Raw genomic sequence first — 72,089 nt, 5'->3', positions numbered from 1 at the left:
CCCCCCCCCCCCCCCCCCCCCAAAGAAAGTGCACATGTAAAACTGCGGTGTTAAGCAATGCGGTTGAAAAATTTGAGTGCGCCTAACTTTTGTGCCGGTACGCCTAAATTTTTAAAGTTAGGCGTACCGGTGCGCCCATGTCAAAAAGTTAGTCTAGAGCCCTGCTTTATTAAAAAAACCTGACCTTGACCCTTTAGTTTGCTCAAATTTTAGACCCATTTCAAAAGTTCCATTCCTCTCAAAGTTATTGGAAAAAATAGTTTTTACGCAACTGAATACGTTTTTAGATATTAATGGTATCATGGAAGTTTTTCAGTCTGGTTTTAAACATCTACACTCCTCTGAAACAGCACTTTTATGTGTTTTTAATGATATCTTTTTAGCTAGTGATTGTGGAAGTCTTGTGATCCTTGTGCTTTTAGATCTTACTGCAGCATTTGATACTGTTGACCACAATATTCTTACCTCTTCTTTGGAACACCTAGTTGGCATCAAAGGTGCAGCACTGGATTGGCTTCATTCATATTTGAGTGGCAGAATGTTTAGTGTTAAAGTTGAAAATTTTGCTCAATCCTTGGCCCTTTTCTTTTTTCATTATACCTGCTCCCTTTGAGGTCTATTTTTAGAAAACACAAAATATCCTTTCACTGCTACGCAGATGACTGACAACTTTATTTGCCTTTAGAACCAAATTGCCCAGGCTCCATCCAAATCCTTTTGAACTACCTTGAAGATGTCAAAGCTGAGATAGCTCTGAACTTTTTGAGTTTCAATGAGAGTAAAATGAAGGTGTTTGTATTTAGACCTAATAATATTTCATGCAACCCGCTTGGGAATTGTGGATGGCTAGGGTCTTATATCAAACAGCATGTGACAAATTTGGAAGTCATTATGGACACAGATTTTAAATTGGACAAACATATTAGTTCTGTGTGGCAAAAAAGTTTTTCTCAGTTGAGGCAAAGAGCAAAGCTGAAGCCAGTTTCGTCAAGACATGACATGGAGAAGGTAATACATGGCTTGACTACTGTAATGCACTTTATGTTGGAGTCAGCCAATGGTCTCTTGCACATCTTCAGCTCATTCAAAATGCTGCTGGCCGCCTCGTAAAAGTCTCGAGACCAGTCTTGGTCTCGAGACTTTTACGTGGTCTTGGTCTTGTCTTGGTCTCGACGGACCTTGGCCTTGGTCTTGTCTTGGTCTCGGATCCCTCGGTCTTGTCTTGGTCTCGCTGTCGTGGTCTTGCTGTCTCAGATCGACATAGTGGTCGGGAGATTTGGAGTCAACAGTATCCGTGACACACAACGTAACGTTCGATAATGTGTCATGCGCAAAAGCATCAGCTCTAAGAGCCGTGCTTAGAGAGTGTTTGTAGTGAATCAGAAGAGTCGACTCCCATTGAGCGAGAGCTGGCTCCTCACTTAATTTCCTTTCGCTGCTCAGCTCTCACACAGTGACTCAGCTATGCCATCGCAAAAGCACATACATATGCCTGACACCTGTAAACGAAGCAGCATCTGGCTGCAGTTTAAAGACTTTTTTGTCTCTATCTTGGTCTCGTCTCGACTATTTCTTAGTCTTGACTTGGTCTGTCTTGGTCTTGTCTTGGTCTCAATACCCTCTTGTCTTGGTATTGTCTTGGTCTTGGTTTAAGCAGTCTTGACTACAAGTCTAGCATGAACATGTAACACCTGTCCTGTCCTTTCTTCATCGGTTTCCTGTTCATGACAGAATTAATTTCAAAGTCCTAACGCTGGTTTATAAATGCCTTAATGGTCTTGCTCCCCCATACCTTTCCGAGCTACTTCAGACTTATATTCCTTCGCATACCCTTAGATCAGCTGACCAGTTGCTGTTGGTTGTCCCAAAATCTGGGCTAAAACGTAGAGGAGAACGAGCCTTTTCAATTATGGCCCCCAAACTTTGGAATACGCTGCCTTTAAATATTAGACAGGCATCTTTGTTCCATTTTTAAGTCACTTTTGAAAACACACCTTTTTTCGATAGCGTTCAGACTGGTGTGAGTTGATATGTTTATTATGTGTATTATTATGTTTTTATGTGAGTGTCAGTGGTTTTATCTTGTGTTTTACTCCTTTGTTTCTGTACAGTACTGGGCAAACTTTCTGTTTTTAAATGTGCTATATAAATAAATTGGATTTGGATTTGGATTTTGGCATCAACCTTCCACTCAACATCCAGCTTCTCCAAATTCCAGGCTATCAGCATCTACTTACAGCTGCTAACAGAGTCAATATTGTCAGGGGATCTCTGAAAATATACTGTAACAATACCAAGTCTCCCTGTCTGTCTATCTGTACGTGTGTGTGTGCATGTGTCTATATGTGTGTGCATGCCTGTATGTGTTTCTGTGGCCCCAAAACAGTGATTGATCATTAATATTTTATTTTTCTGCCTTGGTGGAGTCTCTCATGAGAAAAACACATTATTATTCACAGACATTCACCCGTCTCACATATGCATCCACACACACAAGCAGATGAACACATGTGGCCTAAACCACACTAAACCACATGGAAACATAGACTATAAATAGAGCACAAACACACACACAGTCCAATTTGCCTCCGCAATGGTTGAGTTGTTTTGGACATGCGGTCTCAAGGGAACTACTATGTCCACACTGTGTCTGTGTGTGTGTCTACGTGTGTATATGATGGCCACAACCACACAAGTATAAAGTCAGTAAACCCACATACATGGTACACACTCACCCTGTAGTGAATGCACAAGGAGCAACTTGGGGTTGCATTTTGCCCAAGGCTTCTGCAACATACAGAATTGAAGAACTGGGGATCAAGTTATCAACCTTCTTATTAGCAGGCAACACGCTCTACCCCCTGAGTTACAGCCAATAGAAGTAACTTTGTAAAGTAGCCATTACAGATAACTTTCAACCATTAATGACACTTTCAGTACAGCAAATAAATATGTACCATGTTCACTCAATCGTGGTATTGAGTAGCGATCTGCTCTTCCATGGTTCCAACAGAAATCTTCTCCCTCTTTTCTGTATAACTCTCAGATTTGTTTACCCGTCTTTGTTAATCGCCTGTGAATACAACTAAAATCTTCAGAATTGTGGGGAAAATTGAAATATACCCCCGACATAATAAGTGAAAGCCCACCTTAGGGGGGTCACATTTCGCTGCAGGGCAACTTGCATGTGACAAATAAAGGCTTTCTTGACTTGACTTGACTTGGCTTCCTGCTTCTTGCCTTTTACTTGCAGCAGCAGTCTGGGTGGGTCCTCAGAAGTGGCAGTACTTGAGAAGTGGGAGTGGCTAAAGGCACAAAGATTCCTCCTTCAGTCTCTTTCAGTGGGCAGCTTTCATTTCCTCAGAATCACTTGTTAGGTTAGATTCTTAGATTATTTTTTTCTTGCATCCTTCCCTTTCTTACAATAGTGATTATCAATCCCCTACACATCCATAATCCCTTAGTGTTCAATAAACCAATTGGAACATTGAACTCTGTGTGGAATCTCATTTGTTGTTAGCCTGAGTTGTTAACTAATTGGGGATGATCCCGGATTTAAATTGGTGCATTATTTGCTTTCAATAGGTGTTCATTGTTGCTCTGTGTAATTTTTCTTTATTTTGTGGAGTCAGATATTTGTGTGCTTATGTTACTGTGTAGCACTTGTTAGCATAACCACAAAGGATTGTTGTACATTTAAAGAGCTGTATCGTTTTCACCTTAAGCGAAATTTATGGTCCCACAAATGTGTTTACATGCACATTATTGGTCAGACAATGACCAGAAACCCATTGCAGACGTGCTCTGGTTCAGTCTTCCAGAGTCCTAATTGCATGTCACAGGAAGTGGATGATATATGCATCTGACAAATGCTAACTGGTTGACAAGTGGTAGATAAGTTTGCATCCTTCAGATTGTCCACAAGGGTTTGGGACCTAGTAGCTTTTAGTTCTTGCTGTTTTGTTCAATTAAAAATGCTTTTAGTATTTTTGCTTGCAACAATTTTTGTTTTATGTAGTCATGCTAAGTAGAGTGAAATAACTCTTTTGGATATGTTCTTTATCTTAAAAATCTAGCCTAAGTTGTCTAAAAAGGATCCAGGCACTTTTTTTTCTGTTTCTTGAAAGGTTAACTAAGAGGGAGACAAAAGCCAGACAGACCTTGCTCCTTATCGCGAGCCGTGGGTTTTTTTTTCTTTCTCTCACCCTCTCTCTCGCACTTTTTTTCCGCTTCACTCCGCATGCGAGCCTTGTGTTTTGCGCTGGGAAGAGGGCGGTAGTTACACTCGCAGTAGCACAGGAACAGAGGGAGAGAGAGAGAAAGAGAGCCAGGGACAACAACGTCATATTAGAAAGGTATAGTAATCATCCACAACTATTTTCAGTTGCAGATGATAAAGGATTCAGAAAGTTTATTCATGCAGGACCATATGACAGAGAATGCTCATCTTCTTTTTGTTTTCATTTTTTAATTTATATTTAATTGTGTTGTGGTTTGCAGTGTTTTGTGTTGTTTCACTTTAAATTTGTTTAAAAGGAAAAAGCTGAAAATTTAATTAGTTAAAAGTTGAACTGTGAATAGTTGGTTTTTGTATTATATGATGTATTTATTTTTATGTGGAGTGAAGGAATAAAAGTATATTTATGGCGGCCCCTACAGACAAAGCATGTACAAATTTCAAAACACATATGAACTCTGAAGCACGTACAAACCCTGAAGCACGTGAAAACTCCAAAACACGTAAAAACTCCAAAGCATGTACAAAACACAACAGAAGTGCTCCAGGATGCTAGGGGGCAGTGTTGAGCTTTTGTTACCCAGTGGCTACACAAGCCAGCAAGAACCAATGACCAGATTTGATGTGTGGTAGTAACAGGTAAATGAACATTTTTTTTTAAATTATTTGAATATATATGAGTGCTTGTGTATAAATACACAAACCATACACATATGCTTTCAATTGTGTAATTTAAGTGATCTAGGTAGCTCTGTTTTGGAAGTTCAATTAACGCTAGAAATGTGTTTTGGAGTTTGTACGTGCTTTGTCTCTAGGGGCCACCATAAATATTTATATATAAACATATATAAATAAAACCACTTTTTTTTACATTACTAATTCCTTTTGTGCATAATTTTATATTGCTGTTAATAATAAATTAATTAAAGCAACAAAAAAACCTGAAGAGCCGGTTCGGAGCCGAAAGAGCCAGCTCTTTTTAGTGAGCCAAGCCGAGAGAGCCGGTTCTCTAAAAAGAGCTGGAAATCCCATCACTATGTGGTTGTGAATTCAACAGATGTCAGCATGCTTTTATTACAATATGCTGACATCAGCCTGCTTGTATAACAACACACTGATCTCTGATTTTTAACCTACGACCTTGAAGCATTGCATACTAAAATGGTCTATTTTATTATCTTTACCTATACGATTGGAGAAGAATTAGCTGAAATCTGAAAACTTTACATTTTATGATATATTTATGTAGTGTGATTTTACAAAACTTTATGGCATCATTATGAAGTTTTAGGCCATTGTATTGACAAAAACAAAAAGTGTGTTGTACAGCTGTCTCTTTGCCCTTTCATATGATAAAATATACTAGATATGATTTCGTGAATTTTTTTTTCAATGTCAACTCTGACCTTGGGAACTAACAATTAAGGTCAAGGTAAATGCTTAGCTAACCTATCTCTGTGCTCCCTTTTTTTTCTTTCTTTCCAAGGCCTGGTATGTTGTGAAGTCTGAGGACGATCCATGGGTAATATAAAGTCTTTACTGATTGTCCAATTTGATGTGACCTTTACCCTATTGTCACCAAAATTATTAGCTCCAGCTGTTATTGGTCACATGATCAGGCAAAATTTGAACATCTTGAAAAGTGTGGATGCTAGACTTATGAACAGACATACTGACAAACAAACAAGTGGAACTGTTTATATACACTTTCTCCTCGGAATGACAATTGCTAAGAATCCAGTGATTGTGATTCTATTATCATTATCATTTATTAACCAGGAGGGCCCCAAAGCCTTCGACAGCCCATCATTACTTTAAAAACAGCTAAGACTGGCTGTTTTGAAGAATCTAAAATATAAAACATGTTTTGAGTTATTTCACACTTTCTTGTTTACTACATAATTCCATGTGTGTTTATTCATGTTTCTGATGCCTTCAGTGAAAATAAAAGAAGAACCGATAAATGAGGCGTGTCCAAACTTATGATGAAGTCATTGGAAAAATAACTGCCCTGTGTTAAAGTCTGTAGTAAAAAGAAAAAGTTAAACAGCAAAAACAGATTTCTCTGCTTGTCCAAATGCAAAAGCTAATGATGCAGGTGCAGTAAAATGTTAGTCTAATCCGTTCCTGCCCGTCATGAATCTCCAAAGCTTCTGATGGAGATGATCCAGGATACAGGCCACATAAAAGTAAAAATATCTAGGAATATGGGTCCTTTAGAATCATTCATCTTGGCATCTGTATTGCTATTTTCCACAAAGATACGGAGCACTGTGCTACAGTACAGGGAAGGAGTGTAAATATGTTGACCTTCCTCTTCATCATCAAATTCAGGGGTGTTGGAGCCCAGCTACCATAGAGCAACAGCCAAGGTACTCCAGGTCACCAGCCTGTCACAGGACTAACCCACATCGTCGTCACGGACGTTAGAATGATTGACTTTTTAATCATTCTAACGTCCCCCCAGTTTACTTTTAAAAACTACAAGCAGTCTGAGAGAAAAATGCTCTAATGATATAGTACTACGAGGTCTTAAAGATCAGATTGGACCTGATTTTTCAAGACCTTGTATGTGAGGAAAAATGTCTTTAAACTTGATTCTGGGGACTAGTCAAAAGAAGCTAATTCAGGAGAAATGTACTCTCTCTTTCTAGTCCCTGTCAGTACTCTTGCTGCAGAATTTTGGATTAACTGAAGGCTTTTCAGGGAGTTTTTTTCTATTGAGAAGTCTTATTGAATTCTTATTTATTTATTTAAAAACTACCAGTTTATTTAATGTTATTGTGTCTTATCATATCTTTTTATTCGCTATTATGGCACCTAGTGCAGACATGAGAGTCACTGTTAGGGGAATATCTGATCATTGGAGTTCTCTCTTTAATTTTACAGGATTCATAACTGACACAATATAAATAAAATGAAAGTGAGATGAAATAAATAATATGTTTCTCAGCTGTGTTGATGGATTAAAATGATGAAAGCAGATACAGACTGTTACAAACTGCATTTTATTAATTTAAACATTTTCTGACTTTTTTTTACATAAATAAGAATAAGAAAGAAAGAAATTGCCAAAGATTTGTGGGGACACTGTGATGTTTGGGGGGGTTTCTCATTTTTTACCTTCTAATCAAAATCAAACCATTAAGCTAATGTGAGACCTAAAACCCTCCAAATGCTTCTATAAAGAAAGAAGCAGAAAGTTTTAACTTGTACACAGTGTGACTGTAAGATTTATTTACTTTGGAAATAAAGCTTTATATTCTTTCTGCTATAAAGTGAGTAATTTAAGTGTTATACAAGCAATTTTAATTACATTGGCATTTATTAACAAGTTAAAAACATACACATTAAAAAACCAGAATGCAGGTGTGTTCAGCCTCTTAGAGCATGACAGGAAGGGCTCCAACTTTCTCCCTACAACACTGAAGTGGATAAGCAAAGATGAGTGGATGGATGCAGGGGTTAAAAAACAAACAACAGTCTGGACTGTATCAGTTTTGAAAAACAAGCTACTGTGGCGATGTCCTTTCTAGACCTTGAGGTTCCCGTTAGATAACACACCACTACATTCACTGACACTTAGAATCTCACCTCCTCTACTCACTGAATACTGAACAGCCAGTATTGAGTCTATCCAGCCATTTCATTTATACAAATGTTTTTAGCCTTCTGATTTTTTTTGTCAGCTTTTTCATTTTTATCATGTAAATTTTTTATGAAAGGAAAAAATATAACTGCCATCTGTTTAACAATGCAAAACCTCCTCTAGCTCGCATTCTCATTGTCAAAACATCTGGGTTTTAATTGATTCCTGTTTTGTGGTATTCACAGTTACTCAGCTTCCTACTTAGACCACATGCATATATACTCAAAGGTGAAGTCATACTAATGTGTGCGAGCGCAGCACTGTCACACTAATTGCTGGGCTCATATACGTGATAGGGTTACAAGCAGCGTGGAGCCAATTTTTTTTCCTCAGTTAAATAAAAGCTGCAGCCTATCTGCGTCCTTCCTCTGAGGGGCGCTGCTTATTGTTTAAACATCTGTCTTCCTATTGCCCCCGAGTATTCAGCAATTTGGCAGCAAGGCTGTGTGTGAGTATGCATGTGTATACAGGCAAACTAGACGTGTGTAAATGTGGTTTGAGCAACTAAGTTTCTGAGGAAAAGAGGTTCTTGATATAACTGTTTCAAAAAGTGAAATATAGTTGCGCCTGTGCATGTGCACGAGTTGCCAAACATACATTATGCAATATGAAAGAGAAGAATTTAAGTATATCTATAAAGTGAGCTATTGGTTTTCTATCTTAATCGGAAATTTAATGACTTGACCCTTTTCTAAAAGAAAAAAACTACTTCCACATGTACACACGATTACAGTAAGCTTGCATACAACCAGTAAGTAGATGCACAATGTACGTGCTCACTCATGTTTCCTTTTTGCCTTTGTTTAAAATGCTAAAACACATCCTGGGTAGAAGCATGCTCTCCTCTGCAAAGGCTAATCATTCACAAGCCTAATTTTGCCTGATCAGTGAAGCAAAAAGGAACCCATCACTATTTTCTCCAGTAGTACCTTCTTGACAAGACATACTGCCACATGTAGGATCATAGAGATATGATGCGCTGTTTTCCCATTGTCTACTTGGTAGAAATGAAGACTTTAAAAAAAAATAATAATAATAACTGCTTTAATTTGTTTGGTTTACAAAGCTAAGAAATCTCAGTTTGTAACAGAGTTCCTCAAACTTTTCCAGAAATAGTGACCTCTAAGAACAAAAAAGTTTCTGGCTTTGGAAGTAAACAGTGACAATTATTTTTCCTGTAATGCTTTGCTTAACATAGTTACAACAGCACTGGCAATCCATGGTTTTCACATGAACTCAAAGCTACTGAACATGCCTACCTATTGATGAACAACATATACATAAATGTTTGGTGGTCAGATTCTGATGGCTCATCCCAGCTGTGAAGGGGATTAGAGCAGGACCCCCGGAGCCTAGACACTGGTGGTGGAGATGAAGCTCACTTGAATAGAGCTTGAGTGATGAGAGGTGTAGATGGGGAGGAAGTGGGTCGCACAAAGGCGTCTGCGAAGGAGAAAGACAGATGTGCAGTGAGATTTAAAGTAATGCTGATTGGCCTGGAGAAGGCCGGAAGCAGGTGATTGGACTAGACCAGTAATGACACAAACAGTTTGACAGCGTGGGAAAGTGGACGTGAAAGCTTTGATTCAGCCGACAGCATCTGGGAGCAGACAGATGTTACGCCATAGATCTTCCTTATTGAACCCATTAGATCAATTTTGTTGTTTTTCACCTCACTATTTTCCCCGTCATTCTGTCCTGTCTCTCTCCATCCTCACTAGAATTGTATTCTCTGGAAAATAACAAAAATATAATCTTATGATAATTATTATAAGAGCAGATCGGGGGATCCACAATTGATATCAGTACAGCACACTGGTTAGTTATGTGAAATTTGGACTACATCTCCACTCTTATTGTTTTGGGGTTTTTTTTGCTCTCTCCCTCTCTGCTTTTGACTTGCTGTCACTTGGATCTTGAACAAGTACAAATAAGCAGAAACTTTATAAGTCACACCAATGTCTCTGCATTATCAGAACAGTTTGAACTTTTGCTATACTTCAGTTAAAGTGTGTTTTAAATCTGCATCATCATCGTTGTGTCATGAAATTACCTCTTTATCATGTTTCTGCTGCAGCCTTATTGAAATAAGCCACACTGTTGAAGCAGCAAGACCTCTGCTAGTATACTGTAACCTGTTTTCATTCTGTCCTGTACTGTTGGCATAGACAAGTTAGGAAAATACAACATTTGAATACGATAAGCAGAAAATAATAATAAAATGCGTTATTATTACTGCTATTAATATTGTTATTTTTAGGGGTGCTCTGATGAAATTTGCTTAAACACTACCAAAAAGGGTCCAAACTCACATATGGCGTAGATTATGAGACTTACATGTGAGCACACACCTGCTAATCCAGGCTATCTGTGGCAGTTCATTTAAACTGAAAGAATGATTTACTTGACACATATACTTGGTCAATTTTACTATGACACAACATTAATGTGACAAATTAATGCTGCCTGAACTTTTTTGGTCCTGCACTGTACAGTTTTTGTCCAATTCAACAAAACGTAAGATCATTTACTTTTATTTGAACTATGAACACCTCCCACACAGCAGCATCATTCACTCATTTCGATTGAAAATACATGTAGCTGTCCTCACTAGCTTTCAGGGATTTACATAAAGCTCTGGGGCAAAATATGGATCACAAGTCCCCAAAATGTGTCGTTTCTCTTCTATCTTTATTTTTCCAGCATGGATAGATGTCCAAGTAGTCTTTGCTCGAGACAGGTGAAAAAATGTATCCTGCAATACTACCGGCTGTCTGCTATTGGCCATCATAATGGATTAATGTTTTTCCCACTGGGATCATACAGTTCATTTCTTGCGTACATTTGTAGGGTTGTATACTGATGAAACTATTTGTCTCACACTGGTGCCACAGTTTCTGACATGGGGGCTGGCTGGAGGGAAATTAAGAAATTACGGTGGCTAAGCTGATACTTTAAGGAGGTGGTGCACTTGACTGACCTAATGATGTGCTGATTACTTGAGTCTGATAAATGAAAGGCCAAGGCAAACTTTCCTTTTTTTTTAGCCAGTCTTATCTGGACGCTTTTGCAATCACAACTGTGATCTGAATGTGATGTAGTGCACCACATTTGCTTTCCAAGATGAGCTTTATAAATTCTGTCCGTCCACACTTTAGAGGGTGGGGTAATTTTGGACGGATGTGTGTCTCTGTGCAGTTTCTGTCTGTGTGTTTTTCCTTTATAAATGAACTGAGTTAGCTGGAACTACACTTCTATTTGAAGCTGTGGTTTTTAATATATTTTTTCTCTTATGAACCACTTTTTGTTGAGTTGTTTTTTTCCTTATTGCATGTTATTTAATAATCTGTCGAAAAACTCAGGGGCCATGTGACTAAGTTATGCATGAATCTATTGCAGGAGTTGATCTGAGTGTCTAACGTGATTTCTAAAGATAGGTCAAACCACTACAAGGTGTTGTATGTCATTTGAGTGTGCTTTGTTACAGGCGCAGCAGTTAAAGACCCAGCATTTTTGTTTTTTTCATCCTCGACTTCCCCCCACCCCCATTCTTTTCGCTCTCTTTTTCTATTCCTCCACTTTCTTCTTCCATCCTTTGCCTTAACACCCTGTCCACTCCAGCGCAATATTCACACAGACAGTAATGTGAATAATAAAATAAAATAAATAAATAAAATAAAACCATTAACAAGACAAGCCTACAGAGAGTCTATGGTGATCCTCTTGGAAATCAAATATGTTTGGCACAACGAAGCATTCAGACCATTATTCTGCTTACTACAACTGCTGAACAGGGCCCTATTTCAGGAAGCCGGTTTAGTGCAAACTCTGAGTAAGTATACCCTGAGTTAACGAAAACTCTGGGTTTTCGGTTTCACAAAGCGAGTTTAGATTAATTCTGAGTGAGTTACTATGACGACACACTCCGTGAAGCTAACCTGCCCCCTAGCAGGTTTACTTCAACTAACCCTAACTTTCTCCGCCTCTTTGTCGGAAACCTGACTGTAGGAAGTGTCAGACATGGCGTGCCCCTTCCTTGAAGAGCCAGTAGATGTTGAAGCCCAAATTCTCCGCAGAGCTCTCCGCCGGGAGAGAGTGATTAGAGCGCGTTTGGACATTTTATCATTTCCTGATGATTTCCTGTGTGAACGTTACCGTTTTTCAGCACAATCTACAATTTATTTGAATAACATCCTCAGGCCTAATATTGCTCATGTGACACATCGCGGACATGCTCTCAGTTCATTACATATTATTTGTATCGCACTTCGGTTTTTTGCAAACGGGAGCTTTCTGTATAATATTGGTGACGCTGAGCACGTTTCCAAGGCTACCGTCTGTCGGGCAGTCAGGAATGTTACAGTTGCACTGAAACGTCTCCTGCACTCGTCTGTGGTGTTCCCCGGTCATAGACCCACAAGATTTATCAAAGAGGGATGCCACAAAATTGCAGGTAGCAGGATGAACAAAACTTAATTCATGATGTGGTGATACTTGAACTACTACTTAAATTTTACATTTATTTTCACGGTTCCCAGGCGTGATTGGCTGTATAGATGGCACTCACATTCCAATCATTGCTCCTTCAGTAAATGAAGGAGACTATGTGAACAGGAAGTCTTTCCACAGCATTAATGTACAGGTACATAGTTCCCTGTAGCATTTCAAACTAACAAATTATTTCATTATAGTAATGGATGCTAATTTGTGTTCTCTGCACTGTGAAGATCATATGTGATGCTGCCAACATTATCACAAATGTGGAAGCCAACTGCTCAGCCTCTGTGAGTGGTGGTGGTGGACGACCTCCACCTGTTTTTCGGGCCTCCGCTTTTTTTTCTGTTGGCTATAACGAGTCACATTTGAGCATACAGAGTAAGCAAATATGTACTTGTAATGTGCTCAGATAATTTCAATAAGTGCTTACAGAGGGGAAATTAATGTAGCCTCTAACTGCAATTGATTTACATCGGACAAACAGACCAAGCACTATGGCTCATAATACAATTACACCTTACCTGTTTGGACTATATTTTTATATTTCATTTTTACTTGCTGCCAGGAACGTTTGGGGCCTGTTGGGTTGCACCTGTGCTCACATCACATCACAAAATAAAATGTATGAAATAAAAAATAAAATAAAATATAATAAAATAACGTGTTAAATGGGTGGAAATCCCTAGATCAATGTTTAAATTAACACTCACGCATTGACTCTGTCGGCTATGTTTTGCCATGCATGCTCCCTTTCTTTTGCAGCTGAGGCTGTGTTACTTTTTTTCTGCAAAATTTGCATGTTATCGGCATATACTGCCATCAGAATTTTGGCCTCAAGCGCTGTAAAATACATTGACCGCGCCTTCTTTCCCTCCGTCTCCATGGTGACTCGCTTAATCTGTGCTCCACTAATCAGGGCTTTGTGTATCCTCGTGCGTGCGCTTAACTTGGGGTTAAAGCAACTCCGCGTTGATTGAACTAATTGTTATCAGCCTTTCTGAAACCGAATATTCCGAGTTGGACAGTTCGGGGTTACTCAACCCTGAGTATCGTTTTTCACTCTGAGTTTTCTAAACCGGCTTCCTGAAATAGGGCCCAGGACAGGTAAAAAAAAAAGACAACAAAAACAAATAAAACTAAATAGAAACTCACAATGGATCACAAACAGCTGCATTTGTAAGAAAAAAAAACATAACCATACAACACCTGGAACACAAAAAAATAATGAAAAAGCATACACCAATCAACAATCTTGTGTTTTGTGCAAGTATGCGTGTGTATTTGTGTATGTGTCTGTGAAGCCCCAGATGCAGCGCCCGTGGCCAGATGGTGAGATCGCACGGTGGCAAAATCCAAGAACTGGGCGTCAGGTGCCCAAGAACTGCCCGGCATCCGGCAGAGAGGGTGAGAGCAGGCGCACTCGCAATTCAAAATATTTCTTTTCATCGTGCACTTTCACTTTATTTCTAAAGCACTGCATAACAGCTGGCCCAAGTACTGTACCAAAATAAAAAAATAAGAGAACAAAAGAATAAATCAGTACAAGTACATACAAAGGGTAATAAGTTAAACACATATGACAACTCACACTGGGTTAGCCAAGGAGAAAAGGTGTGTTTGTGAACTAGTTTTAAAAACAGCGAGGGATGGAGCCTGCCTGACCTCCAGAGGCAGCTTATTCCACATTTTGGGAGCCAAAGGTGAAAAGGCTCAGTCCCCTCGGGATTTATAACATGTCAAAAGCACCTGGTTAGCTGATGTAAGAGCATGTGACAGCATGTAAGGGTGATGCAGCAGCAGTTAATGTTTGGCAGTTACCTCAACAGAAAGAAGGACTTAACAACAGTATTGACATGTTGGTCAAGTTTTAGGCTGGGATCCATTTTCACACCTAAATTAGTAAAGCTAATGTTAGTCCCACACATCATTTGGGAGGGAAATAAGCAGATGGACACAGTCTCAGACCAATAGACCAATTGTTTGAATGGACTTCAGTATCAATGAAGGAAATCCTTCAGCGATGCAAGGTTTTGTTCCCAATCTGAAAAAAATTCCTACAATGAGGCTCCTGGGCTGCAGGCTGCTTAATCATGACACCACGACACGGCTGCACTGAGTTAAGTGATCTATAGCTACAGTAACGCCTGTTTCTTATTTTCTCCTTTCACTCTCATTTTCCACTAATCTAACATACTTCTATACATAGAACAACTAATGTTGTTTAACCCTTTAAGACCTACCATAGAACCAAGTCCGCCGGAGCTTATATTATATTTTTACATGGTGTGGTGCCATTTTTGGGGGCATTTCAAGTTGCTATACATCAATACAACAATTATAGCCCAGATTTTAATAATATGTATTCATTAAGTGCATAGTAATTACATAAATTGCAAAAAAGTGCAATAAACTACAAAAAAATTGAAAATCATTTTTGCTTTTTTAACATATATTTCTAGTTAGAGAAATTTAAGAGGCTTATCCCTCAAAACTGTAAATACAAAAAAGTTGCACAAAATAGTTTCCTACCACAGGAAATTTATTTTGAGTGTCTTCATAGTTTTATTTTTGAAATACACCAATTTTTATATACTGCAGGAAAAACAAAAATAAATATTATACTGCAAATTTGCAAAAAAGCAGCATATGCATCAAAATAAACTATTTCCAGCAGTGCAATATGAGTCCTAAGCATCCCAGAAAAGACACAGAAAGTCATAAAGTCAAAAATAACTTTTAAAAACACCAGTATAGGCCCTGAGGCCCTGATGGTAAAAAAAAACTACATTTCCGGGAAAATGACGTCACTTCAAATCAAATCAAATCAAATCACTTTTATTGTCACATCACATGTGCAGGCACACTGGCACAGCACATGCGAGTGAAATTCTTGTGTGCGAGCCCCACAAGCAACAGAGATGTGCAAACACAACAACACAAACGAGCAAAATACAAGAATGGCCAACCTGAAACTAATAAATATATGTACAATATATAATAGTGTATGCATTTCTGGATGTGTATACTAAATATTTTCCTACGTGTGTGTGTGTGTGTGTGTGTGTGTGTGTGTGTGTGTGTGTGTGTGTGTGTGTGTGTGTGTGTGTATACACATTTTTACAGATTAAATAGTAAAAAATAAAAATAATAATAATAATAATAATAATAATAATAATAAAATATATAAAATATACAGAGTTGAATATGTGCAAAACAAGTGGCATTTATATACAGTGTGGAGTGCATAATGTTGAAACTTCCAGTTTCGGGCAGGTAATGGCGGACATGCAAAAGTTCGTGCTGACGTCTATTCCAACGTAGGAAGTGTTATGAACAGCTGATCGGATCGGCAAAGCGTGTTTCTGGAATATTATGTTTTTGTTGCTGCAAGTGCTTTTTATGCAGTTTTTGCAAAGCTATATGTGGAAGGAAACTGTGACCTAAGACAAGCTGATGGCATAAGATGTAAGTACAATTCCTCCGGTTTCATATGCAAAAAAAATTATTGCGCTAGCTTACGTGGTTGCAGAGCTACCGGGATTTAAAAATAGTTACGCAAAACAGAGCGTGCCTGCTCCGACCGGCTCTAAAGGGTTAATCTGTTTTTTCCTGTTGATTTTAGGTCACTTCGAAATGGTTCTTGGTCACTGTCTTATTTCCCTTGTCACAATTCTGTTTACATTATACAGAATTGTACATTATACATTATATACCCGGTTACTGCGTTTACCAGATATCAACACGATTCCGATCCACTCCTCACGTGTTAACCTCATCGACATGTCAATGGCTGTGAACAAAGAGGAACTTGTAAATAACTCATGAAAGAATAAAGTTACGTTGAAACCAAGCACACCATTGTTTTTCTTGTGACATTACCAATAAGTTTGATGTGTCACATGGCCCTCTTCCTATTGAAAAAAACCAAAGTTGTATCCAAGATGGCCGACTTCTAAATGGCCACCATGGTCACCACCCATCTTGAGGAGTCTGCCCCCTCACATATACTAATGTGCCACAAACAGGACTTTAATATCACCAACCATTCCCATTTTATTACTGTGTATCCATATAAATGGCCCACCCTGTACATGCTTCCCTTAGGCAGTATCATACGATCCGGCCCCTAGACGGATCCTAGGCCCCTAGTGGACATGAGTGAAGCTCTCGCTCCCCCCCAAGACCCAAGCTGTGACAGGAAACAAATCAGTTCGTTACAATGTCATTTATTTACAATGTGATAAAAAAGGGAGTATCAACACTTCAGGGTGAACGAATCTACACACCCCTTACCAAAACAAAAGTCAAAAATAAAGACATAGTCTGACCTCCTTAACTTACTCAAAACAGGGGAAAATGGGTGATCAAAATAAACGGTAGCTCACCCCTACCCGCTCCACTTCCTCAACTGTCACAAAGTGACGGCAGCCAGTGGCTGTCACAGGCATACTGCTCGGACATGGGGAGAAACGCGAGAACCTCTCTCGCCACGGCACTCCAGCCTCCATTTAACAGGCAGGTCCTTCAGATGGAACCAGTCCCTCCGGAGCTGTGCACCAATCACACTAGGGCCCCGGCACAGCTGTATTAACATAACTAGATGTGTTGATTGCACAAAACAAACACATACAATGCAGAGTCGTAACAGCATAGCATACATTTTCACTGCTATGCAGATGACACCCAACTCTATCTACCCATGAAGTCAGATAACACACACCAAGTTAAACTGCAGGAATGTCTTAAAGACTGTCACGGCTGGGGCAGCAGTCGTGTGGTGAAGTAAAGGAGGACCCAAGTTGCAGACAGTGGCGGTGATGCAAGTGAGTTTATTTACAGTAAACGACAAATAACAAAGGCGAGGGCAGAACTAAACAAACCTAAACTGGGGGAAACTAATAATAAACAAGATCCAAAACCATAACTCACAAAGTCACATACAGGGAAAAACATAAGGAGGTTACGCAGGGGATGAAGAGCTGGGAATGGAGAGCAGAATGTGGAGCAGAGAGACGCGGAGATGAGCAAATAACACAGATGAACCAACCATGAGCACAGGTAGACACGCACTATAAATACACACGGAAGGGAATAAGGAATTGCCCAAACAGGAGGGAGACACAGCTGATGCTAATTGACATCATGAGACACGAGCCTCAGACGTTCAAAGTAAAACAGGAAATTCACAAACTGTTCTACACACTAACTTAGGGACACGAACAGAGCACAGAAGGGAGAACACTAAAACACTAAACACAAGAACCAAACCCTAAGAACTAATACAAAATAAGAATTAACACAAAACACAAGGTGATACCAAAATGAAACACAAAACGCTGGGTCAAACGAACCAGGACCATGACAAAGACATAAGGACCTGGATGGCCTCTAACTTTCTGCTTCTTCATTCAGATCAAACTGAGGTTATTGTACTCTTAGAAAATCTTAGAAATATGGTATCTAACCAGATTCTTACTCTGGATGGCATTATCTTGGCCTCCAGTAACACTGTGAGGAACCTTGGAGTGATTTTTGAACAGGATATACTCAGTGCAGTGACCCACAAGCTAGGCAAGTGTCTCCAGCAGATCTGAGGAACAACATCCAATATCTCTGTCCAGAAGAGTCCAGTCCTGGGAACAACAAAGATACTGGGCAGGACCCATAAGCTCCCAGACCTCTGGTAGAGGATCCAAGCTTGAAGGATAGACCGGCCGCAGGGGCGAGAGGGGAATTTTATGCAGCTTTTTATTGTGGAAAAAAGTTATGAGAAATAACATTTCTGGTTGCACACTGGCACAAAGTTTTACTAATAGCTACACTGTACTTTCACATAATATCTGGACATTTACTTGCAGTATCTTCTTGTGACAATTTAAAAGGAGGTTTGTCCCCTTTGGAAAACCTGTATTAGAAGACGTAGATGGGGGAGTCGCGCTGGTGCGCTGGTGAAACTACGTCGGCGAGGAGTCCGCACGGCACTCCCCTCCATTCACCTCGCGAATCTCCGCTCTCTTCCAAATAAAGTTGACGAATTACTGCTCTTAAACCGGACTAACAAGGACTTTGCACGCTCTGCTGCCCTCTGCTTCACTGAAACTTGGCTCAGTGAGCGAGTCCCAGACGCTGTCTTAAATCTGCCGGGCTTCCAACTTCACCGTGCGGACCGCGAAACAGAGCTCTCAGGGAAAACAAAGGGTGGTGGAGTCTGCTTCTACATTAATGAAGGTTGGTGTACTGATGTCACAGTGTTACAGAAACACTGCAGCCCACACTCGGAAAGTTTTTTCATCAACTGTAAACGTTTTTATTCACCGCGGGAGTTTTCTTCCTTCATGCTAGTCGGAGTTTACATCCCTCCACAGGCCAACGCGAACAACGCACTGTGCGAGCTGGCTGACCAGATTACTACCCTGGAGAGGAAATTCCCGGATTCCTTTACAATTATTCTTGGGGATTTTAACAGAGCAAACCTAAACTACGAACTCCCTAGATACAGACAGCATATAGACTGCCCCACCAGGGACAACATCATACTGGATCACTGCTACACTCTAAAAGATGCCTATCACTCTGTGCCCCGGGCAGCTTTGGGACATTCTGATCAATGCATGGTCCATCTTATTCCAGTTTATAGGCAAAAACTCAAACGTGCCAAGCCTGTAGTCAAAACTGTGAAGAAGTGGACTAACGCAGCAAAGCAGGAACTGCAGGACTGTTTTGACTCCACTGATTGGACTGTTTTTTAAAGCTGCATCTGAGAACCTAGATGAGCTCACGGACACTGTGACATCATACATCAGTTTCTGTGAAGACGTGTGTGTGCCAACAAAGACCTTTTGCACATACAACAACAATAAACCATGGTTCACTCCTAAACTCCAACATCTTCGTAAGGCCAAGGAGGACGCCTACAGAAGTGGTGACAGGGCCCTGTACAAGCAAGCCAGGAACACACTGACCAAGGAGATCAAAGCAGCTAAAAGCATCTACTCCCAGAAGCTGGAAGAACGGCTCTCAGCCAACGACCCTGCGTCAATGTGGAGGGGCCTGCAGGAAATCACCAGCTACAGACGCCCCCCACCCACTATTGAAGCAAACAAAGACCTGGCCAACGAGTTAAACACTTTCTATTGCAGGTTTGAGACGGACAGACTCCCACGCCCCACCCTCCCCTCCCCAGGGACATTGCTTCAGACATTGACCCCCAACACAGCTTCCACCTCTCCTCCCTTCACCCTCCCCCTCCCCAATCCAGTCTCAACGACCACCCCCACCCTCCCCAATCCAGACCTAACGACCACCACCACCCTCCCCAATCAAGACTCAACGACCACCCCCACCCTCCCCAATCCAGACTCAACGACCACCACCACCCTCTCCAATCCAGACTCAACGACCTCCACCACACCTCTCACCCCCCTTTCCTCCTCCCTGAAACTCAAAATACACACTCAGGATGTGAGCCGACTATTCCAGAAACAGAAGCCCAGGAAAGCCCCCGGACCAGACGGCGTCTCACCCTCCTGCCTCAAAACCTGTGCTGAACAGCTGGCTCCCATCTTTACTCGCATCTTCAACAGATTCCTGGAGCTGTGTGAAGTTCCCTCCTGCTTCAAACGCTCCACCATCATCCCTGTTCCCAAGAAACCCACCATCACATGATTGAATGACTACAGACCTGTCGCCTTGACGTCTGTGGTCATGAAATCCTTCGAACGACTGGTGTTAACCCATCTGAAAGACATTACAGGCCACCAGCTGGACCCTCTGCAGTTTGCCTACCGGGCAAACAGGTCGGTGGATGATGCAGTGAACATGGGGCTGCATTACATCCTGCAACACGGGGAACTTATGCCAGGGTCCTGTTTGTGGACTTTAGTTCGGCTTTTAACACCATTGTGCCTGAACTTCTTTCCTCCAAACTCTCCCAGCTCAGCGTGTCACCAGCTACCTGTCAGTGGATCACCAGCTTCCTGACAGACAGAAAGCAACAAGTGAGGCTGGGGGAGATCACCTCTGAAACTCGGTCCCTCAGTATTGGTGCCCCTCAAGGATGTGTCCTCTCACCACTACTGTTCTCCCTCTACACTAACGACTGCACCTCCAAGAACTCGGCTGTCAAACTCCTAAAGTTTGCAGATGACACCACTGTCATTGGCCTTATTCAAGATGGTGATGAGTCTACATACCGGCAGGAAGTTGAGCGGCTGGTACTCTGGTGCAGTCAGCACAATCTGGAGCTGAACACTCTTAAAACTGTAGAGATGACAGTGGACTTCAGGAGACATCCCTCAACTCTGCTCCCCCTCACCATATCAGACAGCCCTGTGTCAACTGTGAAGACCTTCAAGTTCCTGGGTACAACCATCTCCCAGGACCTGAAGTGGGAGACCAACATAAACGCCATCCTCAAAAAGACCCAGCAGAGAATGTACTTCCTGAGACAACTGGGGAAGTACAGTCTTCCACAGGAGCTGCTGATCCAGTTCTACACTGCGGTCATTGAGTCTGTCCTGTGCTCCTCCATCACAGTCTGGTATGGAGCAGCCACTAAACAGGACGCGCAGACTGCAGCGGACTGTACGGGCAGCAGAAAGGATCATCCCCCTGCCCTCCATCCAGGATCTGTACCTCTCAAGAACCAGGAAACGGGCAGGGAAAATCAACACAGACCCCTCACACCCTGGACACAGACTTTTTGATCTGCTGCCCTCTGGCAGACGGTACAGAAGCCTGCAGACCAGGACCACCCGACACAGGAACAGTTTCTTTCCCCTCGCCATCTCCCTTCTTAACAGTTGACCTGTCACACTGCTCCCACTGCCAGACTGCAGCTGCACCTTATGTACATTTTGTAGTATTCATTCCACCTCATTCATTTCTGTATTTTATGTATATAAGTTTAGATTCGTTATTTATAGTTGATTTACACAGCTTTGTGTATGTATGTGTAATGTGTATATATAGACACGTGTGTGTGTGTGTGTGTGTGTGTGTGTGTGTGTGTGTGTGTGTGTGTGTGTGTGTGTGTGTGTGTGTGTGTGAGATTTACATTGCTGTGCTTGAGAGCCACCATCTACCGGAACCAAATTCCCTGTATGTGTCTGCACATATACTTGGCCAATAAACACGATTCTGATTCTGATTCTGATTCCAATCAGAACCACAGTGGAAATTGATAGCATATCGTGATTAAATACATAGTACTAATATCCTGTGAACAGTATGTCAGAGAATCTGAAAATGAAGTGCAATGGATAATAGCAAAAAGATAAAGATGCTGGGAAAGTGGATTAACTCAGTTTGTCCTTTTGAAGACAGCCTCTTGTTGAGCATTAAAGAAAAACCTTGGTTTGAGATCCTGAATGCTCTCATACATGCTGGGTCTCTGCATAGGAAACAACCGTGGTGTTATATTTTCATGTGACACTGTCAGCTGCCCAGATAAAAGACTAAACTTGTTAAGCGTTACTGTGGGGAATTTCACAAGTCTGATTGACTGTGTGTCACTGCAGAAAACTTAACATGAGCTTCAAATGACTGTCTGTTAACTGGCTTTCTGCTTCTAAACTGCTTTTCTTTTTTTTTTTTTTTTTACTCCTTTAAGATCTTATTAGACATCACATCAGAGACTCCAGACTTACTCAGCTGTGTCACTCCCACCAGGATAGCCACTTATCCTGTCAACCCCCCCTGCCCACTGGACATGGCAGGACCCTTATTAACAGGCAAAGCTCCAGTGGGTCATACCAAAACCCCCAAGGGGGGGTGGTGGTCATCAACACTGTGCTGCTGTGCTGGTGAGTGACAACTAAACGGCTTAAAATGTCACTTTGAATACAAAGCAGGCCACACACAAGGGCTCACATGTAGTGCACACAGGAATGCACACACACACACACACACACACACACACACACACACACACACACACACACACACACACACACAATTTGTTTTGTCTGTCTGCTGTGCGTGGTTCCTGCGGGGTGTGCACTTGTCTTTGTTCAGCCATGGAGTTCATTATTAAGTATGTAAGCAAACCACAAAGTCAATGTAAAACTAAACAGCTCCGATAAAAGTTTAAATCTCACACATAAGAAGCAGCATTTTGCTGCTTCCATTCACATGTTTTGGTTCCATGCGCTTGAGCTCTACTCACCGAACTCCATGAAGTGAGACTTCCTCTGCTGCACATTCTAAAAAGTATCCTTACTTCTCCTTGTGTTATGGCACGGTTAACCAAAAACTGGTCTTCGTTTGTTTAGTGAGTCTTTTTTTTTTTTTCCTTTTTATGCCTTTTTTTCTCCCAGTATGAGTTCAAAAAGAAAAAGGAATATGAATGTTCCTTTTATTAGACAAAGAAACTGGAATGACAAGCAGATTTGACTGCAGAAGGAGAGGTTGAGGAGAGTAATTCAGGGAGCAGGGACGATTGGTACAGGTTATATGCATTCACTTTTCTGCGTAGTAGCTCTGGATTTTGTATGTATAAGAACAATTTATCAACAACAACACCTCTCTCAGCATGTTTATATTGTTTTAATTTAAGTAATGCAAAATAAAGCAGAAAAATATTTATAAACATGAACATTTATTATCACAAGCAGGATGCTAAATGATGTAAAATGTATTGTAAACAAGTTGCTAAAGTAGAAAAATAAATGCTTCACGGGTATAATTACTTCAATTTAAAAAAGTTGTGTTTGTTAGGATGCCTGGGTCGTTGACCCAGGGTTTTGAGTTTATTGTATTATTTATCATTTCTATTCTTTGGTTTCTTCATTAGAGTTATGTCTTATGGTTTGTCTCTGTGTAATCCTTAGTTGCTGTCTCCCCTGTCTGCTATATCCCCGTGTCCAGTCAGTGTCTGTGTCTGCCCTGGTCCCACGTCTCTGTTCCCTCTGTTGCAGTGCGTGCATGTTAGTCTGTGTCTTTAGTTCAGTCTGTGTCATGTTTCCTGTTTTATTTTGAAGGTCCTTGTCTGATGTTAATGTATCTGGTTTCGCTTCCCCTTGCCTGATTTGCCCCAGCTGTGTTTCCCTCCTGTTACCCATTCCCTGATTGCTCCGTCTGTGTATTTAAGCCCTGTGTTTCTCTGTGTCCGTGTCGTGATCTACTGTTTATCTAGCTGTGTGTTCTGTCAGTCTTCCGGTGTAAGTTTGTTTTGATATATCCAATTATGTTACATTTGAGTTTAGCATTAAAGCTGTTTTGAGTTCAAGTTTTGCCTCCGAGTGTCTGCACCTTGGGTCCTATTCCTGCCTGCACACAGCCGTCCCATAACAGAAGATCGCGACCAGAACATGGACCCAGCAGACGTTGAACTGCACGAGCGCCGGCAGGTAGCTCTCTCCCAGCTAGAGGAGGAGCTCCGGTGGAGGCCATGGCTCACCCCCGACTATGGGCACATTTTTCATGGGACTCGTTTAGCTCTGGGGGGTCCCCGGAGATGCCATGCGGCTTCACCTGCTGCTTCGCCTGCACTTGTGCTACCTACACTACAAGTGGGAGGTCTTCGTTTAACTTCGGACACGCATTCCTTGCTGGAGCCACAGTGTTATGATGATTTCTGATATGAGGTTCAGTTCTACGGTGGTGATCGCAGGGTGTGCACAGGTCAAGTGCCATTATGACCCTCCAGAAAATAACGAGGACAGGGGATGATCGTTCAGCTCTTTAATGGCAGATTTAGCGTGGGTGTGGATATGTGTGTATGTGTGTGGTTCTACAAACAGAATGGAAAAACAGAACACAAATTACAATCAAATTATAGACAACAATAATCACCATATAACATATTACAGCCACATACTTGTCTTATAGGCCCTACTACTAAGCTGGCAAACTTTACTTATAGCCTGAACCATATTTGGCAACAAAGAAAATAAACATCTTTCCATCACTTAACTCTTGTGCCCCACTCACTTATGATGCCAACTAAAGAAGGCAAATACACATAACAAATCACCAACTCAAACCGAACTCAGTATGGCCTAGGTGAACTTAGCTTAGCTTAGCCCGCTTATCTTAGCGATAACTTAGCTTATAGAAAATGTACAAACAGAGGATGTCCAGAGCGATAAAACATACAGGCTATCCTTCTTACACAAGAAATATCCTGTAACTCACCAGTCTTATGGACGCACACTCTCATTGAACCCACATAAACTGCTCCCGAGCATAACTTGTGATTCACACTGCCTTCATGAACACCATTTTCCATCCCAGTCAAAATATTACTCACAAAACGCCCGCGCCCTCTAGTGGCGAGGCAGAAAACTGCATCACAGGCTTGCCTTCAGAACACACAGCGTTGCTCCTCCTGAGGAAAGCGGCGCCAACGCCGCCGTCATATGGACAATTCTGAGCAACTTGTAGTGGTGAGTCGAAATGACAACATTTCCCACACTCCTGAGCCAATACACAGAAAGGTCTATAATCTCACCTCAGACACCTTCGGGATCTCTTTTCTCGATGATGATTTGGATTGGGAGGCCAGTTTTGGTTTAGCTCCTAACAAGCTAGGTAATGACAATATACATTCCTCTGAGATTTTTAGTCCTAATACTGTTCATCGTGGTGGAAATAAGCTAAAACCCACTTTTGCCAAGTCTGTTTTTTCTAAACCTGGCCATGTAAAGTCTGAGACTGTGAAAACTGTTAAATCAAAGACTGTTGAGACTGTTGAGACTGTTAGACGTGGTGGTGGTGGTAGGAAGCTAACAAACATTTTAGATGAGTCTGTGTTTGCTGAGCCTGCTCTTTCGCCCCGTTGTGTTCCTGCTCCCAGGGCAGCTCGGGCCCAGCATTACCATGCACCTGTTTCAGTGCTTCCGGTGAGGGAGGCTGAGGTCCAGCTCGTCCCTGCTCCGGTGTCCAGGCCGACTGAGGCTCTGCCTGTCGCTGCACCCGTACTAGCTCCTCGGGTGGGGACAGCAGCGGCCCAGCCGTTGACGGTGCCTTTCCCGGCTCCCAAGGTGAGGATGACCGGGAACCAGTTAGCTCCACCACCCATACCTGCACCTGTTTCTGACCTCGCTGGAGGCTCAGGTGAGCCCGTCCAGCAGTTTTCTTCAGGTTCTGGAGGCTCAGGGGAACTAGCTCAGCTTACTGCTAATCCACCACCTTACCCACCATTACTACCATCTTTACAACAGTCAATACATCTTAAACTTCTCTCCATAGCTCAGACTTTAGCTCACCTATCAGCTCAGTCACCTGCTCAGTTCTCACCTCAGTTGTTTACTCAGCCGCCTGTTCCGGCTGGGGGGTCCGAGGGGCCCGTCCAGCAACCTGCCTCCACTGGGGGGTCCGAGGGGCCCGTCCAGCAACCTGCGGCTCCCACGCCATCGCCGGCAGTGCCACCACCTGCGGCTCCCACGCCGTCGCCGGCAGCGCCACCACCTGCAGCTCCCACACCGTCGCCGGCAGCACCACCACCCTCGTCTGGTCCAGCCTCCGAGTCTTTACCCTCATCTGGTCCAGCCTCCGAGTCTTCACCCTCGTCTGGTCCAGCCTCCGTGTCTTCAGCTTCGCCTGGTCCAGCTTCAGCCTCTGCGTCGCCTGGTCCAGTCTCCGTGTCTTCACCTTCAGCGTCGCCTGGTCCTGCCTCACTCCGTCTAGCTTCGTCTGCACCTGAGGTCTCCATGCCGTCTCATCCTGCCCGTTCTGTCCAGCCTGCTCGTCCTGTCCGGCCTGCTCATCCTGCACGTCCTGTCCAGCCACTTTCCAGGCCGATGACTGGACGTCATTGCCGTCATGGACGGCCCCCTGAACTACGTCGCCGCCGGTGCCTCCCGCTCGGCCGGCCTCCTGACCTGCTCCGTTGCCGCCGGTTGCTCCCGCCTGCCCGGCCCCCTGAACTGTTTTCTGGGCTCTTGGGCCATCAGCCTCCGGGCCGCCCCCCCTGAACTGCCCGGGTTTGGACTATTGTGCCGTCAGCCTCCGGGCCGGCCCCCTGAACCTTGGGTGAACTGTTTTTCCTGGCCGCCTGCGCCTGTCGTGAGCCTGTTTTTGTTCTGTTGCTTTCCGGGCTCCAGTGTTTGCAACTTTTTTTTGTTTCTGGCTCCTTGTGTTTGGTTTGTTTTGGTTTCGGCACAGATGTTCCTGTACACTATGTCGGCCACTTGGTTATGGCGTTCCATGTATGCCTTGCCTGCTAGCATCTTGCACCCTGCTGTTATGTGCTGGATTGTCTCTGGGGCATCTTTACACAGCCTGCACCTGGGGTCTTGCCTGGTGTGATAGACCCCAGCCTCTATGGATCTTGTACTCAGAGCTTGTTCTTGTGCTGCCATGATTAGTGCCTCTGTGCTGTCTTTCAGTCCGGCTTTGTCCAGCCACTGGTAGGATTTCTGGATATCAGCCACCTCCGCTATCTGCTGGTGGTACACACCGCCTCCTAGGGTGGTGGAGAATGACCGAGCTAAGATCCTGTGAGACTTCCAGATACAGACGGACAAAATGGTGGTGGCTAACCAAGCAGATATAGTAGATAGATAGATAGATAGATAGATAGATAGATAGATAGATAGATAGATAGATAGATAGATAGATAGACAAACTGAAGAAGACAGCCATAGTGATAGATGTAGCGGTTCCGAATGACGGTATATCATGAAGAAGGAACATGAGAAGCTCGAGAAATACCAAGGGCTCAGAGAAGAGCTTGAGAAGATGTGGAGGGTGAAGGTAACAGTGGTCCCAGTGGTAATAGGAGCATTCGGTGCGGTGACTCCCAAGCTAGGCAAGTGGCTCCAGCAGATCCCAGGAACAACATCGGAGATCTCTGTCCAGAAGAGCGCAGTCCTAGAAACAGCTAAGATACTGCACAGGACCCTCAAGCTCGAGCTTGAAGGATTGACCACCAGCAGGGGAGAGCAGGGAATTTATAGACCTTGAATAAAATCACACATTTCAACAAAGCTTTAACAGAGGTATGCATTTTTAAGTAAATGATGAATTATTTTCATTACTATTTTTAAAAATCTTGGTTAATGGATGTTAAAACAGCTATGCATACACAAGGCTTTAAATAGCAGACCAAAAATAGTATTTACAAATTTAGCTCACAAGCCAAATCTCACTTTGTTAATCTTCTCTTGATGTATTGGATTGATGTATAAAAAAGGCCTATACCAACCATAGACTGTTTAATGACAAACATATATTAGCTAATACTTTATTGATGATAATAACAATAATGATAACAATATTAATAATAAAATCGGAAAGTAAGTTGACATTTACAATTTAAAAAGGTGAAGTGAAAAAAAACATTTATGATAACATCATATGACCCCCTATGAGCAAGCACTTTGGCGACAGTGGGAAGGAAAAACTCCCTTTTAACAGGAAGAAACCTCCGGCAGAACCAGGCTCAGGGAGGGGCGGCCATCTGCTGCGACTGGTTGGGGTGAGAGAAGGAAGAAGAAGTGAGTGAGAAAGGTGACTGAAGAAGAAATACTCAATCCATCATGGGAATCCCCCGGCAGCCTACATCTATTGCAGCATAACTAAGGGAGGATTCAGGGTCACCTGGTCCAGCCCTAACTATATGCTTTAGCAAAAAGGAAAGTTTTAAGCCTAATCTTAAAAGTAGAGATAGTGTCTGTCTCCTGAATCCAAACTGGAAGCTGGTTCTGCAGAAGGTTCTTTAAAAAAACATTTTAAAGAACCTTTTCTGAGTGGTTCTTTAAAGAACCATTTTAAATCTTTCAAAAGAAAATGTATCAGAAATTGAATTTGAGTAGGGTAAAATAAATACGAGCACAGCATAGACATATATTAATGGTTATTGCCATTTCGTAATATACCAAAAGACAAAAAGGCATTTTAACCCTCAGCACAAATCACTACTAATACATGTCACATATTAGTCATTTAAACAATAATAATTAAATATTTTTACTACACTATAAATAAATATATATATATAAATTCTATATCTATAGATAACACAACAATTAATATATGTATTGTTAATTAATAAAACATCAGAAAGTGATAAAAACACATTAGAAGTATCAATAGCTTCATAACAGACCAATAAATCAACACATTTTCATCTGCAGAGGTTTGCATGTTCAGTAAAAATATTGAACTTCAGCCTTACATTATGTAAGATAAGTTTCATGTTGGACTCATGGTCCTTTGTTTGTCCAGTTTAGGACAATGTCTCTGACATATGTATCATATCAAATATATGTCATATCAAAACAACCCCACACCTGCCATTGTTTCAGTTTTTCACAGGTGTTTCCTGTCAGCTGGTCAACCTCACTCAGGTGGACATCCATATCAGCCAACCAAACGACAAGCTCCTCCATTTGTGCTTCAAACCCCTCCCACTCTGAGACAAGGAGCTGAGAGAGAGAAAAAAAGAATCAATTATGAAGAAGAGAGAAAACTGAAACCCTCCTCACAGGGTCTGACTCGCATACCTGCAGTTGACCTGTGATGGACTCCGGTTTGGCGTTTACGTCATCCCAGCGGCGGTTGCACTCCCTCGCCAATGCCAGCAGCCGAGTCTGCAGGGTGCCCTGGAAGAGCCGAGTTAATGTTCGACTCCTCCTGGTCAGGCTCTCCAGCTGGTTGAGCCGAGGTCTCCCCTCTTGCCGCAACCTCTAAACACACAAACACAAATTGCATCTGAAGCAGGAGGTGCAGATTTTTTTTGCTATTCTTTTCTAAATCCAAGCTTGATCATGAAAAAGAAAACTTTTTTTTGGCCAGCGGCCAACTGTTGTCTTGCAGAAAGTCAAATCAAATACATATGATACACCATCAATTCACAAGAACACATAAAGAAAGTTCCGTTTTTGCCTCATTTCAAGTGAATTCTGCATCAAAACAGGGTGACAGAATTAAAAAGAGTATTTGCAGGGGAGTCCTGTGACGTAGGCGGTCAAGATGGCAGCTTGAATGGGGAAGCTCCGTCGCAGCGGCAGCTAATTTGCATTGGACTTAGAGCATTACGCTACACAGCACTTACAAAATATAACCTCAGGACAGTGGGAAGCTTGAAGACTCTTTGTGAAAGCTCAGAAATGCCGAGTCACCAACAAAAACTTATGCTTCGACGGCAAGAAGGTGCTAGCAAGGAAACCTCGGTGAAAGCTAATGTGCACCCGCCCTCACCTCCAATGTCGGATACTATTCAGACTGCTACAACTGAACAAATGGCCAAAGACATTGCAAGTATTTACGTGCTACTTAAGGAAACCTCCGAGACACAAGAGAGCAAGCTGAACGCTATCCAAACTGCTACGAGGGCAGGGGAGGCTAAGCTAGCGGATATGGCTACTCGAATAAGCAACACTGAGTCTCGTTTAGATTTCCTTGAGGATGCTAGCAGAGCGCTAAAGGAAAATCCTCCTGCTACTAGTGACGAGGTGAACGCTCTACGACAGAAATTAGACGACATCGAAAACAGAGGACGGAGGAACAACCTGCGCTTCGCCGGCTTTCCAGAAGGCTGCGAGGGATCGGACGCTCTAGCATTCGTGCGCAACGCGATCCCACAACTCCTGAAGGTCAACTTCCCGGGCGGGCTGGAGATTGACCGCGCACACCGCAGCCTGGTGAGACGCAAACCTGACGGTCATCCCCCGAGGGTCATCATCGCCCGATTTCTGCGGTTCCAGGACAGGGAAGAGATCATGGAAGCTGCGCGGAGGCTGGGACAGCTGAACTGGAACGGCCACCGCATTATGATCTTCCCTGACTACTCCAAACTTGTCACGGACAAACGAGTGGCATTTAATCCCTGTAACCGGCTGCTGCACGAAAGGAAGATAAAGTTCTCCCTACTGTTCCCAGCAGTGCTGGTGCTGAAAATGACGGAGGGCAGACGTGAGTTTACTGACCCCAAAAAAGCCCAGGACTACATTCTGTCTTTACCTTGAATTATTTACAGTCAGGGCTTGGATTTAAACACTACCCTTTTTTTTTTCTATTTCTTTTCGCCCTAGCGTTAATTAACACGCTATACACGCTATACTTTGCACCTCTTAACTGTTTAGTTTCAATATTATAGAGCTTCACAGCTTTATTTGATTTATTCAGTTGTGCTACTTTTGAGAGTACAACACAATCTGCTTGGTAGAGAAGCTCACTAAGACTGTTAAATTCCTCTTTTAGTAATTCAGTTGTCATAAAGCCCTTTTCAGTTTGTCAGGGGACAGTTCTAACCAACCTGCATAGAGGTCTGTTCAGTTAGCTAAGTCCCAGAATGACTGTTTTCCTCATATTACGATGACTTAATATGCTGCTGCTGCTGGTGACGGGTCCTGTTTATGACTGTTCGACTGGTTAGAGTCACGGACCATAAAGTTTATGTTTTGCTTTCTGGGGCTCATAGCCCACCTGAGGGTGACTAGTGTTCTCGGTTGCCCCAGACGTATCTGTTTAAATGTTTATCAGTTGTTATTTTTATTTACTTCCAAACCCCCCCAATTTTTTTACAGCCAGCCTTCCAAATATTGTCCACTCGGTACTGAACTCCTGGTTCTAATAATAAGTTTCCCCACTGCTATGCGTCTGATACGTATTGCATGATGGCGAATAAGCAACAAAGGGCCCTTACTTTGATGACCTGGAATGTAAAGGGCCTTAACCATCCAATCAAAAAAAAGAAGATGATGACATTTATCAAATCAAAAAAAGTTGAAATTGTCTTTCTTCAAGAGACTCACTTGTCTCCCCAAGAGTCAGATAAACTTTGCCGTGATTGGGTGGGTCAGGTATTTTTTTCGTGTGGCAGCAGTCAGAGTAGGGGTGTCGCAATTTTAATTCATAAGCAGTTACAGTTTAAATGCTCCCGGATGGTTAAGGATGAAGATGGGCGGACATTGCTACTCTTGGCTGAGATTCAAGGCCATAGGATGATTTTAAGCAATGTCTATGCACCAAGACTACCCAATCCTGATAGCAGGGGACTTCAATTTGGTCATGGATGATATACTGGATCGAAGCACTCCCTCACAGCGACACTCTAGATCAGCTTCGGTCGCTATAAAAATGTGTAGGACCTTGGGTTTGGTGGACGTATGGAGAGTATTCAACCCATCCGCAAGAGATTACACCTTTTATTCTGCCCCCCACAACAGTCTGTCAAGAATAGATTATTTTCTTGTGTCAAATTCTATCATGCCCTCAGCAATGTCCTGCTCTATTGGTAGTATACACGTTTTTGACCACGCCCCGGTGCTCCTACATCTGAGCTCATTTGGTACCCCCCCCCCCCCCCCAAGTCTCCCAGATGGAGGCTAAACTCAAGCCTTTTACATGATCCCAACTTTTTCCACTCCTTGAGAGAGCAGATCAATTCTTATATAGAAATGAACCTCTCTACAGCTCCCAGTGCGGGTGTAGCATGGGAAGCTTTGAAAGCTTTTATTAGAGGTTTCATCATCCAGCATGCCTCATATAAGAAAAGAACTGCTCTGTCCAAGCAGATAGACCTGGAGAGGAAGATTGCTATAGCTGAAGCCGCTTTTAAGGCAGACATGAGCTCGGCAAATCTGACCCACCTAACTAGACTTAAATATGAGTTTAACTCAATTTTGACTCAGAAAATTGAGTTTTGTCTATTTCGGGCTAGGCAGAAATACTTCGAAGATGGAGATAAACCTGGCAAACTGCTTGCAAGATATATTAAACAAAAAGAAGCTCAGACTATCATAGCAGCAATTAGAGCACAGGATGGCACTATGGTGTCAAAACCCTCTGAAGTGAATGAAGCCTTCAGAGATTTCTATATGCAACTCTACTCCTCAGAAATACAAGCAAACTCTCAGGAAATTAACAGTTTTCTCTCCCCCCTCAACCTCCCAACTCTCTCTAGGACACAGGTGGACTCCCTGGACGCCCCAATTTCAAAGGATGAGATCTTAAGGGTAATCAAAAATCTCCCAATTGACAAGGCCCCTGGGTTGGATGGGTTTACAGCAGAGTTTTACAGGAACTTTGCAGAGGAGCTCTCCCCTTTACTCCTGCAAATGTTTGAGGAGGCCCTGGATAAGGGCAGCCTGCCACCAACACTGTCAGAGGCACTTATTTCCCTTGTCTTAAAGAAAAACAAAGACCCGCTTGACTGTAAGAGTTACAGGCCAATAAGCTTGATCAATTGTGATTGCAAAATTTTAGCCAAGTTACTAGCAACCAGATTAGATAAGGTCATGACTTACTTAATACACCCCGACCAAGTTGGTTTTATTCGGACTCGCTGCTCTGCCGATAATATTAGACGCCTAATTGATATTATGTGGGCAACCCAGAATAAATCCCCTACGGGGGACTTTTCTCCAGCTATAGCCCTCTCCCTAGATGCAGAGAAAGCATTCGACAGGGTAGAGTGGTGTTTTCTATTTTGTGTAATGGAAGCATTTGGCTTTGGCCCAAAATTCACAAGGTGGGTCAAACTTCTCTACAACAATCCAAGAGCATCAATACTTACAAACCGTATTATATCACAGTCCTTCGACCTCCACAGGGGTACAAGACAGGGCTGCCCACTGAGTCCTCTGCTTTTTGCTTTAGCTTTAGAGCCTCTGGCAGCGACAATACGTAGAGACCCTGATTTTCCAGGTATCCAGGTCCACAATAATAATCACAAATTGATGCTCTATGCTGATGACGCCCTGGTCCTAATATCACAGCCAGAACGATCTCTACCTGCTCTCTTAAGAATTATTAACCGGTTCTCTAATATATCAGGATATAGAGTAAATTGGTCAAAGTCTGAAGCGCTCCCTCTGACAGCCTTCTGCCCCAAAACCCTGTTTCAGCCAGGGGATTTCAGCTGGCCTCAGACTGGTATTAAATACTTGGGCATTACATTCCCCCGTTTGTTACACAACATAGTCCAGGCTAATTTTGAACCTCTATTGGACAAGTTCAGAACCGACATAATTAGATGGTCCCCTTTGTTCCTCACCCTTTGGGGTAAAGTTAACATCATCAAAATGAATTGTGCTCCAAAATTTAATTACCTACTACAAACACTCCCGCTAAAAATCCCATTAAAATATTTCCATCAATTTGACAGATTATGCAACCAATTCATATGGAATAACAGACGCCCTAGAATAAAGCTTAAAAAGCTACAGCAACCAGTGGAGTCGGGTGGCCTGGGGGTCCCAAATCTACTATTTTACCATTATGCTTTCAGTCTGAGACACATGGTTCACTGGGCTCTCCCTCCAGAATGAGCCCCCCCATGGCTTAGTCTGGAGAGTACTTTGTGCTCACCACTCCCTCCGATGCACACTTTAACCACCAAGCTCCCACCAGATATACAAACCCACCCCATTCTTTCTTTCCTGCAGACGGTCTGGAAGAAGGTGGCCTTGCTACTAAATTTTGACTCCCACCTTCATACTGAGGCTTCCATATGGCTCAATCCCAAACTCTGCATTAATAAGTCGCCGTTTTTCTGGAGACTGTGGGTCCAGAGAGGGATACTTGTTCTCGGAGACCTGTATCAGGGGAGGATTCTCAAGTCCTTCAACGACCTTAAAGCACAGTTTCAGTTGCCACAAAGTCAGTTTTGGAGGTACTTGCAGCTCCGGCACTTTTTGCTCAAAACCTTTGGATCCTCCTTCACACCACCTCCAAATATTGAATATCTCAGCTACATCAAAAAAATCTTTGGGGGGGGGGGGGGGGTCATGAAGTCTCTAAATATTACTCAATGCTTGTTACGGGCACGAGTAAAGGACTACCCGCCCTCCGGTTAGCTTGGGAATCTGACCTTGGTGTGGCTTTTACAGATCAGGAATGGACTGCAATTTTGCAGAATAGTAAAAAGGTGTCCAGGGAACTTAGAACGAGACTAATCCAATTCAAATTACTACACCGAATTTACTGGTCGCCACACAGACTGTATAGGGCGAACCTCATTCGGTCCCCTGAATGCTGGAGATGTCAGACTGGGGTAGGCACATTGACCCATATGATTTGGAGCTGTCCTAAAACCCAAATCTTTTGGACTGAGATACATGACTTTATCAAATCAACCATACGATGGGATATTCCTTTTTCACCAAGACTATTTGTTTTGGGAGACCCATCACTCCTTAACTATGCTCCACCTAAGGCTGCTGAGTGGGTACAGACTGCATTGATGCTGGGGCGTAAACTCATTATTTCCCAGTGGAAGGCCCCTTCCACCCCACCTGTCTCTGTATGGCATATTCAACTAGGGAGACTTGCTGCACTAGAACAACTCTCATACAGGCTCCTGAATAAAGTGGAGAGTTTCCATCTGAAGTGGGATCCATATCTGTCCAGAATAAAACGAACAGACTAGACCTTAGAGTGGGATAGTCATTGGAATTCTGATGAAGCACTCTCAGGGATGTCAGAGTGTGGCATGCAGTAAGACCCACATAGTCAAAGGCTGGCTGTTTTTGTTTCTTTCGTGTGTTTTTTTTTGTTTGTTTTTTTTTGTTTGTTTTTTTTGTTTGTTGTTGTTATTGTTGTGGTTGGTTTTTTTCCATGCTTTTGTTTATCTCTTGTTTTTTTGCCCCCCCCCCCCCCCCCCTCATTTTGGTTTGGTATTCTCTACTGTTCTGCTGCTATGCTGATGTTTTTTTATGTGATGTAATCTGTCTCCGCAGTGGACTGTAGTGTTCTAAAAGTACAATAAAATATTAATCACAAAAAAAAGAGTATTTGCAGCAAATGTGAGCACAAAGCCTCACTTTGTAGAAGCCTGCTATTAAAGTTCTCCTCTATGCAGACGACTTTCCTGTTGTCAAGGCACAACTTGGCTCTATTGTACAAATCTTATGGATACACACTAAACGAAACAATAGTGTGCACAACTCCAGATTCTGATCCCTCATCCTACCAACATAGCAATAGCAATAAAGCAAATGTTGAGGCTTAAAAATACAAAGTCCATAAAGCAATGGCTGGCATGGGTTTTATCATAAGGGTGATAAATGTACAACATATGGTCTTAAGACTAAAAGTATAATACAGATTTTAGTCTAAGAGATTTTATGTTCATTTACCTGCAAATGCACTATACGTGCCTGCTCTGTGATCTTGCACAACATTTTGCAAATCGCTATTTAATACAAGAAGTAGGTGAACTAAAACATGGTCATCTTTCTTTGTGAGAGGACAATATTAATTAAACAAATCTCAGTGACATCATAGAGATTCCTACAGATTGTCCTGAGGAGGGGTATTAGGCCCCTTATTTCAAACAGAGTGATTTGTGGCCCCAATAACTTATTCGCCCCGCTGCCAATCACATAACAAGTGGGCGGCTCCCCTCGCACCCCGGCTAGCCAATCAGATACAGGTCCGATTTTTATGATCTCCCGCTGAGGTTAAGACTGGCACGGCGCTCCCACAAGACGTCTGACTTCAGCCACATCAACAACTGGCGCCGCTTAGGCTGCTTGTGAGCTCGCATAAGGACCAGCCGGTTTCAACAGCAACTGGCGCCTCTTGCCTCATGTGCATATCAATCGGTAAGTGTTAATCTTCCTTTCTAACTACATTTTGCACTTTCCTTTTTAACCATTCTCTCAAGCCTTTCATCTTAAAAAACCATGTAAATAGGGTTTTTGTCACACTTCGAATACACTTTTTAAAATATATATAAGCTCGAGTTTAACACTCGGAGTTAAAAGTGCTTTAGTATACTATACTGTAGCAGCAAATCATGGCCTCGTCAGGTACCTCATTTCTTACTCTTTGTTCATTTTAATGCTTTTATTTTTTACTGTTTTTCCATGTCTTTAAATACTCGTTAATTCTTTTTTCGACTCTGAAATAAGCGTGCTCAACTCTATTATCGGTGATTCTCTTTTGGCTCTCAGCGAAGGCGGTCGCACTTTTCTCCTCTCCTGCCCTTATCTTCCCTGCTTAGCTTCTTATGTCCTTGTCTTGTCTTGTGTTTTTACTTAATTTTCCCTGGAACACTCTCTCACAGTCTGTTCTCTAAAACCTAAAAGAGGAATTATGGATTTGAACAAATGGTCTCTGAATGCAATTGACACCCCTTCTCAACGAGAAGTCTGGGCTCGGGTGAGCCTGAGTGCTGAAGATATCTACCTATTCGGAACCATGATAACAGGGTTCTTGCTGATTGGAGCTGGCTTGGCCCTGGCTTATCGAAGAATTAAGGAAGCGGAACCGGCTGTTCAAACCCCCACAAGGCTGTCCGCTGGGATTGAAATGATGGGATGAGGCGTGAGTTTCTCAAAATGGGCTCATTGAGTGCAGCACGGAGAAGATCTTGGAGAACGCACGGCTGCCATGAATACTCAGAACAAGACCTCTGAGTGAAAAACTGGATTACAGTGGGGCAAAAAAGTATTTAGTCAGCCACCGATTGTGCAAGTTCCCCCACCTAAAATGATGACAGAGGTCAGTAATTTGCACCAGAGGTACACTTCAACTGTGAGAGACAGAATGTAAAAAAAAAAAAAATCCATGAATTCACATGGTAGGATTTGTAAAGAATTTATTCGTAAATCAGGGTGGAAAATAAGTATTTGGTCAATAACAAAAATACAACTCAATACTTTGTAACATAACCTTTGTTGGCAATAACAGAGGTCAAACGTTTACTATAGGTCTTTACCAGGTTTGCACACACAGTAGCTGGTATTTTGGCCCATTCCTCCATGCAGATCTTCTCGAGAGCAGTGATGTTTTGGGGCTGTCGCCGAGCAACACGGACTTTCAACTCCCGCCACAGATTTTCTATGGGGTTGAGGTCTGGAGACTGTCTAGGCCACTCCAGGACTTTCAAATGCTTCTTACGGAGCCACTCCTTTGTTGCCCGGGCGGTGTGTTTTGGATCATTGTCATGTTGGAAGACCCAGCCTCGTTTCATCTTCAAAGTTCTCACTGATGGAAGGAGGTTTTGGCTCAAAATCTCACGATACATGGCCCCATTCATTCTGTCCTTAACACGGATCAGTCGTCCTGTCCCCTTGGCAGAAAAACAGCCCCATAGCATGATGTTTCCACCCCCATGCTTCACAGTAGGTATGGTGTTCTTGGGATGCAACTCAGTATTCTTCTTCCTCCAAACACGACGAGTTGAGTTTATACCAAAAAGTTCTACTTTGGTTTCATCTGACCACATGACATTCTCCCAATCCTCTGCTGTATCATCCATGTGCTCTCTGGCAAACTTCAGACGGGCCTGGACTGGCTTCAGCAGCGGAACACGTCTGGCACTGCGGGATTTGATTCCCTGCCGTTGTAGTGTGTTACTGATGGTGACCTTTGTTACTCTGGTCCCAGCTCTCTGCAGGTCATTCACCAGGTCCCCCCGTGTGGTTCTGGGATCTTTGCTCACCGTTCTCATGATCATTTTGACCCCACGGGATGAGATCTTGCGTGGAGCCCCAGATCGAGGGAGATTATCAGTGGTCTTGTATGTCTTCCATTTTCTGATGATTGCTCCCACAGTTGATTTTTTCACACCAAGCTGCTTGCCTATTGTAGATTCACTCTTCCCAGTCTGGTGCAGGTCTACAATACTTTTCCTGGTGTCCTTCGAAAGCTCTTTGGTCTTGGCCATGGCGGAGTTTGGAGTCTGACTGTTTGAGGCTGTGGACAGGTGTCTTTTATACAGATGATGAGTTCAAACAGGTGCCATTCATACAGGTAACGAGTGGGGGACAGAAAAGCTTCTTACAGAAGACGTTACAGGTCTGTGAGAGCCAGAGATTTTCCTTGTTTGAGGTGACCAAATACTTATTTTCCACCCTAATTTACGAATAAATCCTTTACAAATCCTACTGTCGCGGGGTCCTCTTTTAACCCTCTCCCGGACAACAAACACAGGCGTAGTCGGTAAGGTCTTTTAGTGTGGATAATTTATTTAGCCGGCCTCCCCAGTGCACAGAAAATTATTTACAGCAAATAGAATTGACTTGGGTCAGTGTCAACAATCATTTCTTTATTATTACTTTAATCCTCACTGTCCCCCCTCAGCTTCTTTCCCACTGTAGTCTCACAACACACATGTATATACAGACTCTTAGGCAACTTCCAATCAGCCTACAATGTTTCACAAAACATTAAAACAATCCAAACAAAGGACCCCGGAACACCATACCATCGGCTTGCATCATCCCGCATCATTGGAGATCACAGCGCGTCTCCTCGACCGACTTTATTAACAAGGTAAGGGGAAATAAGTTGGCCACCCTCTATGCTGCTCCAAATCTCCCCCCCCCCCCCCCCCCTTCACCCCTTTTTGTTTATTGGTGTCTGTTAGAACTAATGATGGCGGTGCGTATATGCGCCCCGATCAGCTGTCTGCGGCTGGGCGATGTAACTCCGTCACATCATCCCCTTCCACCCGGAGGTGGCCGATGTGCGGCAACCTGGAAAGATAACCTGCCACCACATTGAGCTTGCCTGGTCTATGACGGATGGTGAATCTGAAAGGCTGCAGTGACAGGTACCAGCGGGTGAGTCGACTGTTATGATCCACAGGAGCTACTGGTGCATGTTATGGCTTTTGCTAGACAGGTACAACCTGTCTATATAAGGATATTTTTTATTTGTTTTTACCCAGTTGGTCATGTTGGAAGGAAATGGGTTAAAAATGTCCATCTGCCGTGTGTCGGTATCACAGCGAGTGATCCCGATTATTGTCCCCAGTCTTTCTTAATGACAGCAGATGGCTGACAGAGAAATGCGGTGAAGTGCAGAACTGTCTGGGCACTTTGTAACCCTTTATAAGAAGAAATATTTTTAGGCAATAACACAGAATTAAAAACAAAAACTGCACATTTCAACGATGGCAGATTTTCCTTGTTGGGCACTTCTTTTTCATTCTACACGCGTCAATAACAATACACAAGCCTACACAATGGATTGAGGGCAAATTTAAAGGCAACATCAATCAGTTTCTACTACTGTAGGATAATATAGAAAATGAGAATTAAAATGAAAAATAGTTCGGTATGCGACAAAAAAAAAGTGGTTTCAAGACACTGACCTATGAAATCAGGGTGTCACACGTCACATGGAATTAACCACTGGTTGGTTGGTTGGAATCATAATAAATAAGATGGTATGTTTGGTTCGCAGCCATCCCTTCTTCATGTGAATAGTGTTTACACTCCATCATTAAAGAGGCTGTTTGCTTTCAACATAATTCAGTGGCTTCGCCAAGCAGCCGACCTTACACGCAGACAAAGAACTCAAAGATGGAAGAATAGTCTGTGCTAGAGGGGCTCTGAGGGGAAGTGAGATGAAAAACAAAGCACAACAGTAACACATTGATATGTCTTTGAGTTTCATGTCACTGCATTTGACTAGGCCTATGATCCTCTATCCAGCAGGTGCCCCTGTGTTAATCGGTTTTCTTCTCTTCAGGATCCTTCTCTCCAACGTCCTCATCCTCTTCTTCTGGGCCCTCCAGCGCCGCAGCACGTTGCCTCTCCTCCTCCTCCTCTTCCTCCTCCTCGTCAGTCAGGCCCTCTCTCTTCGGCGCATCTATGTCATCCGAACCGTCATCAGACTCAGCTGTGCAGATGCCATAGCACATCAGGCTAATTACGCCCAGCGGTAGGCCAAACAGGAAGCAGCCCAGCAGTGGAGAGACATGTGAATTCATGGATTTTTTCTTCACATTCTGTCTCTCACAGTTGAAGTGTACCTCTGGTGCAAATTACTGACCTCTGTCATCATTTTAAGTGGGGGAACTTGCACAATCGGTGGCTGACTAAATACTTTTTTGCCCCACTGTAGGAATCGTGCGAGCCAGCAGTATCTTTGTAAAACAGACCTGCACTAAATTGAGTTTTCAGACTTTCTTCTGAGTAATTTAAATATGTCTCTATTATAGCCCTATAGGGGTGAGTTGAGCTGGCTTGTGAAATCAGTCTGTCGCCCAATGTGACGTCACATTGCGAGAAAATGGTGTTTAAAGGGTAATTTATAATTCCAACATTAGCGTCCGCTTCAATGTCGCTACCATCTGGGTTTGTTATTTTCAACCTTAAACTCAGCAGTGTGTCATTTAAATCCAGGTAATGCAACCCATTTCCAGGCACATAAAATTCCAGAGGTCCCCGATCTGTGAGCGCTGTTACTGGTAAAATTTCTGAATAACATTTGTCCTCGATCGAAAACTGCGTGAGCGGTGCTGTAAACAGATCCAATTCGCTTAAGGTGCATTCGCTTGATCTCTCGTGAAGTAAAGACATTGCTGTTTGTTTCATAGTTGTTGTTTTTTAGAATATATCAGCTTTAGACTTGTGTCCTGTCCGTCTGACGGTTTTCCCACTCTGTCTCTTTTTGACCGCTTTCCTCTGCTTTTTAAACTCTGTCAGCCTCCGACCCGGAGGCCATTTTAAGGGTCTACGTGAAATTATACTCAGCCCCGAGCCCTCTTGCTGTTCTGGTGTGTTCGAACGAGTCAAATTTGAGAGTGAGGAGGTGACAACATCTGAAGCAAAGCCTTTGACAGCCGCTTTCAAGTGAGGTTTTGCGATGCTCACACCCCGCTTTATGAACGGGGTTACAAATCTAAACAATTTTGAGAAAATAGATGCTATTCCTTGTCCGTAAATTACAGGCGCACCTAAAAATCAGCCTGGGTTTCGTAATACCGTATAAATCTATTATTATCCATTTTTTTATGAGTTATGCCAGATCCTTGACAAGCCAGAAATGTAGCTTGACTATTGTTTTACCGTAGGTAAAGTTTACAGGCTCCTTCTAATCGGTTTTGATTTCAATATGGATATTTTCTATGTGTTTGCGAGCCACAGAAATATAGTCTGGTTTGTTACAGCTCTGTGTGATAATATCTCCGTAATTACCCTCTATTTTGACAGTACGCAGCAGGGGCGAGTAGCTATCACCCACGAGCTGTAAGGCAGCTATATCCGAATAACAGAATAGATGATAACACCCCGCCTTTATATCTGCAGGATATGGGGCTAATTTGCGCTCGAATCGCTGCCAGACACCTGCTGGTACACCAAGCATATATGCAAGAGGCGGAAAAAACCTGAGTTGATAAATTCCCCCAGCTGTGAATTCAAACTTTTTAACAATTGGGTGATATTTTAGATAAATATCCAAGTCGATACGCCTGAGGCAGGCTTCAATCTCTGCTCTCAACGTGTTAGCGTCCTCATAAAAGCCAGCGCGTATTTTCGTTTTAACCACGTCATCAGGCCTCTGCTCAGCATCACCCTTTTTCCTCCATTCAAAATAAGCCTTATCATTCGGGAGATTAAGCCATTTATAGGGATGTGAAATTTCAGTGAGAGTCACCTCCCACGCCCCATCGAGACTGAGATGCTGGGCGAGATCCACACGGAAGCAGCTACTGGTGTTATTTTTAAATACATTCAAACTTGCGTTTGATGGAAGCGTGATGTAAAACCCCTGCGACCTGACAGTCATGCTGACCCGTTACCAAGGTTACCAAGGTGTGTGTGAGGTCCGGCGTTTGTTATGCAATGTTTTTAAGCTCACTGGCTTTACCCAGCTATTAAACTTTTCAGGCCAGTTCCTCCATTTGACCAGGAAATAAACCTGTCCCCTCTGTTTACGTTTTGAGAGAATTTTGTCTATGTGATAGAGCTTATCCTTGACAAGAGCGATTTTCTGCAGCTCATGCTCGTAAAAACTACCGATAGTTTCTTCCCCATCGTAATCTTTGATTTTATAAACAGGAGGGTCTCTAGGTATGCATTGGTCAATAGTAAATGCCTCGTTTGTGAATGTTTGCTCATACCGCTTATCAAACACACCTCTAACGTGATCTCCCTTTTTAAATTTCATGGGCTTTTTTTTACAACGAGAAGAAGTGCCATATAGGTTTTGAAATACTAATGCTGCGTTGTCTGAATTTACTTGATTCGGGGCCATTTTTATGGAACGATTATATCTACGTGTATTTGCAGCAGTGAAATATCTATACAGGGAGTGCAGAATTATTAGGCAAGTTGTATTTTTGAGGAATAATTTTATTATTGAACAACAACCATGTTCTCAATGAACCCAAAAAACTCATTAATATCAAAGCTGAATGTTTTTGGAAGTAGTTTTTAGTTTGTTTTTAGTTTTAGCTATTTTAGGGGGATATCTGTGTTTGCAGGTGACTATTACTGTGCATAATTATTAGGCAACTTAACAAAAGACAAATATATACCCATTTCAATTATTTATTTTTACCAGTGAAACCAATATAACATCTCCACATTCACAAATATACATTTCTGACATTCCAAAACAAAACAAAAACAAATCAGCGACCAATATAGCCACCTTTCTTTGCAAGGACACTCAAAAGCCTGCCATCCATGGATTCTGTCAGTGTTTGGATCTGTTCACCATCAACATTGCGTGCAGCAACAACCACAGCCTCCCAGACACTGTTCAGAGAGGTGTACTGTTTTCCCTCCTTGTAAATCTCACATTTGATGATGGACCACAGGTTCTCAATGGGGTTCAGATCAGGTGAACAAGGAGGCCATGTCATTAGTTTTTCTTCTTTTATACCCTTTCTTGCCAGCCACGCTGTGGAGTACTTGGACGCGTGTGATGGAGCATTGTCCTGCATGAAAATCATGTTTTTCTTGAAGGATGCAGACTTCTTCCTGTACCACTGCTTGAAGAAGGTGTCTTCCAGAAACTGGCAGTAGGACTGGGAGTTGAGCTTGACTCCATCCTCAACCCGAAAAGGCCCCACAAGCTCATCTTTGATGATACCAGCCCAAACCAGTACTCCACCTCCACCTTGCTGGCGTCTGAGTGGGACTGGAGCTCTCTGCCCTTTACCAATCCAGCCACGGGCCCATCCATCTGGCCCATCAAGACTCACTCTCATTCCATCAGTCCATAAAACCTTAGAAAAACCAGTCTTGAGATATTTCTTGGCCCAGTCTTGACGTTTCAGCTTGTGTGTCTTGTTCAGTGGTGGTCGTCTTTCAGCCTTTCCTACCTTGGCCATGTCTCTGAGTATTACACACCTTGTGCTTTTGGACACTCCAGTGATGTTGCAGCTCTGAAATATGGCCAAACTGGTGGCAAGTGGCATCTTGGCAGCTGCACGCTTGACTTTTCTCAGTTCATGGGCAGTTATTTTGCACCTTGGTTTTTCCACACGCTTCTTGCGACCCTGTTGACTATTTTGAATGAAACGCTTGATTGTTCGATGATCATGCTTCAGAAGCTTTGCAATTTTGAGACTGCTGCATCCCTCTGCAAGAAATCTCACTATTTTTGACTTTTCTGTGCCTGTCAAGTCCTTCTTTTGACCCATTTTGCCAAAGGAAAGGACGTTGCCTAATAATTATGCACACCTGATATAGGGTGTTGATGTCATTAGACCACACCCCTTCTCATTACAGAGATGCACATCACCTAATATGCTTAATTGGTAGTAGGCTTTCGAGCCTATACAGCTTGGAGTAAGACAACATGCATGAAGAGGATGATGTGAACAAAATACTAATTTGCCTAATAATTCTGCACTCCCTGTACATTTTACTTTTAAGAGTTTTATTAAACCTTTCACAGACTGAGGCTTTTAGATCGCTCCCTGTAGCAAAATAATTTATACCATGCTTTTTCATTAAAGATTGAAAACTGGAATTAAAAAATTCCTTACCACTATCTGTTTGTAGCTTTTGAGGGATTTGGCTATCTTTTAAGACAGCCTCAAAAGCCTTAGTGACTTGAACGCCTGTTTTGTTTTTCAAGACTCTTGCATAAGCTTTTTTAGAGAAAACATCTATAACTGTAAGTAAATATTGATAGCCATCATTATGCTCGGATAACGCTCTCATATATCACAAAGGTCTGCTTGGTATTGATTAAGAGGTCTGGGGACAAACACGCGATTTCTCGGAAAGCGCAGGTGTGCAACTCAGTGTAAGGTGTAAGCATCCTGTTCAGAGAGGAGTTTCTGAGCTGTTTGCGCATTAATCTTTGTACCAGTTTCATCCTGTACGCTTTTAATCAATTTTTGCACACCGCAAAAACTACGAGGGTGAGATGGGTCATAATATGCACGTTTCAATAGATTCTGCTCTGCCATGTGTGATCTTTGAAGTTATGTTTAACTATGGTTTTATTTCATGATCGAGCGGTTAGTTATGTCATGTAACAAGTTTACAAAAATATTTTTATTTGATGTAATTAATAACATTACACTTTGATTCTAGTAAAACAAAAATAATGAGTTTGATTCTTGCAATGCTTTTCCAAAAAGGTTTTATTTCAAGTAACGGTTTTCCCTAAACAGTTTTATTTGATGTAATGAAAACAATACATTTTGAATGGGTAAAAAAACAAATAATGCGATTGATTCTTGCAATGCTTTTCGAAACAGGTTTTATTTGATGTAACGGTTTTCCACAAACAATTTATTTGATGTAATGAAAAACAATACACATGAACGAGTAAAAAACAAAAGACTGGAAAGTAAGAAAAACAACAAAGCTAAAAACAAGAAAAATAAAATATGTTAAGAAAAATGGTAATAGGGGAGAGAAGAAAAAAAACGATTACTAGGACAGCCAAAGGGAGTAATTCTCATCTAGTACTTTATCAATTATGGTCCGGGTAACTTCTGTAACGCTTGCGTCAATTTCTTACAGTGTGGTCTCTATATCGTGGGCATCTCTGACTTTAAAGAGATACGCTTGGGCCACACCTCTGACTTGAGCCGCTGGTGGTGAAAAACCCTCTAACCGTAAAATTTGTAATATTGTGTTGGTGAAATGTCCATTCCATAATCTTTTGCAGAGTTCATCATAGTACTTGAAAAAGTAAATGGCCTGTATTTATATAGCGCTTTACTAGTCCCTAAGGACCCCAAAGCACTTTACATATCCAGTCATCCACACACACATTCACACACTGGTGATGGCAAGCTACATTGTAGCCGCAGCCACCCTGGGGCGCACTGACAGAGGCGAGGCTGCCGGACACTGGCGCCACCGGGCCCTCTGACCACCACCAGTAGGCAATGGGTGAAGTGTCTTGCCCAAGGACACAACGACCGAGACTGTCCAAGCCGGGGCTCGAACCGGCAACCTTCCGATTACAAGGCGAACTCCCAACTCTTGAGCCACGATCACTGGAAGTAATATTTTTCCAGCGGGAAAAGGCAAGAATGTCATTTCTGTGAGGGGTGGGAGACCTCACATCCTTGACAGACATCCTGTCTATGTTTCTGGAGCAGCGAGTTAATAAGGTACTTGAGAGTTAATTTTCTAAGTTCAAAAACAGCGGTGGGGAGTAGAGTCGCAGCCTCGTCGTTGTCCACGGGCAAAGGCTGTCAGCGGCTCTCGCGGGGGTGGGGATCGATGTCTTCGGGCTCTCGGAAAAGGGCCAGGCATACAGGGTCGCCCAAAGCCCATAGCGATGCACCAGAGACTGCGGTGTTTGAGGGGGTCTGCTCCGGTGATTGCCAACCGAGTTGAGGGTGGCTTGGCGAGTTCCATCCTTGAGGTGATGAGGCCGGAGACGCTGAGGCCTGATGTGGGCTCTCCATCAGCGGACTCGGTGGTGGAGTAGCAAGATCCATCGGAGGGCTTGAGGGTGGCGTAGAAGCAGCTGATGGTCGGAGGGATGATGGAGATAGAGCACAGGGGGTTCCGAAGCTGTGGTGAGTCATGGTTGTTTTTAGACGATGTGGAGGAGAGAGTGGTTGCGGTTTTTAAAAGGACAGGGTGAGGAGGAGGTGGGGGTATGTAGAGCGTTGTGTGTTATTTCCAACCAGGACCAACTCAAATGTACTTTTACTTAGCTTAAAAAGCTCTAATATTCTTGCATTCTTCTCACCCACCATCTTCAGCCAGTCCTGAGTGGGAATCCGAAGCAATGTGTTGAAAACACCGGACTGGGTGTTTGTAAGGTCCAACACAAAATCATCTGTGTGAGCATCGTCGGTTGTTTGACGACTAGTTCTACAGATCCACCTGCAAAGCGGAGTGGTCTTGGTCTCCCACTGGGTGTATGTCACAGTTTTTCTCACCATGTTTAAAGGCCGGTGTCGATGGGGTTGTTGGTTGAATGGTGGAAACGCGTGGGCCTCTTTGAAAACCAGATGTGTCTGCGTCTGCTGGTCCCTAGTTCACGGTTGCGAGCTCGTTTCCCGCAGGCTCTTCTGGATTTCAGGCATTGTGATGAGGGTCAAAACAGCCCAGTCAGAGCAAGTAAAAGCGATCCGCCGTGTGAGCGGACCAAAACTTTCACCTGCTTTTAGCTGGTAGAAATAGATTTCGCTCTCTGGGAGGCTGAAAGCATAACCCCAAAACCCTCCAGTGCTGAGACGGAATCTTTCCTCCAAGGGGGTAGCCGATGTTGACTGCACTCTGCAAAGATGCAATCGTCTGAGTTCTGCCAGCGTGGCGGAGGCTCTGTAGCTAATTACTGGGGTCTGAGAGACCACAGTGAGGTTGGTAGGTCTGGCGGCCATGTTGTTTGTGAAAAAAAGAAAAAAAGTGCTTGTTTTTTCTGAGAGAAAAAAAACAGTTAAATTTAAGCTGAAATGTTAGATTATTTATCCTGAATGCCAGCAAGAGAATAAACCTATCGCTGAGAAGGTAAATCGGACCTGTATCCGATTGGCTAACCGGGGTGCGAGGGGAGCCGCCCACTTGTTATGTGATTGGCAGCGGGGCGAAGTTAGGCGGAGTTGGCCTCTGGCGCAAATTTTCAACCTGGGTAAGCCAATTTTCGGGAGCTGAGCCGGGGAACGAACAAGAAGGAAAAATTGTGTGCTGGCTGCGGTCCGGTTCGAGTGAGAGTGAAAGGAGAACTTAGGCTTTGCTGAATTTGAGACGGAGCTAGTAGAGGGCTGGTTTGAAGAAAAAAAATTAATGTAACCCATATCAACTATTCCCTGTCACATGACCCACGTCAGCTGATTTGAGGTCCCTCTTCTGATTGGCTCTGCAATTCACCACTGTCCACAATCTGCCAGAACCGTCACCCGCCGTTCCAGCCACTGAACCTTTACCATCTGATACGCCAGTCTGTGAACCTGCTACGCTCCCTTTGCCTCCTCTTGAGCCAGCAGAGAGCGAAACCCCTGACTCAGAAACCCCTGTCAAGGAGGAAGCTCCTGATACTGTGGAATCAGAGGACAGTCTGTCCTCTGCTGCTGATCTACCATCTAACTCTGACACCTCCAGCTCTGAACTAGAACCTCTGAGAACATCAACTCGGACCAGGAAACCACCAGACCGGTTACAATACTCTAAGCTTGGTCAGCCCATCTTGAAGAGTATTCAGGCACTAGTCCATGGCTTAACCACTGCCTTTACTCAAGCACTGGAGGATGAAGAGGACCATCTACTTACTGCCACTGAACAACCTGTCATCCGGAACCAACCACCATGTACAGGGACGTACATGAGATCGAGGGGGGAAACTGTAACCCATATCAACTGCTCCCTGTCACATGACCCACGTCAGCTGATTTGAGGTCCCTCTTCTGATTGGTTCCTTCGACGTCGCGGCAACTCTGAAAACCGGCTGTGGAGGGATACTTCCGGGTTCGACTCCTGCTGTGGCTGTTAGCTTATGGCATTTAGAACGGTGTTGGAAAACAAAGCGTTTTCTCCCCTCAATTCATCTATAAACTCATTTCACCTCAGCGGTAAGTGTCCTTAATATCTTTCAACCTTTGGTTGTCAGTAACCAGCCGATCGTTTTCGCGATTAAAAAATGACTTTGTGCGGCGGCGTTCCCACCACGAGCAGAACTCCAGTTCAAAAACCGCTGTTTTTGAACACCTTTATTTACTTATTTATTTACCGGTAAACTGAATCGAACTTGATGTTCTAATGGACATTTTTCTGACCTACAGGTCAGGTTTTTTTCCCCCCTTTCAATTGATCTTCTTCATAGTGAAGTGGCGAGCCGGTAGGACCATTCTTTGTTTTCCCTTCTTTTCCCCCACTTAGCCGTCTTTGGATTACGGACATATTTCCCCATTGCATGAAGCTGGACCCTAAGGAGGAATACCTTGAAAGTGAACTTTAAAAAGAAAAGGACCAAAAAGGACTCTTAGCAAAAGGACTCTTGCACAGAAAAATCATAGCATTGATTTATTATTTAATTGTGGGCATTTATGTGGTGAGTGGTATTAATTATTTTGTTCCATTTCCCCTGTCCCCTATTTATTCAATATATTTTCTCATCATTCACACCATCTAGGCTCTATAAAGGACTATTTCTTCTGCGCGTCAGTCAGTAAACTCATCCATTGAAATAAACTAGTCCTTAAATAACTTAGTGTTACACTAAGGGTTTTTTCAGGAGTTTTTCCCCTGTTTTCGAATATAAGGTTTTGGGTATATTCCCCAAGTTATTCTAGGGGTTTTTTTGTTGTGCGTTTTTGGAGAAAAGACGGAGGGTTTTTCAGAAGTTTTTTGCTGGGAGCCGCGGTGGGATCGCGAGAGTCTTTTGCGACTCGGACTTTGATTCTAAATCTCCTTGTTCGTATTAAACAAATGCATGTAAATTGAAATAAAATTTTGCCCCGAGGCATGCAACCTGTATGTCTCACCATACTGAACGTTACAAAAGCACAAGTTTAACTAAGCACTTTTACTATGGTTTAACACATTTTCACACACACAAGCACGGACCTCCGAGACACAGGCGCGTGCCCTGAGCGGGCACAGACACGCGGGCGCGCGCCCGTGCGCACTCACACGCTGACCCACCACCGGATGGCGTTTTTTAAGCATAAAAAGTAAAAGCTTTTTTAATGGCTTAAAAATAAAATAATGCTATTTGATATATAAAAAACTTTCTAAATAATCAATTAGTTCTTTTTTTTGGGGGGGGGGGGGGAGCAATGAGCTATGAACTAGGATATTTTGGATGACTATCATATTTTTTGATGAATATCATAATTTTATTAATATCATATTTTTTATGAATATCATATTTTTGTTACTGTGGTGGACCACTAGAGGGCTCCACTCACACCTAGTGTATAGGAAGTGTGTTCCTGTGTTTTGTGGCGCGATATGCGCAGTTGATGTTGGAGACAAATAAAGAAGGAGTGAGAACTGAGAGCTCTGTGTCGTTGATGCTTACCTCCACATTGGTGACCCCTGACTCGAGCATGCAACGGGCCGCAGATAACGCAGATTCCGCTATGGATGCATCAGCGGCCGCCGGACCTCCGCCTTCTGTTGCAGCTACGTTCGCTTTGGCGCTGAAACTGCTGGACTTTTGGCTCCATGACCCCCCGTCATGGTTTGTACACGTGGAGGCTCAGTTCGCCCTTCGTGGCATCTCGGCTGACGACACGAAGTATCACCATGTGGTGGCCTTGCTCGACCCGCTGGCCACCCGTCGCGTGATGGTGCTCCTCCAGGACCCACCCGCCCAAGGGAAATACGCCGCCCTCAAAGAGCTGCTTCTTCTGCGCTATGCCCTCTCCGACGCTGAACGAGCCGAAAAGCTCCTCAACCTGTCAGGCTTGGGTGGCGGTACCGCGCTCGAGCTCATGGAGAACATGCTATCGTTGCTCGGGCCGGATGACGGTGGTTTCCTCTTCGCCCACCTCTTCCTCCGCCAACTACCGGCCGCCGTGAGAGCTGTCCTCGCAAACTCCCCGCTTCTGCCTGCGAAGGATTATCGCTCCCTGGCTGAAGAAGCGGATCGCATTCTCCTGGCTAGCCGCACTTTCGACGTTCACGCCCTGGCTACGGACTCGCCGGCGAAACTGTCTGTCGCTCGGCAAGACTTTGCAGCCATGGAGCGCCTTGGCATTGTACAGCATTCGAACAGTGCATGGGCCTCTCTGCTTCACATGGTGCCCAAATCGGACGGTCGGTGGCGGCCATGCGGAGATTTCCGCCGTTTAAATAATGCCACGGAGAATGACCGTTACCCCATCCCCCACATTCAGGATTTTTCTGCCAATCTCGCCGGAACGTCGATTTTTTTCTAAAATTGACTTGGTGCGGGTGTATCACCAGGTTCCCGTGTGCGCCGAAAACGTTCCTAAAACCACTGTCATTTCCCCCTTCGGCTTGTTCGAGTTTTTGCGCATGCCATTTGGCCTGAAAGGTGCCGCCCAGACCTTTCAGGGGCTGATGGACTCCGTTTTGCGTGGGCTGCCGTTCGTTTTTGTTTATCTGGACGATATATTGGTGGCCAGCTGCTCAGCGAGCCAGAACGAGTCCCATCTGCGCCAGGTTTTCCAGCGTTTGGCAGCACACGGCCTGCTCATCAACCCTTCCAAGTGCCAGTTTGGGTTGCCTGTTCTGGATTTCCTCGGGCACCGCATTTCCGCTGAAGGTGTGGTTCCGTTGCTCGAAAGAGTCCAGGCTGTTTCGGCTTTTCCGCGTCCCACATCGGTTAAAGCGTTGCAGGAGTTCTTGGGGATGATAAATTTTTACAACCGCTTTCTCCCCAGAGCTGCCCACCTGCTACAGCCACTCTATGCTGCCTTAAAAGGTAAAACTGCCAAAGATCCGGTTGACTGGCTGCCGGAACGCGTCCATGCGTTTTCAGCAGCCAAGTCTGCGCTGGCTGACGCCGCCCTGCTGGCCCACCTGCTTCCATCGGCGGAGATCGCGTTGACCACCAACGTGTCCGATGTGGCAGTGGGTGGGATGTTGGAACAGCGGGTTTCAGGTCTCTGGCAACCGCTCGCCTTTTTCAGTTGTACGCTCCGGGATGCTGAACGCAAGTACAGTGTTTTTGACAGGGAGTTGCTGGCCCTGCACCTCGCGAAACGACATTTTAGTTTTTTCCTCGAGGGTCGCAACTTTACTGCGTACGCTGACCACAAACCTTTGACGTTTGCGATGTCCAAGGTCTCTGACCCATGGAGCGCACACCAGCAGCACCAGTTGGCGGCCATTTCAGAGTTTACCACAGACATTCAGCATGTGGCTGGTAAGTCCAATCACGTCGCTGACTGTCTCTCACATGTGTTGGTTTCTCCGGTGTATGTCGGCGTCGACTATGCTGCCATGGCCGCTGAGCAACGTCCTTGCCCTTCAGTCAACAAAAACAGGCCTCGTGCTGGAGGACACCCCGGTGTGGGACGGCGGTCCGCACCTTCTTTGCGACGTTTCCACTGGCCGCCCCCACCCAGTGGTTCCCCTTTCGTGGCGTCGTCGTGTTTTTGACTCGGTGCATGCCCTCTCTCATCCTACCGTCCGGGCCTCGGTCAAGCTGGTCAGTGCCAGGTTTGTTTGGCCGGGCCTTCGGAAGACGGTGAAAGAATGGGCGGCAGTTTGTATCCCATGCCAACGCTCGAAAATCCACCGGCACACACAGGCACCCCTCGAACCTTTCCGTGTCGGGTAGGCGTTTTCGATCACGTTCATGTGGACCTGGTTGGTCCCTTGCCGCAGTCACAGGGTTTCAAGCACCTTTTGACTGTGGTGGACCGCACGACCAGGTGGCCGGAGGCAGTACCCCTGGCGTCCACGACAGCGGTGACGGTGGCCAGGGCATTTTTGTCAACGTTTCACGTTTCAGCCCCCTTGCTGACATTACCTCGGACAGGGGCCCCCAGTTTGTTTCTGAGCTTTGGTCTGCTATGGCTGACGGCCTGGGAGTCAAGGTCCACCGCACCACAGCATACCCGCAAGCTAACGGGATGTGCGAACGGTTTCACCGGTCACTTAAGGCCGCGCTCCAGGCTTCCTTAACAAGTGGCGACTGGGTCAACCGTCTTCCGTGGTTTTTGCTGGGATTGCGTAGCACGGTTAAAGAAGACCTCGGGGTTTCCCCGGCTGAACTGGTCCTCGGCCAGCCTCTCCGGGTCCCCAGGGAATTCGTACCTGAGAGCCCTCCCCCATGTTTCGATACCTCTTTGTTGCCTTTTCGCCCCCCAAGAGACTCATTTCCTGTTCCTGGTCCTGTGCACCACTGCCTGCCTGACACATTTGTTCCGAGTTCGTTGGACTCTGCTCGTTTCGTTTTCGTCACGCACAATGTCCATAGGACTCCGCTGCGTCCACCATATGACAGGCCATACAGGGTTCTTAAACCAGGCAACAAACATTTCATTTTGGACTTTGGCGGTCGGCAGGAGGTTGTCTCTGTTGACAGACCTAAGCCTGCACATGTTATGCAAGAGGATCAGGTGGTCCCGCCCACCTGCCACCGGGTTGATGGATTCTGTTTTTTCCCCCAGGAGCGACCCAAAATCAACGGAATCCGAGTTGTCTGCAGCTTTTTCTGACCGCCAGTGCCAGCCTCGCTCCCGGGCTGGGTTGCCCTCTGTCAGTTCCCCACCCCCCCAGTTCAGCTGTTCCGGCCGTTTGCTTAAGCCCCGGGTCCTGGACTAGTTCTGCTGGGTGTTCGGGGGGGGCATGTGTGGTGGACCACTAGAGGGCTCCACTCACACCCAGTGTATAGGAAGTGTGTCCCTGTGTTTTGTGGCGCGATATGCGCAGTTGATGTTGGAGACAAATAAAGGAGTGAGAACTGAGAGCTCTGTGTCGTTGATGCTTACCTCCACATTTCTTCCTTTATTACTTCCTTTACTTCCTGAGCTCATGAATAAGTTAACAAATCACTCTGTTTGACATAAGGGGCTTAATATCTCTCCTGTCCTGCTGCTTCTCTTCCTCCTCATCCTAAGCTTCCTTCTCATCCTCAACTTCCATCCAATTGTAATTCAATCTAATTGTATCTCTCCCTCTCCTCTTCCTTATTTTGTTGGAGCTGTGAACAGAATTAGTGTGAATCTGAATTAATTTGTGCAAACAAGAAAAATCTACAGCTTTTCGGTCAGAGATGGTCTTGTGATTTCAGCCGGGTAGAGTAGATTTATGTGTTGATACCGCCTGCTTCAGCTCTACGACCGGCTGCTTTAACCACGTGCTGAACTTTGGCCCAGCATTGAATGAATGAATGAATGAATGAATGAATCAAGGCTTTATTGGCCACATGCAGGTTGCCCTGCAGTGGAATAGAAACCCAGAACCCCCCCCCCCCCCCCCCCGACTTACACACACAACATAGACATCACATGGGAATACAGGTCGGAGAACGGCAGCGTTACAGAAAAACACTGAAAAAGTAAAAAGTACACAACAATGGGAATGTAGAAGAGGAAAACGAGACCTCTACTCATGCTGGGCTCCTATGGGAGGACAGCATGGGGACAGGAAACAAAAAAACTCCTCTGCACAGAGAGCACATAAATGTCCACAACACAACATTATAGAACATGTGACAAGCCACAGGTACGGTGTACATTTTAGGACATCGTCAGATCTCAGGAAAAAAGTTGTCAGGTCTCAGACTCACACGAAAAAATGTCAGGTCTCAGAATCACACGAAAAAATGTCAGGTCTCAGTCTCACACGAAAAAATGTCAGGTCTCAGAATCACATGAAAAAATGTCAGGTCTCAGACTCACATGAAAAAATGTCAGATCTCAGAATCACATGAAAAAATGTCAGGTCTCAGACTCACATGAAAAAATGTCAGGTCTCAGAATCACATGAAAAAATGTCAGGTCTCAGACTCACATGAAAAAATGTCAGATCTCAGAATCACATGAAAAAATGTCAGGTCTCAGACTCACATGAAAAAATGTCAGGTCTCAGAATCACATGAAAAAATGTCAGGTCTCAGTCTCACACGAAAAAATGTCAGGTCTCAGAATCACATGAAAAAGATGTCAGGTCTCAGTCACACACGAAAAAATGTCAGGTCTCAGAATCACATGAAAAAATATCAGGTCTCAGAACACGAGTAGTGTGTGTGAGAGGTAAAAGTTCAGTAGTGTTTGAGAGCGTTTCAGTAGTATGTGTGAGAGGTAAAATTTCAGTAGTGTGTGTGAGAGCGTTTCAGTAGTGTGTGTGAGAGCTAAAATTTCAGTAGTGTGTGTGAGAGCATTTCAGTAATAATGTCCCTTACGGCACCTCATAGTGTTTAAATGAGACACAGAGACAAGAATGTAACTCAAAAGAACCAGCCAACTTTAGTGAAATAAACCATAAGGTTGACAAGCACAGGTTAAAGACACTTTACAATGGTAGAAAGGAAACTTACAAAAATTAAAAGAAAAGTAACACACATAAACTACTAAAGCAATGACTTGGCCAAGTGTTACTTTTGGTTTTCAATGTTCGGGTTTCAATGTTTGGGTGCACCCTAGTAACTTGACTCCTTAACTCTTATAGAAACAGATTACACAAATCCAATGTACATTCAAATGAAAATCTCACACTCTTTTCACATGTGAAGAATGTTCTACACAACAGCTCATTATTTAAAGTCCCAAATAAAAAATGTCCAAGTGGTAAAGTCCAAAAAATTCCCAGGGTGTGAAAGAAAATAGGGGTGAGAGAATGTCAGTCAGTGGTCTTATGTATAACCAGCTGTGCGTGAAAGTGTAAGTGATACAGTCCTACCACACCGCAAGGTGCAGCAGATCATCAAGTGGAAAAGAAGCGACTCTCAGTCTCTCTAAGTCCAGGTGGGAAGGCTCGCCATCTATTTCACCGGAGGAATCCACCTCAGGAACAATTCAGCATACAAAAAAAACCTGACCTGTCAACAGACAGGGTCAGAAGAGCAATTCAAATATGAATTATGTTGTTCTAGCTATAATTCACAACTTGGGATTTTGTTGAAATCACATTCAACATCAATTTGCAATAAAAATACTCAAATTTGCAAAAATAAAACATTTCTCTTACACAAACTATGCATTAAACCAAGTAAAGTCAGTGCATATGCATATATGTCGCATAAGCGACAATTATTAATCAAACAATTGAGATTAATTCAGTTTGAAACAGTGTGAAACAGACGTGAACTAACTGAGACATACAACATGTGCTCACCGATCTCAGTGCATCACGGCCGAAGACAATGGCATGGTGTCTCTCGGTCGGAAAATGAGGGGCTCTAAATAACGTAGCAGGAAGTGTTGTTTTTCTCTTTAATAACCGTAATACAACGTGAAGGAAAATAAACATAAGTTGCGCTTCAAGTGTTACCTTACTTCTGGAAGCAGATTGAGATGAACTTTCAGGCAGTTGATAGCAACCAGAGCTAACAAAGGCTAACAGTTTAGCTCCACGCGGTACTTTCTAAAGTCACCAGAAAACTGCAGCATTTGCCTGTCTACTCACTGCGGCTACTTTTAACATGAAAGGTAGCTGATAACCAGTGAACTTATGTGCAGCACAGTTGGTTGCAACTTATATCTATATACTTTATACTTTTTCCAGCTCAAAAGCTTCAGTCTCTCTTTTCTCCTACCAGCACGTGACTACCTCCACACATAGCAGCGAACACAGAGCACGTGGGTGAGACATACAGCGGCAGGCTGCTCTCCCATTGGTCAAAGCATACTGGGACCTGTGCATTTTAATTGGTTGGGCAGGCTGTCCATCTCTCCTCATATCAGTCCTTAAAGTGGTACCCTCATTGTATGCAGTGTTGCCAACTTAGCGATTTTGTCGCTATATTTAGCGAGTTTTCAGACCCCCTTAGCGACTTTTTTTCTAAAAAGCGACTAGCGACAAACCTGGCGACTTTTTCTGGTGTTATTGGAGACTTATTTATGACGACTTTTTGACGTGAAAGGGCGTGTTGCTCTTACTCTCAACAAGCAGCGGTTGCTGCCGTGAGCACCTCACCCGTGCTAAAGCGCTCATAGTCCTCCCCCAGCTGCAATCAGGGCAGGAGACGTTCACACCTGTGCGTCCAAACTGCAAATGAATCGCGCATGAGCGAAGCTGCTGCTCCCGCACTGACTGTAACGCAGTCAGTTCTTCTTTTACTGTTATGCTGTTTTGTGGATCACAAGGTTTAAAACTACTTATAAACACACACACACTCACACACAAAGTAACTCCACCGGAGTGCCTATTTCGGGCCACTTTTGCCGTTCGAAGCCCGGATAAAGGAGCAGGGTTGGAATTGTGACATTAAAAAACAATAATTGCTAAGAGAAATTAAATTTGTAGTTCTAAATAAATTCTAAATGTATTTAGGATGTTTTTTGCTGACTTTATGTCTCTTCCACGATGTTATTTCTCTCTCCAACAGCATAGGTTACAATTATATTAGCATGACCAATTATGCAAATTAGGTGATGATGTCATTTAGCGACTTCTAGCGACTTTTAGGACAGCCAATAGCGATTTTGCTTACTGAGGAGTTGGCAACACTGATTGTATGTGGGTTACATTTGTGTCTTGTAGCATCTCATATGCTCCTGCTCAAAATCATGTTCATGTCATTCCTGGTTATTCCCAGTTCAGGTTTTAGTTTTAGTTCTCACCCCCTGTTCACGTTGCTTTGTTTTTGTTTTCATGTTTTTCAGCCAAATAAATGGCTCGCTTTTTGTTAACCTTAGTTTGTTTTCCCCCATGTCTGCTTTTGGTTCCATTCCTTAAACACCGGCTGCGCAGCCGTGACACCCCGAGACTTGGGGCCAATCTGCATGCTCTAAATAACCCTTTACGGTGGGGACAGTGGGGGCTGACCTTGAGCACTTTGGTTCCCCAGGGTTTTGTCACTGGGTGGGTTGTAGGAAATGAAGGTCCTTATTGAGAATGTTGGTTAGCTGGCTCAGTAAAAGGAGAAGAGAACTTCTTGGTCTTCTTCATAGGGCAATTCACGTGGCTTTGCTCATGTTGCATGTTGACTCACCTCTCCTTTTTAATTACACTAGTTATTGCAGGTTTTGGGGAGGAGGTGTGGATGAGCACTGTTGAACAGCAGTCTCACCTCACATCTGTTCCTCAGTTATAAAAGGAATCATGATTCACATAGTGATACTCATCAATTTGACCCCTCTGGCTACCTATTTGGTGTGTCCCAGAGATCCCATGGGTTATGTTGTCAGGGTCCTTTTGGCCTCGTGGTAGGGTCTCCCATAACAAATTGGTCCTGGGTCAGAGACCAGACAAAGAGCGATTAAGAAGACCCCTATGGGTACAACATCAAGGGAACAGTTTACCCTGCCCAGGATAGAGTTGTGGGGGCTAAGCATGCTGGAGCCAGGCCTGGGGAGGTTGCAAGTAGGGCAAGTGCCTGGTGGTCAGGCACAGCCCAAAAAAGGGACATGAGACCATCTTCCTGTAGACCCACTATCCGCAGGGGGTGCCATAGGGGTCGGGTGCAGTGTGTGCCGGGCAGGAGCCAAGGTAGACACCATGGTGGACCGATCCCTGGCTACCAAGGCTTACAATAGGGACATAGAACGTCACCTATCTGGTGGGGAAAGAGCTTGAGTTGGCGTGTGAGGTTGAGCAGTACGAGCTATATATATTTTGGGTGGGTATCCTGGTATCCCCCCAGCTTGCTGTGTGTTTTTAGCATTTTTCATGGTGGACAAAAGAGTTTGTTCCCTGCACCTTCAGGTCAGGGAATGGCTCATGACTAGAGTTGGGTATCAATTTTGATTTCTATAACTGATTCGATTCCATTTCACAAGGTCCTCACAAAATTCGATCCAAAATATAATTTAATTTATTTTAAACACTAACAAGAGGAGCCTATAGAGACATGTTAACTCAGAAAGCGGATACAAGAAGAGAATGAAAATGCTCTGTTTCCTGAGGAAGATGAAATCTTTCAACATCTGCAGTAAAATATTTGCTCTGCTACACACTGGATATTTTTGAAAGTGTAATAGAGACAAGTTCACTAAATAAACTGTTGTCTCATTATCTTTTTCTTATTTAGCTGGTCCTTTAGAGGTCACCACAGTAGATAATCTGCTTCTATCTCACCCTATCCCTAGCATCCTCTGTCACACCAAGCCTCTGCATGTCCTCTTTCACCACATCCATGAAATTTCTTTGGGATCTTCCTTTTGTCCTACTGCCTGGGAGCTCCATATTCAACAATCTTTACTCCGTATATTCACTATCCCTTCTCTGCACATCTCCAAACAATTTCAACTTTGCATCTCTAATTTTGTTTCCAAAATGCACAAGCTGAGCTGTCCTTTTGATATGCTCATGTCTAATCCTGTCCATTCTGGTAACTTCCAATGAAATTCTGTGAACATCATAGTCCATGAGACTTCCACCTGACTTCATTTGTCAACCTGTCCATCACCATTGCAAACAAGAAAGGCTCAGAGCTGATGCTAGGTATTATCCCACCCTCCCTTGAACTAATGTGTCACTCTTACTGCACACCGCACCACTGTCCTGCTCTCCTCATTCCTGCATTACTGCCACATACTTCTCTTCCACTCCTGACTCCCTAAGACACACACACAGTTCTTCTTGGCAGCGTATCATCTGCTTTCTCTAGATCCACAAACACAGGGTGCAGGTCCTTCTGACCATTTCTATAGTACTCCATCAAACTGACCAAACTGTTATCAATCATGAATAATTCTGACCACTGTCTGAATGCAGGCAGCAGCACCTTCTCTAAGAGCATGATTCAGCTCCACTGCTCAAGGACAGAAGCAGTAAATATATCATAATACTTTTAATAATTGTCTATAATACAATTTATCTGTCTGGCAGAGCATCATCTGTCAGACAATAATTTATTTGTACTTTGAAAGTAAATATATATAAGCACAGTATACAAAGAAAAAGAAGAAGAAGAAACAGCTGAAGAAACAATAGAGAAATAATACATCATAAATAATCAATAATATTACATTATCATATTTATCCTTTCTTAAAGGTAGGACCTTATCAGGCATCCACAAGATAATCAATTACTAATGGCTTGAAAACACAGAAGTCCTCCTTTCTTTGTTTCTCCTTCTACTGCTTCCTGATAATACTAGTATTTTTGAAATGGTTGAGCTAAGTCCTTTGGCTAAGTGGATTGAATTTAACATCCTTGTCAGATGTGCTCTTTTTGTTTATTCAGGCACAGTCTTAGCTTTTCCATGGATATTTCCATGGTGATGAAATTAGAAAAAGCAGAAGAAAAAACTACTTGTGTTCCTGTCAAAAACCTCAAAGATTTACCACATGAGAAAAGAAAGAGACAAGGAGAGAGAGCGAAAAACAGGGCAGATAACTGTGAGCTTGAATGTCTGTGCAAAGAAGTGTGTCTTTGGGTGATTGGTAATGTAGGGGAACTAAATATTCTTGTGGTTATTCTCCCGTAGGAAAAAAGCAAGTCTGTGGAGTGTGTAAATGCTCAGTCTATGTGTGTGTGTGTGCGTGTGGTGTTGTGATTGACAGGCCATGACGAGGTGCCTCTCATTCCTATCTGCAAACTGAACCTTGTATCCGACAGTTATTTGGATCAATCAAAAACTTCCAGGATGGGAATGTTGAAGAAGCAGGCAAACATGACTTGCTTCCCTGGTTTTACACAAATCGAGACAGACAGATTGAGCCAATCTTCTCCCCTCTTCTCCACAACATTAGACAACTGTTATGCCATGCTACCAAATTCTTTTTGCAGACATTCTTCTTGAAGCCCTTCCGAACACGTCATACATATTCAGTCTTTTACTAAATGTACTCTCATGATCCCTATAGAAGCAGTAAGGGTATAGTTAGTTTTACTGTAAAAGAAAGTTATTTTCACATGACTATCATCTTAAATTAAATTAGGCACCAAGTGTGGCAGCGTGTGTGGAGTTTTGGAGCGAGTGCGGCTGAAGAGGAGTGCGTGTGTGCGGAGGAGCTGTGGCGGTGACTGTGTGGAAGAGGAAGCGTGTGTGTGGATTCTCCCCCCCCCCCCTTTCTCTCCCTGGAGCCCTGGACCCCCCCTCCCAACTCACTGTACATATAGGGCTTTGGAGCGTGATGTCACGGGGGTGGGCGTGGAAAGGATTTTGGCCCGATCCGCCATTTTGGGGGTCTAAGTAAGGAGCGAAAGCATAGACATGGTTCGTACTTGCTGTGTGGTCGGTCGGCTGCAATGTTCGATCTTACGACCGGCACGGGAATAAGTTTCGATTGTCTTTTTATGCTTTCCCAACCTGGAAGCAACATGAAGGAGCTCATGTATCGGATATTACCAAACGAAGGCGTCTAGCCTGGATAGCAGCCGTGAGACGAGCTGATATCAAGTTCTGTTACGTCTCCAGATATCAGTTGGTGCTCAAGACATTTTCATTGCGGTAAGTTCTAAATATGTTCACATCACACTTTATAGCTGAATAATATCATCGTTGGTGGTCTCGGAAGTTATAGAAATTGCGATCAAACATAGAATGGAGTGACTTGATTGGTTGATGTAAGGACAATAAATGAAATGAGACAGGAAGGACACAAATTGGCGTTAATAATTTACCCGATTATCAATGTGTTAATTTGCATGTACTTTACAATTATGGGCATATAATATGATAACGATATTTTAGCAGTTCAATGATAAATGTGTAACATTAATTATGGTGGGGGGTGGAAAATGGCTATTTCACTCGATGCACTCCAGCACTCCAGACCCTGCTTGTGTTTATGTTTTCTGTATGTGTGTTTGCTTCTCCCTCCCTGGCCCTCGGGGTTGTTTACGGAAGTGCGCGCCGTGGGAGAGGCGTGTCCTAGCGACTGTCGTCATTGGGAGTCCCTCTTCGCTGTTGCCGGCCCACCTGCAGCTGATTACCTGACCAGTGGTTGGTAATCATTCCTCCAGGCTAGAAAGGGGTATTTAACCTGGACTCGCGGCGACAGTCGACGTGGGATTATTACTCCGAACTGGTATAGTCTGTGCGAGCAGTGTGAGTGTGTTATTCGGCTAGCGTGTGGCTAACGCTGGATTTTCCTTCTTCCTCCAGGAGGGGCGAGCGGAGAAGCGAGTTGGGGAGCACACACACAAAGGGAGTTACTACACGGAACGCACTGGGAGCAAGGGACGAGCACGATTGGAAAATTGCACTTTTGAATGGATTGTTGGACTTGTCTGTTTCACTGTAAAAAAACGCACTGTGTTTCTGTGAGCAAGAACCGCACCTGGGTCCCTCTTTTCCGTGACAGAAACTCAGAAACCAGTCTTACTTGTTATCATCGATTATCCACCTGGGCCTTACACTGAGTTTCTGTCTGATTTCTCAGACTTTTTATCTGATTTAGTTCTCAGCTCAGATAAAATAATTATTGTGGGTGATTTTAACATTCATGTAGATGCTAAAAATGACACCCTCCACATGTTATTAGACTCAATTGGCTTCTCTCAAACTGTAAAAGAACCCACCCACCACTTTAATCACACTCTAGACCTTGTTTTAACATATGGCATAGAAACTGAACATTTAACAGTGTTTCCTGAAAACCCTCTCCTGTCTGATCATTTCCTGATAACATTTACATTTACAATAATTGATTACACAGCAGTGGGGAGTAGACTTCATCACAGTAGATTTCTTTCTGAAAGCGCTGTAACTAAGTTTAAGAATATAATCCACCCACTATTATCATCTTCAATGCCCTGTACCAACATAGAGCAGAGCAGCTACCTGAACGCTACTCAACAGAGGTCGATTATCTTGTTAATAATTTTACCTCCTCACTACGTACGACTCTGGATAATGTAGCTCCTGTGAAAACTAAGGCCCCAAATCAGAAGTACCTGACTCCGTGGTATAATTCCCAAACACGCAGCCTAAAGCAGATGACTCGTAAGCTGGAGAGGAAATTGCGTCTCACAAAGTTAGAGGATCATCATTTAACCTGGAGAAATAGTTTGTTGCTTTATAAGAAAGCCCTCCGCAAAGCCAGAACATCTTACTATTCATCACTGATTGAAGAAAATAAGAACAACCCCAGGTTTCTCTTCAGCACAATAGAGCTCTGACAAAAAGTCAGAGCTCTATTGAGCCAATCATCCCTTTAACATTAACTAGTAATGACTTAATGAACGTCTTCACAAATAAAATTGTATTCATTAGAGAAACAATTACCAGTAATCATCCCACAGATGTAATATTATCTACAGCTACTCTTAGTACCATTGATGTTAAGTTTGACTCTTTTTCTCCAATTGATCTTTCTGAGTTAACTTCAATAATTACTTCCTCCAAACCATCAACGTGTCTTTTAGACCCCATTCCTACAAAACTGCTCAAAGAGGTCCTGCCATTAATTAATACTTCAATCTTAAATATGATCAACCTATCTCTAATGATTGGCTATGTACCACAGACCTTCAAGCTGGCTGTAGTTAAACCTTTACTCAAAAAGCATCTCTAGACCCAGCAGTCTTAGCTAATTATAGGCCAATCTCCAACCTTCCTTTCATATCAAACATCCTTGAAAGAGTAGTTGTCAAACAGCTAACAGATCATCTGCAGAGGAATGGTTTATTTGAAGAGTTTCAGTCAGGTTTCAGAGCTCATCACAGCACAGAAACAGCTTTAGTGAAGGTTACAAATGATCTTCTTATGGCCTCTGAAAGTGGACTCATCTCTGTGCTTGTCCTGCTAGACCTTAGTGCAGTGTTTGATACTGTTGACCATAATATTCTATTAGCGCAATTAGAGCACCCTGTAGGTATTACAGGTACTGTGCTGCAGTGGTTTGTATCATATCTATCTAATAGACAACAATTTGTGCATGTAAATGTAGAGTCCTCTTCACACACTAAGGTCAATTATGGTGTTCCACAGGGTTCAGTGTTAGGACCTATTCTATTCTTCCCTTAGGCAGCATCATTAGAAGACATAGCATACATTTTCACTGCTATGCAGATGACACCCAGCTCTATCTATCCATGAAGCCAGATAACACACACCAATTAGTTAAACTGCAGGAATGTCTTAAAGACATAAAGACCCTGATGGCCGCTAACATACATTTTCTCTTTGTGTGTGTTTCTCATTTTGTGATCCTGACTCAATTTTCCCACTTAAAGCAGTCATTTTCCTTTTTCCCAGGATTGCTAACCCAATTTTGATTTCCCACACTAAATAACAGCCATCCTCTGTGTTCTCACCTGCTCCTCTCACTCTGTTCTCCTCTCCGACTTTACAGTCCAATGGCAGTTGGTTCACTTTAGCTTTGTCCTGTGTTTTCCACTGTTACCATTTTACTCCAAACGTGGCACATGTCACTCAGACACTACCCTCAAAAGTCCTCTTCACACACAGTGAAGTTGCAGCTTGCTGGAAACGCATCTCCATTCATTCAATCAAGATGATGGATCTTCTCTTTGTCTTTCTGATGCCGTTTGCCCATAGCGTTGCTGGACCTGTCTGCTCAGGACTCTGCTGTTGTCTCTTGACCTGCTGTCGACAGTTGATGTTCATGCCTGTGCTTCTGGAACTGCACTCCTTGTCTTCAAGGATAGGTTAGCTTCCTTGGAGCTTGCTTTTTTAGGATGAGGAACACAGTGAAGCTGTAAACACAATTCAGCCAAAAACTCGGCCTGAGTGCTTCATAATGATGTTTAACCTATAATTTTCCTCCAACTGCTGCATGTGGAAAATTGATCCAGGTCTGCTCTTCACCTGCAAGTGACACACTGAGACATTTTCATCATTCTCATCACTACTGACACAACACACATCTCCCCTCTCTGGTTTTTGAACTCTCCTTTCTTAAAAACAGAAAGTGAGATTGTAGTTGTTTTAGGCTGAGAAACACCAAACACTCTTCATATTATTGTTACTTCTTTCATCAACAACACAACTATTTTATTTCTTTTGTGTCCACTGGGGTAGTTGGTGACCTGCAGAATCATCACTGCCCCAGCTGGAGACTGCTTCACACACACACCGTGACGTCAGACACATTCACACTCACTGTTCGATCTGCTTTGTGCACAAATTCTTCAACAATTCACATACTACGTGCTGCCCGGTGAATACTTTTCAGTGTATTCCATCCCCTTTCAATGCAGTCTTACTCAGTTTATTCCCCATTACAAGACAACAATCAGCCACACACAAACCACATCTGGTCCACACTCACTCACACGCTCGTTCACACACAAAATAGGCCTATGATCTCCCTTAAAGCGGAGTCACCAACGAGAGCTCTATCCTCCTTACATATTGGTGGAGAAAACAAACACTCAACGCCCTCAGCGGCAGAGAAAAAACCGCCTTTCGGTAGCGAAACCATCCTTAATAATCCTTTAAAAAACTGGCGGAGAAACCAGGTAGCTTGCGTCTGCACGCACAGTCATGGTGATGCATAAGACCTTTTCTACTTACTGTTCGTGTTGCTTCTCGTTCACAGGAAGAGTCTCTGGATTCCGTCAATCGCCATCCAACTCGAGGGGAGTTCAGATGCTGTATAACTGGCTCGGCCACAAAATTAAGTACCGGGGCTTTCATCAGGCGTCCCGGACGTCCTGGCTGCTAGGAGACTTCGGTGTCTCGTCTCCCCCTCCTCAGTGGACGCGATGTGTTGGGCTCTGGCTCGGAGGGACAAAATAAATGTTGGGTCTGCACTTCCACAGGCCCTGCTGGTTTAGAAACTTATTCCCGTTAACAAAGCAAGGAAGCAAGACGAACAGCTTTAACCGGTTTTTCCTTGCTAGCAAGGGAGGCTGGTCGGAACCAGGCTCTTGGAGCTGAACGCTCCTCACCTGTCTCCTAGCCAACTTCAAATAAACAGCCTTCCTTGAAGCCTTTTTATTGAATACAGTGAATACAAGCACCACCCTTTGTAAAAAAAAAAACAACCCCTATGGTCACACAGGGTTAAAAAACTGCGTGTGTGTGTGTGTGCATGTATGCATGTGCGAGAATGTGTGTGTGTATGCATGTGAGTGTGTGTGTTTGTGTTTGGGGGTGCGTTTGTGTGACCTCCTGCCCACAAAAGGGTCATCTCCCCCACCCTGTATATGGCTTAACTTCTCTAACGGTCTCACCAAACACGAACACAGGTGAGATCATAAAGGCGGGAAGTAAAACATCCTCACTAAATAAGAAAACAGAACCCTCACATAGCATGTGCCTATAATAAAACACTGCAGCCTCCCCCACCAACAGGCTGGGGAGGTCAACAGAAACAGAAGAATGTCTTTGATCCTATAGTTTGAACCAAGACTTACAAATTTAAGTAACACAATAACAACATTTAACAATTTGACTCCAACAATAACACATATTTCGAATTATTAAAAAATTTATTTGATGTCTTCAGTTTGTATCTACAATGTAGAAAATAGTAAAAATAAAGAAGACACATTAAATGAGAAGGTGTGTCTAAAACTTTGACTGGTAGTGTATGACAGAAACAGAGAGAGACATAGAATTATGTCTCTCTCTGTTTCTGTCTGGAGAGTTTATTTTATACTTCCAGCAACAAGTTATGTGAATGCTGGGAGGTGTTCAAGGTTGGAGGCCCTGGTGGTTTGATCCTGGGTTGAGGCTGGCTGTTGACTGCACATTAGGACATGGAATGCAAGTAAAGAGAGATACTGACTAAATATATCGATGCATGGCTTAATTGGTGGTTCGGTGTATACTTAGTTTTTCACCGGAGGGATGGCTCCAGTTATTGGGGGAATCACACTAGTCTCCCTGGGAAAAGACTGGGGAGTCTGTTCATTAGTTGAACCTGGATAGATTAAGTCTCTTGGCTGGCCAGGGTAGGCCTCACTGAAGGGGTGAAGGAGGCGGTTGTGGAGAGGGAGATCTGTGCTTCTTTAATTAGGCTCCTCCTCCTGTAACCCAGCCCTGAATCAGTGGCAAGAAATGGATGAATGGCTGATCATTTTAAAGACCAGAACAGAAAAAGGAATTAAGACAGTTAGGAACATGTCATAAATGTTTGTTGAATGGAAATGAAACTGAAGTGATGTGCGTTATTTGCTGATGCTGATTACATGTGACTGTTTCCATCACCGAACCACGAGAGCATCATAGACTCACCCTGCTGAAATGAGCCTACAGCAGCCACAAAAATAGCATAAAGCATAAATGAAAAGTTAATGCAGTACTTTTGTACATTAAAGCTGAATGTTAGCACTCGAATCGCTTGTTTGATTTAGAATAGACTGAGACTGTGTACTGAGACAGAATTACTACACTTGTGATATTGTCCAAGTGTTTATATAACTATCTGTATGTATAGTCAGTGTTTAATGGCAAGTTTAAAGAATCAAACTATAAGCAGGGTCCAGAGGTGGGAAATAATGAAGTACAAATACTTTATTACTGCACTTAGTAGATTTTTAGAGGGTAGAATTAATAAGTAGAATTTTCAGGTATCTGTACTTGAGGAGTTTTTTCTGACAACTTTTTACTTTTACTCCCTACATTTTTAAACAAATATCTATGCGTTCCTCCTCCTCCTTGTTACTTTCGGTTTAATGCATTTGAGGGGCGTTATTATTTCACGTCACTGCGAGCCTTCACACATCAAACTGATTTAAACCGAAACAGTAACACATGAAAGGCATATTAATCCACAGGAGAGACGAATCACCAAAAAGACATCCTTAAGTTGTGATTTTCATACAAGATGAGCAACCATAAAGGTGTAACATCTTGTGGCAGATAATTTTAAATGCAACCTTTCTATCAAGTTGACAAACATCACTGTTCGTGTGCAGTTTGTTGCACAGTGTGCTGCAGCTAAAGGTCCAGCTGCTGTATTTCACAGGGAGAGAAAAGAAAGAGAGCTAACTTCACTCAGAGATGGAAAGAGATAAGAAAGACAAGACAGGAAAGGAAGAAGAGAGCTTAGCTTTAAAGGGAAGGACTGCTCAGTGGGATTTGACTAACTGTGACTAACTGACTAACTGTGTTATTTAAAGTTATCAGCTGATGTAGATCAGCTGACCACAGCCTGTAAATTAAGAAAATCTATAGGAGCTCTCATTAGAAGTGATTGTGCATTATGATTCTTTTCTGCACGCTGAGCCACTTCATCTGATTTAAGGCGTCCTACAAGTGCTGAATAGCACTTTAACCTCTTGTGTACTCATTTTCTGTTTAAAGGCAAAGTCCCCCTCTACAGCAACAGAAAATAGAGATTTTTTTATTTTCCTTCTTTTTTCTCCTTGTGTTCTGCTTACCTGATTTAAGCTGAGAGTATCTGTTAGAATTAAAATTTAGACTAAAATAATTTTTGCATTCCCATCTGATAGGTGTGTGTGTATGTGTGTGTGTGTGATCTGTGTGAGGTCAAGATGTGACCCTGTGAAGAGTCTAGCGGGTCCATCTGAACAAAAGGCTCTTATACTTAAACAGATATACGTGTGTTTGCTATGCCATATATCAACAAGAGAAGATACGGATCTATGCCAGAACACTCTGTAGAGGAGTGAACGCACTCCCCTCTTCATGCTGCACAGAGTTGTTACAGACCTCCTAGGATGAGACATTCTTTCAATCTACAAATGATTATACACCTCTAAGCATATATGGTTAAATATTTCTAAGCATAAATGACAATGAACAATACAAAACCTAACACCATCTATTAATATTAATTTATTTTTACATTAATATAGGAAGGTTCCGTTTGCTTTCCATAAAAATAGGAGGTTGAAACATCCCCCAAAGAGCTGTTTCTTACTTTCTTACTTTGAGTATTTCTTTGAATTTCACAGCAGGTACCTTTTCACTTTTACTTAATGATAAAGAAGTTGAATCAGTACTTCAACTTTTACTTGAATATTTTTAGCATTAGTATCTGTACTTCAAACTGAATGTCTGAAAAGCAGTCTCTTAGAACTAACAGGGCATGCCTCACAGAAACATGCAGATGTTCAAATAGACTTTTGTGTAGTGAATCGTTCCACAATATGCCAGCTACCTTCTCTTCAAAAAACTCATTTGAGAGGATTGTTGAAGGTGGTTAAGACGACAGAAATGACTCTGACCTCTTAACACTCGATTAGACTGTGTGGAAATGAGAAAAGACATCAGCAATCAGTGATCTGTCAATATAGGAAGTGTTCTATGGTTATTTCCAACAATTCCAACAACTGAAGTACTGAATCTATTTACTTTTGCCACCTCTGGCAGGTCTATGTGTTTTTGTGCTGGTATTTAAAGGTAAAAAAAAAAAAAATCAAATAAAGTTTCCTCCAGTCTGGTAAATTAATTGTATTGTCTTCTAGATGAACAGCTAGCCTTGCCATAATAATGCTTATTATCACTCTTTATCTTCTCTCTGCAAAACACTCAGTAGCATCCTCAGAATTAAAGCTTAAGGGATGTTCTGTTGCCGTTTTTCTAGGGCCGCACAGGATGGTGTCTAGTAACTTAGATGAAAATTAGAGCTGCTTTTCAGACTAGAAAATGTTTGACTGTTACTTTATTGTACTTGTGTGTCTGCTAATGTAGCCAATATTAAAGGAATTTAGCTGATTCAATGATCCCCTCTCATGTGCCACTCACTCCCCATAGCTTAAAACAAACAGCAACAAATTTGACGCTACTAATTAACCCAGCAGGTCAGATAAAAAACTGCTAGTACAAACATAAAAACTGAGATACCACCTGCTGTTTAACAGAAAATACAGTCGCAGACATCCAGGTTCCCTCGCAGTGTATTAACTTTCATCAGTCAACCATAGAAGAGGTTAATGCTACCAAACAATGGTCTGAATCTAAAAAGCTCTTAGTCAGAAGACTCAGCCTTACAGAGCAGATATGGGCTGAAGGTTTTCCAAAATATTGTTATGACCATTTCTCAAATGTTGTTTTTTTCCTGAACAGCGCACTTTGTTATGGCAACTGTCTTAGCTCTGCATGTTATGGTAATTCAACGGTGCAGGGGCCCAGCTGCAATTGGTGCCCGGATGTACGGGCACCACCGGGAGGGCCCAGTGGCGCCAGTGTCCGGCAGCCTCGCCTCTGTCAGTGCGCCCCAGGGTGGCTGTGGCTACAATGTAGCTTGCCATCACCAGTGTGTGAATGTGTGAGTGAATGGGTGGATGACTGGATATGTAAAGCGCTTTGGGGTCCTTAGGGACTAGTAAAGCGCTATATAAATACAGGCCATTTACCATTTACGGCTCCTGCATGACTGGTTCAAGCCTGAGGACATGCCTTATATATAAAGCTTGGAAGGCTGCCTGCCAGAGAGGTTCATGTGCTTCCTGTAACGCCTGATCACCCAAGCCTGGAGTAGGTAGGGGGGAGCTGCCATTACCTTTAACACATCCTTTTCTCCTGTTTTTGATTAGGACAAGGAGGTCAGACTCTGTCTTTGTTTTGGTTCTTTTCTCCATGAGGTCATTCGTATGGGCATCGGAGCTTAGCTTTGTTTTGTTTATTATTTTGGCCTCGGCTCACCCTGAAGTGTTAACACTCCTGTTCTGTTGATTTTTCCTCACTGCTTTATAATAAACCACATGTAATGACCAGTGATTGTTTCCTGTGGCTGCTTGGGTCTTGGGGGGGAGCAAGTGCGTCATCCATGCTATGACCTGGCCCGTAGATGGGTTATAACAACATATTTAGCCCACAGCTTCCATGACATTATTACAAACTATAAAGAGTTGCTTCCCAATTTTCATTTAACTCATATAGATATCATATTAAACATGAACGCCTTCAGTGTTAAAGCCAGTAAGAATCCTTTTTTTTTAAATTAATATTTAAATGAATAAAACTGATGCTAAAAGTCTATGTTGCACTGAGTTTGATGATGACCACAAGCATGATCCTATCATTTTGTCATTTTTTATTCAGACCACGAGATGGCAGCATTGAGTTTTCCTTACTCAGTAGTTGCTGCACAACTGCTGGGAACAGTGCATCACAATAAAAACCACTGGTGCTCTGTGACAATTCAATTTGTTTCAGCATAAACATATGATATATAAATAAATATATAATATATTTTTGTTTAGCTCTGGCAAGTACTTCTTAACATCAGTAAATAGTAGTGTTAGGCTGGTAGGTGTACGCAATATTGAATGCAAATCAACTAATGTAATATTTGACCTTCAAGTATTAGAGTTAAATGACAGCATTTAGTTGTTTTTATTTTTGACTCCTTAGCTATTCATTTGACAGTGAAACCTGTCTTTCTTTTGGAAAGCCAGTCATCTCTGTTGGCCACAGTTTTGTTTGAGTAAGAGTTGTGATATTGAAGTATCTGGAAGTATTTTAGGCTTTGAGTTGTTCAGCCTTTGTTTTCTTGAGCGACAGTGTGTTGCTAAGCACCCTAAGCTGGGGCAGTTAGTTGTGATTTGGAACCTTTAAGTTATCAAACTCAGGAAATGTAGGGGCCCCACTGAGGGCTGACCAGACATGGAGGAGGTAAACACTGGTCATGAAAACAAAGAATATTGTAATATGATCAGTTTTTATAGAACGTTTTTCTTTTTGCAGTACTGTATACTTACATTTTGTGAATCATGGGATTTCTTCAGAATGAAAAACAGTCTTGTAAAAAACAAAAAAGTTAGACAGTGGTGAGATAAATGCAGCCTCAACAGAACAACATATTACATATTACATACATATTAATTTTTTAACAAAAACTAAGTTATACAACTGCCAATGAAGGGGACAGTCCAGGAAATATAGCCCATGGTCAGAGAATGCAATGCAAAAAACAAAACAAAAAACCTACAGTCCTCGCCAAGTGTTAAAGTTCATGACAATATAATTAGAAAAAGACTAATTGACCTTTAAGTATTAGACTTAAATGATAGCTTGTTTGGAAGGATTTCCAATGAAGAGCTTCTTTTCTCTTAGAAACACATGGCAGCACAGTTTAGCTTTGCAAAGATGCATCTAAACAAAGTACAAGACTTTTGGCCAAGCCCTCTAGACAGAAAAAAACAAAGCTGACATTGTGGCCTTGACACACAGCACTATATTTGGAGGAAAATAAACACCAGGAATTTCGGATTTGACTTCTTTTATAGCCAGAGGATCTGAACATTTTGCAGCCATTGAGTCAACTGAGTGAACTCCTCTGCATATCAAAGTACTCTGGAGTCAAATATCAAGATAGCTGGAGTTTGGCCAAAACTGGGTTATATAAGTGGAAAATGATCCCTGGCACACCAGCAAATCTACAACAGAATGGCTGAAAAAGAAAAGAAAGTGTCAAGATAGTCCAGTCAAAGACCAGACCTCAACCCAATCGAAATACTATGGTGAGAGAGCTGTTCATCGAGCTGTTCAAACCTATTCAAACCTCACTGTAAAGAAGAGTGGATCAACTGGTACAACGTAAAGAAATTTCACAAATTTCACCACAGAGACTAATGAAGTCAAAGAGAAAATGATTACTTCAAGTTATTGCTTCTAAAGGTGGTTCGACAAGCTACTGAATCATGGGGTATGCATGTTTCTTAACAAGTTGCTTTTGAATTTTGGCGATTATTTTAATTTTGGCAGTTATTGAAAAGTATTATGTCATGTGTTCTTTGTTAAATTGAGGTTAAAAGGTATTTCTTTTTTTCTTGCGTGTCCCATTAGCAACTGTAGCAATCAGAATTTGTTAGGTGTCTCTAATAGGTTGATATAGTAGTATGAGGTGCCGTAAGGGACATTATTACTGAAACGCTCTCACACACACTACTGAAAAACCAAGGCATTTCAGTTGAACAGGAAGGCGTTTCAGTTAAACAGGAAGGCGTTTCAGTTGAACAGGAAGGCGTTTCAGTTGAACAGGAAGGCGTTTCAGTTGAACAGGAAGGCGTTTCAGTTAAACAGGAAGGCATTTCAGTTGAACAGGAAGTTAATTCTTGACAAGGAAACTGAAGGAAAAAGTGGTAGATTTCAAACAAACCACTACACAGATGTCTACTCAGCAACCTGCTAGTAGCCTAAGTGAAACAGCTGCATTACTTAACAATATGTTAGCCTCAGCATAAGTCGAAATTTAGAATAGCAGGAGACGGGCATTATCCTGTTGT

The 72,089-nt window shown here is 43.1% G+C and overlaps 1 protein-coding gene across 2 annotated transcripts; it reads right to left on the bottom strand.

Moving 5' to 3' along the window:
* Positions 1-27,129: 27,129 nt before the first annotated feature.
* LOC308395607 (nesprin-2-like) lies at positions 27,130-64,898 on the bottom strand. Of its 2 annotated transcripts, none has more exons than XM_080880525.1 (4): positions 64,459-64,898; positions 28,832-29,014; positions 28,619-28,753; positions 27,130-27,795 (listed from the first exon to the last, which is right to left on the bottom strand). In XM_080880525.1, the coding sequence occupies exons 1-4, from the start codon at positions 64,579-64,581 to the stop codon at positions 27,769-27,771; spliced, it is 468 nt and encodes a 155-aa protein (XP_080736651.1). In that variant the 5' UTR covers positions 64,582-64,898; the 3' UTR covers positions 27,130-27,768. The 2 variants fall into 2 exon arrangements, with proteins under 2 accessions (XP_080736651.1, XP_080736650.1); XM_080880524.1 differs by having other exon boundaries at positions 27,130-27,285.
* Positions 64,899-72,089: the final 7,191 nt, after the last annotated feature.

This window comes from Rhamphochromis sp. 'chilingali' (genome assembly GCF_963969265.1).
Source record: "Rhamphochromis sp. 'chilingali' genome assembly, chromosome: 4".
Lineage (NCBI taxonomy): Eukaryota > Metazoa > Chordata > Actinopteri > Cichliformes > Cichlidae > Rhamphochromis > Rhamphochromis sp. 'chilingali'.
Note: the sequence above shows the minus strand (reverse complement) of the source record. Positions and strands in the feature narration are given on the sequence as shown.

Coding starts and splice junctions, on each gene's coding strand:
- LOC308395607 (XM_080880524.1), bottom strand. CDS start 64,581: ATGAAAGCCCCGGTACTTAATTTTGTGGCCGAGCCAGTTATACAGCAT. Junction 29,015..64,458: donor AACGAGAAGCAACACGAACA/GTAAGTAGAAAA, acceptor TTGTGTGTTTAG/AGGTTGCGGCAAGAGGGGAG. Junction 27,286..28,618: donor AAAAACTGAAACAATGGCAG/GTGTGGGGTTGT, acceptor ATTTTATTCAAG/GTCTATAAATTCCCTGCTCT.